The sequence below is a fragment of the Lacerta agilis genome, chromosome 2, assembly GCF_009819535.1.
Source record: "Lacerta agilis isolate rLacAgi1 chromosome 2, rLacAgi1.pri, whole genome shotgun sequence".
NCBI lineage: Eukaryota > Metazoa > Chordata > Lepidosauria > Squamata > Lacertidae > Lacerta > Lacerta agilis.
The window spans coordinates 104,712,822-104,773,097 of record NC_046313.1 but is presented as its reverse complement, the minus strand read 5'-3'; the positions used below and the strand labels follow the sequence as shown (position 1 = coordinate 104,773,097).

General features: G+C 47.0%; 2 protein-coding genes across 3 annotated transcripts; one reads left to right on the top strand and one right to left on the bottom strand.

The window, feature by feature from the left end:
• Positions 1-646: 646 nt before the first annotated feature.
• On the bottom strand, positions 647-23,371 carry GNL1 (G protein nucleolar 1 (putative)). 2 transcript variants are annotated; one of them, XM_033141565.1, is made up of 12 exons: positions 23,202-23,371; positions 14,686-14,854; positions 11,819-11,955; positions 10,799-10,950; positions 9,283-9,354; positions 8,244-8,442; positions 7,040-7,135; positions 5,661-5,858; positions 4,395-4,573; positions 3,990-4,152; positions 2,772-2,912; positions 647-1,090 (listed from the first exon to the last, which is right to left on the bottom strand). In XM_033141565.1, the coding sequence occupies exons 1-12, from the start codon at positions 23,275-23,277 to the stop codon at positions 789-791; spliced, it is 1,884 nt and encodes a 627-aa protein (XP_032997456.1). In that variant the 5' UTR covers positions 23,278-23,371; the 3' UTR covers positions 647-788. The 2 variants fall into 2 exon arrangements, with proteins under 2 accessions (XP_032997456.1, XP_032997457.1); XM_033141566.1 differs by lacking the exon at positions 23,202-23,371 and adding an exon at positions 21,574-21,598.
• A 3,605-nt stretch (positions 23,372-26,976) lies between these two features.
• ABCF1 (ATP binding cassette subfamily F member 1) lies at positions 26,977-59,882 on the top strand. Its single transcript, XM_033141563.1, has 28 exons — positions 26,977-27,227; positions 30,423-30,469; positions 30,940-31,026; positions 31,603-31,735; positions 32,857-32,894; positions 33,230-33,340; positions 34,061-34,123; positions 34,825-34,887; positions 36,395-36,481; positions 37,177-37,221; positions 38,512-38,628; positions 39,105-39,197; positions 39,467-39,589; positions 40,603-40,703; positions 41,821-41,906; positions 42,952-43,091; positions 44,438-44,586; positions 45,539-45,622; positions 47,865-47,989; positions 50,133-50,245; positions 50,716-50,887; positions 51,466-51,540; positions 51,939-52,009; positions 52,461-52,493; positions 53,592-53,760; positions 54,912-54,976; positions 55,903-55,975; positions 59,486-59,882. The coding sequence occupies exons 1-28, from the start codon at positions 27,137-27,139 to the stop codon at positions 59,650-59,652; spliced, it is 2,721 nt and encodes a 906-aa protein (XP_032997454.1). The 5' UTR covers positions 26,977-27,136; the 3' UTR covers positions 59,653-59,882.
• Positions 59,883-60,276: the final 394 nt, after the last annotated feature.

Sequence of the window (60,276 nt, the reverse complement as noted above, 5' to 3'; positions counted from 1 at the left end):
TCGGTCTTAGGCCGGAGCCTGCAAGTAAGTTTGGGAACCTCTGGCCCTCCAGATGCTGCTGAATTACAACCCCCATCAGGCTCAGCAATCATCGCATATGGCTGTGGATGATGGAGTTGGATGCTGCCCCCAAGAAGAAGTTGAAGGCAAGGTACTCTCTCTATCTCCAGGGATAACTACCAGAGCAGCGGTAGCCACGGAAGTCTGTCCAGTAGACTTGGAAGAAAATGCCGAGGCACTGAGCACTTCTGATGCAAAACATTACCCTTTTCCAGAACACCCCATTGCTATCCATTCCTCTCTGGTTTTCCATTCCTGCTGTCCACCAGCCCCCCACAGCCAGTTTTTTGTAGCCACTAAGCATGTTCAGTTCTCATTGCGTGGCATTGGCTATCCCCCCCAAAAAAATATTGGACACACGTAACCAACAGAGCTGCCTCAATGTTTCTGGTACCTCCCTCTCTTCCTTGGAGGAAGGGTGTGGTCACAAAGAGAGGGTGGCTGTCGCCTTCATGCCGTTTGTGAGTTTTGCAGGAATGCCTGGATGGCTGCGGTTGGAGCCAAAGAACTACGGTAATGGATGTCAGGCCGACCCTTCATTCTTATCCCTTGCCCCATGCCCTCCCCACAGTGATGGGAGGTGGGCCAGGAAATAAACATCACCTTTATTGATATACAGCGGCTCTGGAGCTTGAGAATGAACATAGGGTGTGTGGGGAGGCGGGAGCAGAATGGGGGAGAGGAGAGAGCCAACCATCCCCTCTCAGTCTGTCCAGCAGGGGAAGCTGCTAACATTCATCTTCCCCAAGCAAAGCAAACAAGTTCCGGCCAGCAAACTTTCCTTTCCTAGAAGGGCCAAGCTGGCTAGGCCCGCTCTTGGGCGCCGAGTGCGGTTCTTCTTCCTCCTCACCTTCTTCGTCTGCATCCCGATCTTTCTCATCATCCTCTTCTTCTCCTGAGCTGGAGATTTCATCTTCCTCCTCCTCTTCCTCCTCTTCCTCCTCCTCCCCAGAGCTGCGCTTGCCGTCATGGCGGTGGGCCTCTTGCAAAGCGGCAATCTCAGCCGTTTCAGGGTGGTGTTCCCACATGGCTGGAGGGAGAGAGAGAGAGAGGACTGTCAGAATCACAGGAACTGCGAAGGGTCAAAGGTCACCTGTCAAAGCCACCAAGGTGGTAAATTTCATAGTTCTAGTAAAATGGGGTGAGGAAATGTCTCCTGAAAGTCTTAAGTTCAGATTCCATGACTATATATATGAAATTAATATGCTTTGTCCGGACACACATCACTTTACACTTGTTTACGCTGAACTGCATTTGCCGTTTTACCACCCATGCGATCAGTTTGGAGAGGTCCTTTTGGAGCGCTTCATAAATCTCCTTTTGTTTAAATGACCCTGAACAATTTAGTAACGTCAGGAAACAGGACCACCTCACTGCTCAGCTCTAACTCTAGATCATTTACAAACAAGTTCAAAAGGGCTGTCACGTGGAAAATGGAGCAAACTTGTTCTCTCCTGCTCTGGAGAGTAGGACAGTAAGACAACTGAAGGCAATCCTGTTTAGGCAAGTTTTTAATGTTTGATGTTTTATAGTGTTTATAATATTCTGTTGGGAGCCGCCCAGAGTTGTAGGGGAAACCCAGCCAGATGGGCGGGGTATTATTATTATTATTATTATTATTATTATTATTATTATTATTATGACCCAAACCAATGGATTCAAGTTACAAGAAAGGAGATTCTAACTAAACACAAGGAAGGACTTTCTGACACTAAGAACTGTTTGACAGTGGAATGGACTCCCTTGGGAGGTTGTGCACCCTCCAGCACTGGGGCTTTTTAAGCAGAAGTTGGATGGCCATCTGTCATGGATGCTTTTAAATTGAGATTCCTTCATTGCAGTGGGTTGGACTAGATGACCCTCGGGGTCACTTCCAACTCTACGGTTCTATGAAAAGTACAGGTCCCAAGGTTGAACCTTGGTGGCTCCACTTTCTCTACCTCTTCATTCAGAGAACTGTCCATTTATGATACTTAACCATTCCTGATCCACCACAAAAACCTATTCTCTTATCCCATGACTGCTAGGCTGGGACTACAGGGAACCAGGCAGAGGGCCTTCTCGGTAGTGGCACCCGCCCTGTGGAACGGCCTCCCGCCAAATGTCAAAGAGAATAACAACTACCAGACCTTTAGAAGGCATCTGAAGGCAGCCCTGTTTAGGGAGGCTTTTAGTGTTTAATAGATTATTGCATTTTAATGTTCTGTTGAAACCCAGCCAGATGGGTGGGGTATAAATAAATAAATTGTTGTTGTTGTTGTTTTATTGGCTTACTCAGGAGTCATTGCTGAGGCACCTTTGTCAAAAACATTTTGAAGAAGAAGAAGAAGAGTTTGGATTTGATATCCCGCTTTTCACTACCCGAAGGAGTCTCAAAGCGGCTAACATTCTCCTTTCCCTTCCTCCCCCACAACAAACACTCTGTGAGGTGAGTGGGGCTGAGAGACTTCAGAGAAGTGTGACTAGCCCAAGGTCACCCAGCAGCTGCATGTGGAGGAGCGGAGACACGAACCCGGTTCCCCAGATTACGAGTCTACCGCTCTTAACCACTACACCACACTTTGTCAACCAGACCACCTCTCTCTATGTGTTGGCTGACACTGAATTCTAATAGGTTTGTGAGACAGGACTTTTCCTTGCATAGCCCCTGCTGACTCTGCTTCAAGTGAAGCTCTTATAAGCTTGGTTATTTCATCCTTAACCACAGGTACCTTTCCTTGCAGAGTAGCCTGGGGGCCTCATGCAGACACAGAGGCGCCCGTCCACTGCCAGACGTAGGAGGCTATTGGCTGCTCGGTAGACGTCATTGCGGGCTCCCTTGGCGGTCTTGTAGCCTCGCTTCTCAGCCCAGGCTAAAAAGAGGGTAGAGATGGTGTCAGAGTTCACAGACCGTATTGACAATGCTCAGCCTTCCTGCTAAATCAAGGGTTGCCAGCATGATGCCTTCCAGACGTTATGGATCCCACCCACCTGCATTATCCCAGACCATTGGCTGTGCTGAGGGAGCAGGGGCGTAGCAAGGTAAATTGGTACCTGGGGGCAAAAAAAAAATTGCCACCCCCCCCCCAGGCATGGGAAGGTCAGGTGGTACCCGGTGCCTTGTCAACCCCCAATTTCTTGTCAACCCCCATAATTGATCCCCCCCCCCCCCGCAAAAATGGTTTTATGTTATTTCATATTTTCTTACAAAGGAATAATAAGTAATAATAAAAAACTTTTTTTTATATCCCACCCTCCCCAGCCGAAGTCGGGCTCAGGGTGGCTAACATCAGATACATAACATTGGTATAAAATCAAACAATAATTAAATTACCTCCTAAAAACATCTCAAAATCAAATTAAAGTCTAATTAGATGGCTTTCCACAGGGTTAGGGTTGGGAACAATAGTAAGTGTTCTCTGAACTGAAATTTCAGCCTTCATGACATAGGAAAACAGCCAAGTGAACAGCTATTTTGGTGGAGGAGGGTCAAGATATTAACCGATATGCATGAAATTTCATATATAGCTATATAATCCCTAGTATAGTAAGATAAGACCTTCGGAGCAGGCATATAAAAAAAAATTCAAAAAAAATGTTTCCAAAAAAATTTGTTCCTTGATAATTTGTCAAACCCCCCCATTATGGAACCCGGGGCGAACCGCCCCACTGCCCCCCCTTGCTACGCCCCTGTGAGGGAGGCTGGTGGTTGTTTATCTGTGGCAGGGTTTTTTTTCCAAATGGGGCCTCCAGCTGTTTTTGGACTACAACCCCCATCATCCCTAGCTAGCAGGACCAGTGGTCAGGGATGATGGGAGTTATAGTCCAAAAACAGCTGGAAGCCCAAGTTTGGGAAACCCCGGTCTATGAGATCTGGAGGACACCAGGTTGGCTACCCTGTGCTAAACTGCAGCGCCATGCCCTCGCTGCACCCTCGTTCACCCTTTTACCTTCGCAGACATCCCAGGCGCACCAAGGGGGCTCAGGTTTCCCATGTTCGGCGTCCGGGTGTTTCAGCTTGAGCAAGGCTTGGACTGGAATGCGGCTGGCCAGGAACCCCACAGAAGTGTAGGGCTCCTGGATCTGGGAAATAGGGTAGATGCCAGCCAGGATCTAAAAATGAAAGGAAGGGCACACTTGTTACAGGGCCTGCAGATCCCATCTATTTCTCCATGGAAGCAGACTAAAAAGACACAAGAGATTTCCTTTCAACCAATGTGAGACCAACCAGACTCCCCTGCTGAAGAAATCTCCCACCTTCTTCAACCTCACGCCCTCTCCCCCAAAGTCCCAGCAATAAATCCCTCCCACATCATTTGTCTCCTCCACTCCTCTCCTACTTCACAAACACTTACCTGCTGTTTTCTGTCCACAAGGGAGGGGAAGATGAGCCCAGGGCAGTCGCACAGCTTGACTGTGGGCGTCAGGAAGTAGGTCTGGAAGTACTTGGTGTGGCCTGGAGTGCGGGAGACGCTCACCACCTTGCGGCCCACTAAGCCATTTATGAGCGAGGACTTGCCCACGTTGGGGAAGCCTGTGGGGGAGGAAGAGGTATTGGAGGTCTTCAAGCAGAGGCTGGGCAATTGTATGTTGTGAATGCTCTAGTAATGGATGTCCTGCAGTAGATGCCCTTTGAGGTCTACCTCCAACTGCATTTATGCTGCAGCATTGGTGCATCTGGGGCCTCACAGTGAGGCAAGTCATCACTCCCAATGAGCTTTAAAATCTAAATGTCTTCAAGCTGAGCCTGGAAAGTCATTTGTTGGGGATGCTCTAACCTGCATGTCCTGCATCAGATACCCTACAAGGTCCACCGGTTTATTTATGCTGCACCCTCGCTGCCTATGGGGTATCAAGGAAGAGCAACGCAGGTGGGTCCTCACTACCAATGAACTTTAAAATCCAAAACAGGCAAGTGGGGAAACAGGGGGGGGGGGAGGAGAGGTAAGGCAAGGATGGAAGGAATGTGGGCAGATGCCTAAAGATTGGCTGCAGTGATGAATGAGGACTATGAGGATAAACCAAATACCATACATAAAAGGAGGGTTTAGAGGAGGGATTTGAAGGAAGGGAGGACTGTGTCATCATGTACCCATTCAGGAAGGCAGATCCATACATATAAAGGTAAAGGTACCCCTGACCATTAGCTCCAGTCGCGGACGGCTCGGGTTGCGGCGCTCATTTTGCTCTATAGGCCGAGGGAGCTGGCATTTGTCCGCAGACAGCTTCCAGGTCATGTGGTCAGCATGACTAAGCCACTTCTGGCGAACCAGAGCAGCGCACGGAAATGCCGTTTACCTTTCCGCTGGAGCGGTACCTATTTATCTACTTGCACTTTGATGTGCTTTCAAACTGCTAGGTGGGCAGAAGCAGGGACCGAGCAACGGGAGCTCACCCTGTTGCGGGGATTCGAACCGCCAACCTTCTGATGGGCAAGCCCTAGACTCTGTGGTTTAGACCACAGCGCCACCCGTGTCCCCATAATATAAAGAGCAGCAAATCATTTAATAAAGCTTATTTCTTAAGCAAGTACTGATATAATCACCCCAGCCCCACTCAAGAGTCAACACTCAACAGTTTCTTGCTGGATGTCTTTGTCCACCACCGGAGGGCGCACTCACCTACACAACCCACTGTCAGGATTCCATCCTTATAGATTTCCTGGGAGAAGCCCCCGGCCTCCATGGCCACATCTGTCTGGTGCTCCACTAGTACCGCTGCGCTTTCGTCGTCATCGTCCTCTTCCTCCGAGTCCTCAAGCGGCAGGCGAGAGCTAGCTGCATCCCGCTCGATTTTCTCCTTCCAGCTGCTCAAGTCCACTGGAGAAAAGAGGAAAGAGATGCCAAAAAAGACCCACAACAAGCAGTGATGCAAACAGGGCCACACAACCCATTTCAGAATCTAAGGCTGAAATCCAATGGCAAATCCAAGAGCAGGTGAAATTACGTGGGGCTTATTTCTGCTTGAAAGAGGAAAACTGGGCTGCACAAATATCGTATCAATACTTTGTTGGGACTGTGTTACTCTGAATGCCTAGATTAGTTGGAGGGAACCTTAGAGCAGACACAGGCCTGGTTCATGTGCTATGTTAAGCAAATCATGGGTTAGTGTGAACACATATGTACATGGGTGGCTCTGTGGTCCAAACCACTGAGCCTCTTGGGTTGCTGATTGGAAGGTCGTCAGTTTGAATCCCTGAGACGGGGTGAGCTCCCATTTGCTCTGTCCCAGCTCCTGCCAACCTAGCAGATCAAAAGCACACCAGTGCAAGTAGATAAATAGGTACCAAAGTGACGGGAAGATAAACGGCATTTCTGTCTACTCTGGTTTCCGTCACGGGGTCCCGTTGCGTGAGAAGCAGTTTAGTCATGCTGGCCACATGACCCGGAAAGCTGTCTGTGGACAAACACCGGCTCCCTCGGCCTAAAAGCGAGATGAGCGCCGCAACCCAATAGTCGCCTTTGACTGGACTTAACCGACCAGGGGTCCTTTACCTTCCCAGGAGGAAGATCATGGCCACTTTGCTCCCGCTCTAGTCCTGACCCTGCTGCACTGCTGTAAGCTAAGCCATGGTTTGGTAACCAAAGTTTGCTCTTGGTTTACAGGCCTGTGGTTTGTCTCAAAGAAACAAACCATGAGCAGAGGTTCAGATGTCGCAGTAAACCAAACCATGGCTTAACTCATGTTAGCAGAGCAGCAGCAGAGGTGGAACAAAGCAGCCACAGTCTCTCCAGGAGCCTTCACCTTCATGCTAAGCCATGCTTTGGCTCAGTGCTACATACAAACTGAGCCACAGAGTGCCTCTCCTTTATTTCTGAGGTTCCATTCGCCTGGGCTAAAGAGGCTTCAAAAAACGTGGGTTATAAGCAGGATTGAGTTCTGGGAGCTTTCCTTGTTTAAAGAACAAACAGGTGCTGACCTCCAGACGAATTTTAGCCCCGGAGTAAAACAAACTCTATAGGGGTAAGCCAAGAGCTCAGAGTGACGCATGAAAACTCACCTCTTCCAGCCACGATGCTCTCGCAAGCGCTCAGCAGCTGATCGGGCCCCATGGCTCTGCTCCAGCCCTTTCGACGCTTCCGGCGTTTCTTAAACACTGACGAGAGAGAAAACCCAGAAAATCAAGTCCTGGGAGCCAAGATTTCACCCAGCAGGGGAGTAAAAGGTGTGAGCCAACGCACCTCTTCCTGAAAAAGTAGTTGGATCTAAAGATTCAGAAAATGGGAGGCAGGCAACCAAAGCAACATCTTTGAACTTTTTCCACCTGCTTCAGCCCTGAATTTCCCATTTGTAAACACAAGAACATAACACAAGCCTGCTGGATCAGGCCAATGGTCCATCTAGTCCAGCATCCTGTTCTCACAAGGGCTAACCAGATGCCTGTGGGAAAACTTAAAAGCAGCACCTGAACACAAGAGCACTTTTCTCACCTGCCGCTTCCAGAAACTGGCATTTAGAACCATTACCGCTTCTAACAATGGAGGCAGAGCATAGCCATCATGCCTAGTGGCTACTACTGATAGCCTTATCCTCCATGAATTTGTCTAATTCTCTTTTCAAAGCCATTCAAGTTGGTGGCCCTCCCTGCCTCCTTGTGGGAGAGAGTTCCAAAGTTCAAGTCTGAGCTGCGTGAATAAGTAATTTCTTTCATCTGTCCTGAATCTTTATTCAGCTTCCCACTCGGATTTCTACAAGTTCTAGAGTGTCGAGAGAGCGAGAAAAACTGTGGCCTATCAATTTTCTCCACGCCGAGCATAATTTTGCCAATTTTGTAAACTTCTCTCTAACGCAAAACAAAATAAACAAGTTCAGGTTTCCAGTATCCCAATAAGGCCCTAAGACCCATTGTGTTACAACAACGTAAGCCTGCAATGCGGGGGGGGGGGGGGAGTGCAATACGAAGCTTTGAAAAAACAGATCTTTAATTTCTGTTTTATCTTTTCTACTTTCTCTTTTTTGAGTTCTTTTCTATCTCTTTCTTCTGATTGATTTCACTTGTTTTTCTCTCTCTCTCCTTTTCTTTTCTCCTCCTTTTCTTTTTCTTCTCTTCTTCTCTGTTTTTTATTTCATCTATATTTACGTCAGATTAAAATATGTGTGTGTGTGTGTGTGTGTGTGTGTGTGTGTGTATATTTGGTATCAGTTTTGTATCTCTTCTTTAAAAACGCTAATGCAATTTATTTTTAAAAAAGAAAAGAATATACCAGTGCTGGGATCTTGGTCCTGTTGCGGGTAGGAAGTGAAGCAGATCACGTGGATTTCGGGGAAGCGGCTCTTGAAGTAGTGCTTCCAGGCCACCACCAGGGATGGGGGAGCCAGGTCAATCTTGTTCAGTACCAGGATGAGGTTCCTCTTCATCTGCTTAGTCACAAAGTCATAGAGGGCTGGGGAGAAGTTGATGACCTGGGCAGGAAGGGTTGGGGGGAAGGGAGAGCCAAATTAAATGAGTGGTCCCAAACAGTGAGGGCTAAGAATACTTATTTCTTACTTCTTCTCTGTGATATAAATGTGATTAGAGTATATAGTGGCGGGCAGGAGCGGCTTTATACAAAATGCCATTCCATATTGTCATGGGAGACACTGCCCCCAGGCCCCAGAGTACGTGGCTCCTGAAGGATCTTCCCATTTTCTTAAGCAGCTAATAATAATAATAATAATAATAATAATAATAATAATAATAATTTATTGTTTATACCCCGCCCATCTGGCTGGGTTTCCCCAGCCACTCTGGGTGATTCCAAACAGAATATTAAAGTCACGATAAAACAGCAAACATTAAAAACTTCCCTAAACAGGGCTGCCTCAGATGACTTCTAAAAGTCAGAGAGTTGTTTATTTCCTTGAGATCTAATGGGAGAGCTTTCCACAGGGCAGGCACCACTACCGAGAAGGCCCTCTGCCTGGTTCCCTGTAGCCTCGCTTCTTGCAGGGAGGGAACTGCCAGAAGGCCCTAGGAGCTGCACCTCAGTGCCTGGGCTGAACAATGGGGGTGGAGACGTTCAGCTAGGAATTCACATTAAACTGCTACCCCAGGACCACCCTTGGGGTGTGTAGTAAAAGATTTTTTTTGGGGGGGGGGGAAGGCTGCACCCCATGGAGTCAGCCCTAGAAATTGTCCTCCCGCTTAGCTACCGGTAGTTAAATCACATTAAAAGATCTGAGAAACCAAGTCAAAGGTCTGCGTAAACAAGGTCTACGGAGAACAAGCCACCAGTCATCAACAGAACTGCAAAGTGTCCTTACTGGGTGCCGGATGTCTGTAATGAGCAACACAATGTCGGACATCTCCAGTACACGCCACAGCTGCCTCCATGTCTACAAGAGAAAACAGGAGATTAGAAAAAGGCCTGTGTAAGATTACACTAGGCCTAAACAGATTAAAAGGACCCTGGGTACTGTCACAATGCTCAAAATCAAATTGGAGTCAGGACTGGTATCCCAGCCTTCACAACTCCCCAAGGCTTAATTGGCACTTTGGAGCAGAACCAGCAAATGTTGCTGTGTTTACACTGCACCAAAAACCTAAACAAAAAGAAAGAAAGAAAGAAAGAAAGAAAGAAAGAAAGAAAGAAAGAAAGAAAATGAAAAAAATGAAAGCACATAGGAAAAAGTATGAAAGCCACGTGTTAGATTGTCATGCGTGAAAATCGCACACGTGTCTCACTGGTTGCACGAATCCTAGGGAGCTGCTGTCAACTGCATCCTTTTCATTGCTTGTGCACTCAGTGAAATATGCACATGAGCAAGTGCCACATGACTCTCCTGCTATTTTCTGCACAATAGCATTTCCAGTTTAGAAACAGCATAATATGCGAAGCGAATATCCATGGAAACAGAATTAGGCGTTAACTAGTATTAATAGTTTGTTAAAGGACTGGAAACAGTGCTGGTTCTTAAGGCGGGGGGAATCCAAAATCTGCAGTTAGGCGATACCTTTATAAGGGCCAACGTATAGGTCATAAAATAGCGAGCAAACTTTCACATTCTCCAGGACTCCGTCTGTTGAACTGAACATTAAGCAAAAAAGGGATTGGGGGGGGGAGAGAGAAAGGAGCTGGCTTGGTGATCTAGCTACAACCTGCATTTAGTCACAGCTTTTCGCTGGAGTGTAGGAGACAGCACACCAAATTGGATTAGGCTTCATCAGGTCCCAAGTTACACCGAGGGCTGCAGAGACAAAGGCTACATTCACACCATACATTTACAGCACTACAAATACTTCTTTAAGCAGTCTTGACTTCTGCCAAAGCATTCTGGGAGCCGTAGTTTGCAAAGGTTGCTGGGAGTTGGTAGGAGACCCCACTACTCCCCTCACATAGAGTTACAATTCCCAGAGTGGCTTATGACAACAACCAGTCCCTCTTCAGAGGGAACTCTGGGAATTGTAGTTCTGTGAGGGGAACATATTGGGGTATCTCACAAACAACTCTCGGCACCCTTAACAAACTGCAGCCCCCAGAATTCCTTGGGGAGAAGCCATGACAGCTTAAAGTGTTATCGTTGTGTTTTAAAGGCATGGCGTGAATGTGGCTAAAGAAACACAACTCTTTGTCGCCCCAACTCTTGCCTCAAAACAGCTGAAACCCTGAACCATAAAAGCAAAGTTAATTACGCAAGACAACCAGTTACAAATCCTTTTTTTGACACTTGACTCTGGCTGCATGAAGTGAACGAATTGGTGGAAAAGATCACCCCACTCGGCTCCCATGCAGCTGGACCATTCAGCCTGAGTTTCCTCTTAAGGCTTTTAAAGGCTCACCTCCAAATTGTGCTCAAAGTAGCTCAGCTGGCTTGGTGGGAATGTGCTGTAGATATTCTCGAGATATTCCCGAAAACACTTCTCCTCTCGGGCTAAGAGCTGGTCCTTGGTCATCTGATAATTCCAGGGCGGGCGTTTTGGAAAATCCAGTGCTGAGAAAGGTTAAGGGTCAGTTGGAAGATACAGCCAACGTCTTGCAAAGAAGCAGGAGAGAAGTTCTAAGGGGGGGGGGGGAAGCTACATCTTGCATCAAGAACCTTCCCTGATCACTCCAACTCCCATCAATGCTTTTCAACGATGGCTACCATTTGGAGAATCCGAGAAATATAAAGCCTTTCAGAAACCCAGGACAAGGCTGACATAATGGTAAGAACGGGAACATAAAAAGTGAATTGAGCAGAGGCTTACTGAACCGATGTAACGTGGGCAACATGGCAAGTTGGCAGGCCATTAAGGGGTTTTAAACTTGCAGGCAGTCACATTAATGTTATATATATATATATATCAAACAAGGACTGCCATAAGTCCAGAATTTCCTGGACATATCCGGGCGATTCATCCACCAACAATAGCGTCCGAGCGGAATTTTAAGAATTCGGTTTAAATGTCCGGGAAAATTGAGGATGTATTGCAGCCCATATCGGAAGTGTTGATTTTTTTTGCAAATGCCATAAAAAAAAATAGCTCAAAAACTTAATTTTTTGAGATTTTGCTAATAAAGCTCAACAACTTTGGCCAAAAAAAAAAGCTCCGGATTTTCACTTTTTGAAATATGGCAACCCTTTATCAACCTACTGTTTAGTGATAACAGGGAACTTTCATACTCAAATCCCCATTTTTTCCTATCGGGGCCATTTTTAGACCACCTGCATATGGTGCTTGCATAGGGCAAAACTGTCTGCTGCCTCCAGAGGCCAGGAGGGGTAGTGCTTTACAGACAGAGGGAGGAACTCTTCTTCAGCATTTCCCCCATCAGCCGAGACTCCCCAGGAGTGCCTTAGCCAGGTCCCCTTCGCTCACCTGAACCAGTCTTATAAACGTCTTCTATGTCCACCTCCGTCTCGACTTCTGGAGCCGGCTCCAAGATCTTCTCTCGGGCAATCTTTTTCCTCCGCTCCACCTCCTCTCTACTCTCCCGGTCAAAGTGCAGCCGGTATCTGTCAGGCAGGGGGAAAGCAGCGAAAGGTCAGGCAGGGGCTACACAGAGTGCTTCTGAAGTCTCAAAAATTGGAGACTGCAGAGCTCTTTGAAAGCCTCTGCGTGATGCTTTGAAGTCCCAACTACGGCGGACAGGCAGCGTCATGCAAGACTGTTTGCGAGGGTCTTATGAAGAGCCCTGTGCAGCATTTCAAAGTTCCCAACATTCAGCTGACTGTCGGGGCTTCCAAATGCCATGTCACCGTAGCATCAGATGACTGACCGGGGCAGCGCAGCAGGTAGGGGAGATAAGGATCTGGCCTGCTGGCTGGATCCGCCTTTCCTGCTTCTTACCTTAAAGGAAACAAAACAATAACAAACAATAGTGGCGGCATGGATGCCCTTGCTACTGGCGACCTGTTCCATTCATTCATATTTGTCCCTTCCCCCAGTTAGTTGAGAAGGGATTTTGTGGGCTTCTAAAGTCTCACTCCGTCCTTGTACTGGCCAAGCTTTTGCAGGGATGTTTATCTTCGGGGATGAAATTCCACCACATGCCTTAAAAGTATTCTCTCAGCCTACCTGATAGGGCCAGGTGGAAAAGAGATATGGGTTATGAAATAAGAGTGCAATAAAAGTGCTGCAGAAAACTATACAAGAGCCTGCCTCGCATCAAGTTGGATCACCATGAGGCCCAGTAAGGTATCCTCTGACTGGAGCAGCCTGTCAGGTTCTCCAACAAGGAACATGGGTGGCTGTGATCAAGGGCCACAATGGCTACGTTCTCCCTCTGAATGCCAGATGCTGGAAATCACAAGTGGGGCAATGCCAGGGGTTAAACCCGAGACTTTCGCCTTGCAAGACACACATTCTTTCAACAAGCTGCAGACTCCTCTGAGTGCCTGGGTTTCATTTCCAAAAAAAGAAAGAGAGAATCCAAGTCTGGTGGTGGGAAACTGTAGACATAACTCTCTGCTCCAGGAGGAAAACTAGTGGTTCATGAGAACACAAGACAAGAGTGTTGCATGCTCACGTAAACGTTGTGACTTACTTTCGAACGCATGCTTTAACATACATCCGCCCCACAGGAGGAGGGTTATGTGGTGATACTGACAGCTCTTCCCTGCTCTGCCTTCTAAAGGAGAACTTGTCATTTCCTCTATGTTGCACTCAGAGGCACAACAGGAAATGGTGGAGCATGGCCTAGTCTGGTAATGTTCACAAGTCGGGAGAAACGTTTCCTACACCCTTCCTCACGTGCAAGTCTCTTACTGAGAAGAGCACAGGAGTTAAAAGCACGTTGCTGACTTCTTAAGTACTTAAAACAAAATAAATAGTAAATAATAATAAATCCTTCCAGTAGCACCTTAGAGACCAACTTGGTATGAGCTTTCGTGTGCGTGCACACTTCTTCAGATTCTTAAGTACTTGTAAATGTTCACGTGCACATGTGAGCGAAAGGGATTTCTGCCATGAAGATGTCAGAGCAGCCGAAACACAATTTTGAAAGCAGGCCCCTGGTTCTATTTCAAAACGGAGCACATCAGAATGGAGGACTCACTGTCTCACATGCAGCAAAATTATCACACGTAAGCTGCAAACAACCAACGCACTCTGGCCACAAAAGTTGCACTTCACTCAAACTGAGTAGGCCCAGGCCATTAACCAACGTCCATGAAAAAGGAATTTGCCAAATAAGGAAATAAATGGGTTAGAGGAGGCATGGGGAGCTTATGGCCCCCCAGATATCAGTGGGACTCTGGATGGGATTGATGGGAATGGAAGTCCAACCACATCCACAGGATAATAGGTTTTCTGGCCCTGAATCACTCTAATCCAGGGATGGGTAATTTATGGCCCTGCAGTTACAGGTGGGTAGCCGTGTTGGTCTGCCATAGTCAAAACAAAATCAAAAATTCTTTCCAGTAGCACCTTAGAGACCAACTGAGTTGTGGCCCTGCAGATATTGTGGGACTCTGGCTCCCATCAGTCCTGGCAACATGGCCAATGGTCAAAGGGTGAGGGAATTTGTAGTCCAATGCCACCCAGAGGCCCACAGGCCTTTCCACCACTGCAAGCAGCTGGAAAGTCAGATCTATATTATGACTGTTCAATCTCATTAAACATGCATGTTATGCTTACGCCGGGCACACATGTGGCGGTAGGGCTTACCAGGAGAAAGGGGCTCCTCCAATGAGCCTCAGGTGGACTCCATTGTAATTGCCCAGAATGCCTTGCAGCAACAGCGCTGCTGTGGGGGGCATTGTGGTAAATACAAAGGCGGCTGCTTGGCATTCATTGGAGAGCAGGGTCCAAGGGAGTGGTTTTAGTAGCAATTGGCTCTCAGCAGCTGCCTAAGATGTTGCCATCTTCTCACACCAGGAGCCACATCAGCTGAGGCCATGGGGCATAGAGTTAAGCAACACCTGGAGGGCCACAAGTTCTCCATCTCTGAAGCAGCAGCTTTCTCCAGCAGGAAGGGCACCCAAAGAGAGGCCTCTGAAGAGGAACACAGGGCATTAGCAGGGTGGGATGGAAGCAGGTTTCAGCTAACTGGTTCTCAACCCATGTAGGTCCCTGAAAGCTGGGAACAAGCACTGTGAATTGGGCTCAGGCAATGGAACGGGGTCTAGGGAGCTCATGCGAGAATATGTCCCTGATGAAGAATGTATCTGAAAAGTTTGTTGGGCAGCTTCAGCCCCTCCCCGGGTGCCTCTCTGAATCAAGCGCAACGAAATCCCCCGCATTACCTGTTGGGATCGTAGCCATGTTCTCCCGGCTTGCGGACTTGAGGCTGCTGGTTCAGCTTGCGCACCTGCAGAGAGAACGACTCGCTGTCCGAAGTGTCCGTGTGGTCCTCGTGCCTGTCGTGGCTGCCACTCCGGCTGTTGGAGCTGGACCTCACGCCATCTTGAAAGCCTGGAGGGACAAGCAAAGGGGAAGTGAGCAGAGAGGCCGAGTCGTGACTCTGAAACCCCAGGGAAGGAATTCAAGGTAGCGCTAAGTAGACCACAAAAGCTTCTGCTTGCCTGATGATGGAACCATCATCTCCCCTCCCATTGCTGTTCTGGGGGTTCTTCTGACCCCCTCACAATTTCTGGGAGGCACAGGGGGAACTGCTGAATTTTTCCATGTATTAGACGCGCCCCCCAATGTATGATGCCCCCTATTTTGGGGGACTCAGATTTAAGAAAATGGGGGGAGATGGCCCTGTGTATAAGATGCCCCCTAATTTTTGACATTATTTTTCAGGGGGGAAACCTAGTCTTATACATGGAAAAATACAGTATACTGTATCACTAGTCAGTAAGACTTGATTTAAATCTTTCTTTCTTTTTTACAGAAAGGCTCATTCTTGCTGGTATAATCTTAATATTTACAACCAGATGAAGGTTTCATTTTGGAATAATAAATTTTCAGAGTAGTTTTTACAGTTATATCAAAAATTTCTGATTTGGTTATGCTATTAGAAATACATAGATAATTATGAAATTATTGTGAGGTTTAATAAGCTAACTGTTTATATTTGGGCAACTTTTCTGCTGTACTTTATTGGAAGGAGAAAAACAATCATTTCTTTAGATAAATTGTTTAAATTGTTATTAACTGAAACAATAACATTATAGCATATGTAGCCATGTGTGGTTAGTCTAAGTTTAAAAAAAAAAAGAAGTTTGAGTTTTAGCACATGAAAAACATTAAACAAATCCTTATTTCCTGATGAATAGCCTTGGGACTATAATGTAACTTAAACAGACAACTATCTTTGGGAAGATTTTTCCTCCAAAAGCATTTTATTTTAAAATCCGATTTAGATTTTTAAAAATCTGATTTAAATTTTTAAAAATCTGATTCAATTTTTTTTTAAATCTGATTTAATTTTTTTTTTAAATCTGATTTTTTATTTTTTTATTTTTTAAAAAAACATTGATTTTTATCTACCCTGGTTGAAAACCACACCAGGGGTGGGTAGCAACGGGTTCCCAGATGTTGTCGGGACTACAACTCCCATCATCCTTGACAATTGACCATGCTGGATGGGAATCATGGGAGTTGGAGTCCACCTCCTCTGATATAAACCACAATCCCATTATCACTTGAAGAAGAGACACGAAGGTTCAAAACCACCAGGTACCCGTCGAAATTATAAGCGGCAGAGGGAGTGGGATTTGAGGGTTGCGTTGCAATAGAGAAGGCAAGCGCCGCCCAGCCAGGATTCTGTGGAGGCAGCAAAAGGCCTCGGGGTTTAAAGTAGACAAGAACACCACAACACCTTGGACTCTACCCACATTTTTGGCCAGGGTGTGCACCGTAACTAAAAGCAGGGACGGGTGTTTGCAGACTTAACAGAGGGAGGTAGAACTAAAGGGATTCCAGGGCTCATTCCTACAAGGGCGAGAGAGCCTACTCGAGGGAGGAATCCAGTTCTCAAAGGCCAAAGGGGGAGGCCGAAGGAAGGAGAAAGGACATGCCGCAGGTGCTTCTGTTGTGGACTCTGCAACAACTCAGCTGCCTGGCCTTGGCAGGAGCAGAAAGGGGATTTGTCTGAAAGAGCTGCAACAGTCTTGCTGGTTGTTTCTGAGGGGATTTTGAGGCCGAGAAGGGGCTCAAAAGACAGGAAACAGATGACTCACCCCAGGGTGGGGCCTGTAGTCTTGCTATCGACAGCTCCCAGCCCACATCTGCAAAGCTGGGCTGCGGTGATTGGAGGGGGGGGAGGATAAAGAGCCAGCCATTTTTCCAAATCATGAAACAGGAGACCCAGCCCCTAATTCATGGAGCAGAGAACTCGACTAACACAGAGCTCTCCCCTCAGCACCGATCATTTACATACGAAGACATATTCTGCTTTGCACATACGCTTGCATGGGATGGGTGGGTGGACCGCGGACCACCCATTGGAGTAGATTCTGAAGTACAACTTTCCCAGTGCCCAACTGGGCTTACTGGCTGTTAATGGTCATGCCAATGCAACAGTGCCACTGCCTTCTCTTGCAGAAGCCACACCTGAGAGTGTGCCTCTCCCCAAATTTCCTGTTCTCGGCCTTAACGTTTTAATCTGGCTCTCAGGATGAAGGTCTTTGACGGGTTCCTGTTTTTCCTGTTTGCTTCCAAGGATAGGCTGCTTTATAACCCTGCATCCAGAGCCCCTATGCCAGCCAGCAGTAGGCAGATGTCAGGCAAGATCTGAGGCTCAGCAGAAGAGCACATGACTGGCATGCAAATGGTCCTCACAGTTCAATCCGCAGCATATCCCAGTGGGGAATGTAGACATCCCAGTCCAACAAGCTGGAAAGACGCTGCTGGTCAGTGTGGAGCTCCAGCTGTTTTCAGACTAGAACTCCCATCATCCCTAGCTAGTTAGCAAGGCCAGCGGTCAGGGGTGATGGGAATTTTAGTCCCAAAACAGCTGGAGACCCAAGTTTGGGAAACACTGGTGTAGACAATAGTAAACTACATGAACCGATGGTCTGATTTGGTATAAGGCAGTTTCCCATGTTCTTTTTGTGGTTTAGTAAAGCAAGAAGCTCATCGTGAAGAAGGTCACCCTTCAGATATCCTGCTCCCAGTGGGTTTAATGGCAGTTACCAACATGACAGAAACAAATCCATGCGCAATTAGTTCACAGGGACATTAAAAGTTTGAAGCTTGAGTCCCTCTATCCACCACATCAGGGCTGGGGAACCTGTGTTCCTCCAGATGTTGCAGGACTACATTTCCCATCATCTCTGACCACTGGCCACACTACCTGGAGGCTGCTGGGAGTTGGAAGGAGAACTCAGGCTACCTCCCCTGAATGCAATGAATAGGAGAAAGGAGAAAGACTGTGATGTGGCCCTGCCTTAAAAACCACAAACGAAGAGCACAGAAGTAAATTTATCTCACCTGAAGAACCACCACAGGACTCCCTATTTGCTTATATGTTCATGTGAACAAAGCTACTACCATAATGCCCCAATTATGGACGGTGTGTGAGTGGAGCCTAAAAGTTTTGGCCAGAAGTCAGGGAGTGGGACATACGGATTTCATTAACAGCTCCACAAGCTTTCCATCCACGATTTCAAGCAATTCAGCAATTAATGCAGTTCAATACAAACTTGTATTAATAAAATAATAATAATGATCAGAAATGGCTGCTGATGAGCACCAGCCCAGGACCAACGGACATGTGAATGAAGGAATCTGCTGGATCAGGCCAATGGCCCATCTGGATCAGGCTACATGGCCAACCAGATACCTGTAGCACAAGAGCACTCTCCCCTTTGGAGACTTCCAGCAATGAATATGCAGGATCATTTCCGTCTCCAACTGCAGAGTATGGCTGGAAGCCACTGATAAGACTTGTCCTCCATGAATTTGTCGAATCCTCTTTTAAAAGCCATCCAACGGGTTCCCAGATGTTGTTGGGACTACAACTCCCATCATCCTTGACAATAGTTCCATAGTTTAACTATACACTTGTGCAACTGTATTCTATATAGGAAGGACCCTCTCCACCCAGTGCAGCAATACAATCCCAGAAGCAGTTTCTTCCATAGTTCCACCCCAGAAGTGAAGTGGGACTGGTTTCATTCACTCAGTTATGGATAGACCACCCCCTTCAATCAGAAGCACAGTCCCATGAGATACACATCATGGCTGCTTCACCCATTAACTCATCTGAGTGCCATCTGGCACACAATGACTGTCTCATCCAAAACTTGGACCATTTTCACCAACCAACTTTGCAGGGCTGCTGCAAGGATTACTAAAGACAATATATGCAAAGGCACTTCAAAGATCCAGATCCAGCAAGGCATTATCTTAAGGACGATGACACACTCATAGCACATGCCCACCTTCCTGTTCGGTGTCAACTGGTGCTCTCTTATCTGAGAAACCAGTGCAAAAAAAAAAAAAGCGCCAGCTGCCCATTTAATGCCCTAAAGAGTTATTTCAGTACCACTAGCACATAATTCATAACCCCCATAAAGTGTTTTCACCCCACTGCCTGTCACTGAAGCTCAGCACTTTTCTTTTCGAATTGTTTCTAGTTGAGTTGGCACAGTGGCAGTTTGAGCACAGTGCAGCTCTCTCTCTCTGTGTCACAAGAGGTGGGGTTCCCCCCTTCCCTTCCTCGTATGGACCCCCCCACCCCACCCCATAACGCAGCAACAACACAAGAGGATGCGTAACCACCACCTTCCTCTTTTAGCTCAGGCCCACAAAAGATGCTACAGTCAACAAAAACCTCGCAGGGCAGAGGGGTACAGCTAAACAGCCTGGACCACGCTGGCTATTTTTAAATACGGCCGCATTGAAAACGATCGTATTGCACTGGAATGAATGGCTTAGCGTAGATCCAGCTATAATGGCACACTGCTCGGTACTACTACCCTTTGTTTCTGCGCAAATCTTCCATTTATACCACATGCACCTATCACGGTCTCAAAAGCCCCGTAGCTTTCCGACTGCAGAAACTGTTAATACAAGGATCTGATCCAGGGACAGTAGGATGGGAACCCCCCCTTAATAATAATAATAATAATAATAATAATAATAATAATAAATTTTTATTTATACCCCGCCCTTCCCAGCCAAAAACCGGGCTCAAGGCGGCTAACACTAATTAAAAGCACAGCAAAAACATAAAAACAATCAATTTAAAATACAGATTAAAATACAAATTTAAAAATTCTAAATTAAAACTGCAGTCTCATTTTCAAATAGGTAAAGGTAAAGGTAAAGGGACCCCTGACCATCAGGTCCAGTCGTGTCCGACTCTGGGGTTGCGGCGCTCATCTCGCTCTATAGGCCAAGGGAGCCGGCGTTTGTCCGCGGACAGCTTCCGGGTCATGTGGCCAGCATGACAAAGCCGCTTCTGGCGAACCAGAGCAGCGCACGGAAACGCCATTTACCTTCCCGCTGGAGCGGTCCCTATTTATCTACTTGCACTTTGATGTGCTTTCGAACTGTTAGGTGGGCAGGAGCTGGGACCGAGCAACAGGAGCTCACCCCGTGGCAGGGATTCAAACCGCCGACCTTCTGATCAGCAAGCTAGACTCTGTGGTTTAACCCACAGCGCCACCTGGGTCCCTCATTTTCAAATAGCCCACCAATAAAAGAATGAAGCATAAGTATCAAACAGAGACCAACCCAAAGGCCAGGTGGAACAGCTCCGTCTTGCAGGCCCTGCGGAAAGATGCCAAATCCTGCAGGGCCCTGGTCTTTTGTGATAGACGGTTCCACCAAGTCGGGGCCAGTACTGAGAAAGCCCTGGCCCTAGTTGAGGCCAACCTAGCATCTTTGTTGCTCGGGACCTCCAAAACATTATTATTTGAGGACCTTAAGGTCCTACACGGGACATACCAGGAGAGGCGGTCCCTTAGGTACGAGGGTCCTAAGCTGCATAGGGTTAATTAATGCACCAAAGTCAATGTCTGACGTCTTATTATGCTTTTATATCTGTTGGAAGCCGCCCAGGGTGGCTGGGGCAACCCAGTCAGATGGGTGGGGTACAAGCAACAACAACAGTAATAGTTATAACAAAAGACAACAATAACAATACTGTAATAGCTATAAAGCAAGCTATGCATAAAGGAAGTGGAATGGGACATGGCACAGGCCTGAGCAATTTAAGGTCCACCATGCTGAATGGAGTTCACATCACATTTGGCAGGCGCTTGACGAACCTCTTGATCAGCAACCTATTTCAGCTGTGGGCTGGTCCACCATCCCTCAGACCATGTGGTGGGCCAGACTATATTTTTTGGGGGGGAAATGAACGAATTCCTATGCCCCACAAATAACTCAGAGAAGCATTTTAAATAAAAGCACACATTCTACTCATGTAAAAACACGCTGATTCCTGGACCGTCTGCGGGCCAGATTGAGAAGGCGATTGGGCCACACCCGGACCTTAGGTTGCCTACCCCTGCTCTTGATACTGCAGACCCTGCCTGGGCATGCAGAAGTGAGAAGGGCTGCTAACCACCAGGCAGGCTTCATTCAGCTTGGTGGGTTGCAAGATATGCAGACCTGATGCAAACATTACAATGTAATTCTAAACACAGATACAGCCCTACTGATTTCAGTGCAAATTAATAAGGCCAAGGTGGAATCTTGTGGCCCTCCAGATGTTGTTGGGACTCCAGGAGAAGAGGCATGGCTTAGCTGCAGAAGATCTGTTTTGCAATGCAGAAAGTTCCATGTTCAGTTCCTCCGGTCGATTAAATCCGGCCCCCGTGAAAGTTTATTTCCTGGGGTAAAACCCAAGAAAAAGCTCAACAACTTCAACCCTAAAAGAAAGCTCAACAATTTTGGGTTTCAAATTTTAAAATCTGGCCCTCTTTGAAAAAAGTTTGGGCACCCCTGGTGTAGACAATATTGACCTAGGAGGGCCTATGATCTGACTCCGAAGCTCTTGTCAGTCCCAGCCAGCATGAACATCTCGACGACCACAGGTTCCACATCCCTACTTTAATGCAACCTTTCACTAATGGGTTCTTTTTTAAAAAATAAATAAAAAATCCATATAGAAAATTACATTCATTACTCAACTATTGAACTATTGACCAAAACTAGTGATTTCCTGCTCACCCAACACTGATATTTATAACCCAAATGACATACAATTGCATTTTAAGGTTTCATCTTACTTAATTCCATCCCCTCTAACATGTTTCTTAACAAACCACACCATTTTCGCAGTTTCCCTGCTCTTTTAGAGCTGTTTTGCCCCTCTTCATGACACTTCCATGTTTGCAGCAATGTGCGTGCCCATAAATGGGGAGTTGCCTGTACATTTGTATTCCACACTTTCAGGATGTTATTTGTAAGTCCCTCTCCTCTTGTCCTCACAATAACCCTGTGAGGTAGATCAGGCTGAGAGACAGACCCAAGTTCACCCAGTGTTCTCTGTTGGCAGAGTGGAGATTTGAACCCAGCTCTCCTAGTTCAACACTCTAACTGCTAATACCACATTGGCTCCCCTCCTCCCATAAACTGTACTCTTATACACAGTTACTTGGAAGTAAGTCCTACTGAATAAAGCATGGAACTCTTCCAAGAAACCATGTGTACGATCTGGCTGTGTATACCTGGAAAGGGACAAAATTGAATATGAATAGTAGAACAGATTGAATGGTTACAGCCCTGAGCCAAAATAACTGAAGGAAAGAGTTGTGTTCTGTATTAGAAAAGTGTTTCTGTCTCCCAGCTACAGGGAGGTGATGAAACAGCATTCCCAATGCACTGGAGAAGGGCAGTTTATTCCATTAAGCAGTTTAGGTGGGAGAAAAAGAGAGAACGATATAATGCCCACTGCATTGCAGGTGTAGGGTGTACACAGAAATCTAGCAAGCACCCCCAATGCTTGCTAGAGAGAATCATCCTTCAAGTGTACATCAAGTGTACATCCAAAAATTGGGGGGGGGGGAAGACACCTAAAATTTTATTTTGAACCCAGTTTAAAAGGTGCTTCAGAAGTAAGAGGCTAGTGCTCCCAAAAGGGCCTAGTTTAATATTTCATTGAAGGGAGAAGACTGGACTGCTCCACAAAAGAGTTGACAATTCCATTTATGTGTGCGTGCATGCAAAGGGGAGGTGGGGGAGAGATGAGGCTTGTCAATTAGCATGAATTAGCAGCATGCACCCCACATGTCAGAAGCCAGACAGAGAAAGCGAAGATCTCTAGACTCATCTTCCAAAATGTTTCCAGGAGGGGAGCAGCGGGACGGGGTGCTAAGTCATGAGGTGAAAGGCCTGGCCCACCCCCGCTTTGCAAAAAGGGAGAGAGAGAGACAGATAGAGAGAAAAGAGGGAAAGGGAGAGGAAGAGAGAGGTGCTAAACGTTTTCAGGAAATTTGCTTTCTCTGTAAGCGTTTCCTGCAGAAGCCAATAAATATCCACACAAACACACACACGCACCCGATTTGTTTTAATGGAGGAGAGGTAGAGGTCACGCTTTCTCTTCCCTCCAACGCCCCCTCTGAAATCTTTCAAGGAGGAAGAGGAGGCGTGGCCTTATGCTATCCAGATGTTTATGTGGGCCATCATGAGAACCAGATGTTGCTAATGCTCGGTCCCTTCTCATCATGAACAGGGGAGAGATGTTTTAGGGGGGGCGTAAGAGAAAGGTGAGAATACGGATGTTGAAGAGAGAGGGGGGGATCCTCCCCACATGCAGCCCAAAGAGGGTGGGGGAATGCTACAGCCTTCCAGATGTTTCAAGGCGGGGGCGGAGCCCCGCCCCCTCCCGCACGGCCCCGCCCCCTCTCGCGCTTACCCTGCCGCTTTCTCTCCCGTTTGTCCTGCAGCTGCTTCTTCTTCTGCTTAGCGCTGAACGGCCTCTTGCGGTGCATGTCCTATCCCGGCTGCCGTCCGCTCCTCCTCCTCCTCCTTCTGCTCCTCCACCACCAGCCCCGACTCGCGGCACCGGAGTGGGCGGGGCCAAGGAGAGAGCGCTCCTCGGCGGAGAGACGAGGGTCCAATGAGCACTGCGCAGGGGGGCGGGGCCGGAAGGAAAAGGGGCGGGGGCCTCTCCAGTGAAAGAATGCGGGGCCGTGACGTAGGGAACGGAAAGCGCTGAACTTGTGCGGAGAGGGGGGTGGGGGGGGAAGCGGAGTGGTTGGCGAAACCATTCGGGACTCATAAAAGGGGGGGAGTGGACGGGGGCGATGGAACGTCGACTTCCAGGAAAATGGAACGCGGTTTGGGATTTGCGGACGGTGCCATTGAGGGTGGCGCGGGGGGTGGGTGGGAAGAGAAATCAAGACCTCGCACTGCCATTCTGCAAGGGTGCTTCGGCCGTACCATTTCAGTCGGGGGTGGAAGCGGACGGAGCTAAACTACTGCCATTTGATGGAGCCCTTGAGCGCCTCCTAGTGCTGTTTGGGAAAAGCGCAGACGGTATTCCCACCTACTACAAAGACTTGCTGGGACGCGGGTGGCGCTGTGGGTTAAAAACCAGAGAGCCTAGGACTTGCCGATCAGAAGGTCTGCGGTTCGAATCCCCGCGACGGGGTGAGCTCCCGTTGCTCAGTCCCTGCTCCTGCCAACCTAGCAGTTCGAAAGCACGTCAAAGTGCAAGTAGATAAATAGGTACCACTCCGGCGGGAAGGTAAACAGTGTTTCTGTGCGCTGCCCTGGTTTGCCAGAAGCAGCTTAGTCATGCTGGCCGCATGACCAGAAGCTGTACGCCGGCTCCCTCGGCCAATAAAGTAAGATGAGCGCCGCAACCCCAGAGTCCACGACTGGACCTAACGGTCAGGGGTCCCTTTACAAAGACTTGAGACTCATAGAGTTGGAAGGTGCTCCAAGGGTCACCGTCCTAGTCCAACCCCCTGCAATGCAGGAATTCTGGCCACAAACGTCTCTGGGTGGGCTCAAACCACCAACCTTCTGGTTAACATCCAGACACAGTGACCCATTCTTAGACGAAACAAAATAAAAAATAAAAAAAATTCATTCCAGTAGCACCTTAGAGACCAATTAAGTTTGTTATTGGTATGAGCTTTCGTGTGCATGCATGGTATTTGAAGAAGTGTGCATGCACATGAAAGCTCATACCAATAACAACCTTAATTGGTCTCGTAAGGTGCTACTGGAAGGAATTTTATTATTTTTATTTTGTTTCGACTACGGCAGACCAACACGGCTACCTACCTGTAACCATTATTTGACATTAATGTATTATCTTTTGAGTCATTGTTTTCTTTTACAATCTAGTGATGTATTGCTTTAAAAATAAAATAAATATATTAAGGGCTAGGAAGTTTTGATTTAAAAGTTACAAGGCAGCTTTGATCATAGCAGAGAACTGTAAAGTTGGAAGGGACTCTGAGGGTCATCTAGTCCAACCTCCTGCAATGCAAGAATAATGCACTGCAACATGCAATTTACTAGTTTCAGTTAATACTGTTTGTTTCCGCATCACAGATGAACAAGGGAAATGGACTTGGAAGGAAAAACACCCACCACCCTTCCCTCAGTGGTCTGAATAACTTACTGCTCTTTCAACTGTTTATCAGTCTCATTTGGTTTTCTATCTGGGCATGTGGGCTGCTTGTGTTAGTACACACACACACACATATTGATAATGTGAGCTGACTCATTATTGTTTGGTTATAATAATGTTTTCATATACTGGTATAGAACAACACCATTTGCATCTAAGGCAAATGTCTATAGATAGTATGCAAGTGTTATAAACAAGATGACATTTGTTTATTTAATAAATGTGGTTCAGACCTTCAGTGTAAAAAACATTCCCAGGCTGACTTCCAAGATAAATCTAAAACAAAGAAACCAAATCTCTATAATAAACAACAAGAATTTTAATGGGGGTAGGCAGGAAAGCATGTGTCATGTCTAGGCCCACTGAAATCAACTAATTCAAGAATGCTTATTAAGAATTGAGGTTAATAAAGAATCTTACTATGTCCTGGAAGACCCATCTAATATATTGGGACTTAATTCATAAGAATGCAGTTAGATCTGGCTGTCTATGTGTTTGGAATTGCAGCCAGATTTTAAATATGCCATTAACTGTCTTGTTATATAGATTTTTTGGCCTTTAACAAAGGAACTGACAATCTTTGAAAGCTTACATTCTTTCATTAAGTTAATTGTCACTGCTACATTATTTATTGGGTTTATTAATGGGTTCCCATGAGGTATCCTAAAGCCACTTACAATGCAATTAAAATGTATAAAGAACTGCATATATAAAAACAGGATTTTCAACATTACATAGAGTACGTACATAGCAGCACATGGACAATATAAGCTTGGCTATCTTGACCCACAAACACCCATAGCTGTCTTACTAACCAAAGCTGGTAAAAGGCACTCCTATTCTCTGAGGTCACCTGGGCCTCTTGCAAGAGAGATGGATCTGGGAGCACCCACAAACTGCAAACCTCCTCCTTTAGACCGAGCACGACTTCATCCAAAGCAGGCAATTGACTAATTATCTGGATTTAGGAACCATCTACCCACAGAGCCTCTCTGACTTGTCATGATTCAATGTCAGTTTGTTGTCCCTCATCCAGCGCCAGCCCACCACCGAGTCCAGGACTTGTGCAGCCTGTCCAGATTCAAATGTTAGTGTACTGATGGCCACTCCCAATAGCTTCATATACAGTATATGTTAAAATAGCACTGGGGACAGGATGATATTCTTCAGCACTCCATAGCACAAATGTCTGGGAGCCAAGAGACAATCAATGCCTTTCTTGGAAATAGACTCTGGAGATAAGACTAGAACCGCCACAAAAAAACTGGCAATGCTCACAGCTGATTATAAACCTTGATCGATGCCATTATAAGCTTCGCCATTAATCTTATACCTTTTTATACTTGGCTTTGTAAACTCTGGAACTTCTGCCCATTGTAGTTTTCTTCTTCTTAGGAACTATATAAAAATCAGTAATCAAGGCTATAATGACCATAGCCGTGTATACGCAATACATTTTAAAGCACAAAGCTTCCCCCAAAGAATCATGGGAAGTGTAGTTTTTACCCTCTTGGTGAGGTGCATTTTGCAGCACTCTTTAAAAAAAACTACAGTTCCCAGGATTCCTATCCCGGGGCGGGTAGGAGGGAAAGAGGTTGATGTGCTTCAAACGAGAGGTGTGTACTTAAACCAAGCAACCCTGCATTCCTAAGTGTATACAGAGTTGCTGTTTAGATCTGGACATCTGCATTCCTCTCAATAAAAAGCACTGCAGGTCTTTCGTGGAGGCAGCAACCCCCTTCCACTCTTGGCTAAAATAAGCGGGAAATAAGCGGAAAAGAAATCTTGAGCACGTCCTAGAAACTGCACGTCTCCATTGGCTCTCCTGCAGCCTGCGACTAGTCTTCCGGGTTCTTGCTGGGCCGCTCTAGGAGAGGCGCTTCCTGATCTCGATGTCTCAACCGGGGGGGTCTCTCCGGTGCCCTTCTAGGATAGGCGCTTCCTCATGTCTTTGTGGCAACCCGGTCTCTCTCGTGCCCTTCTAGGAGAGGCGCTTCCTGATCTCTATGCTGCAACCCGGCCTGCGCCTAGGCTAGGGGATTGCTGACGAAAGCATCTGTTCTCTTTCTGGCCCGGAGAAGCCCCGGTCGCGTCACCTCCCGCGCAGGCGCAGTGCGGCCCAGCCGGGCATGTGTTGAGCCAAGATTGCGGTAGGAAGAGCCGCAAAGAAGCAGGCGGCGGGCGCCGGAGCGAAGGGAGCAGCCATGCCGAAGGGAGGGAGGCAGCCGCAGCAGCCCCAGGAGGAGTGGGTCGGGGACGAAGAAGAGAAGCGCTTCCCCGGAGAGGGCGCTGGAGGTGAGGGCGGTGGCGGGAGGGGAGGGAGGGGAGGAAAGAGGCTAGTCCTCATGAAGGTTGGGAGGAGGACCTTCAAGGGGGAGGGGGGAAGTGGGCATAATATCAGTGGGGGGAGGGCTAACACACACAATTCCGTGTAAAAGTGTTTGCCCTTTAAAACAACCCGAAACCTTTCGCACACCTCTGTCCATACACGTATCTGTCTGCTCAGAAGCAAGCTCCGCTGTGGTCAGCTGGTTTCGCATAGTCTTGTTGTTGTTGTTCAGTCGTTCAGTCGTGTCCGACTCTTCGTGACCCCATGGACCAGAGCACGCCAGGCACGCCTATCCTTCACTGCCTCTCGCAATTTGGCCAAACTCATGTTAGTAGCTTCGAGAACACTGTCCAACCATCTCATCCTCTGTCTTCCCCTTCTCCTTGTGCCCTCCATCTTTCCCAACATCAGGAAAGTTGGTTTCGCATAGTCGTAGGCAGTGCGGGAAAAAAAACCATTTAGGGGTACTCTCATTTTCCCACTCATATTGAAATACTGCCCCGCAATGAAGCCAAGCTTAGATTAGATTCACAAAATGTTTAGGGGTATGCGTCCCCCCAGGGAAAAAAAGCACTGGTCGTTGGTGTGTCTGAAAGTGTTTGCTAGCATTTAGCACACACACCCCTCCCCACCTCCGGTTGCCCCTGCCTCTCTTTCCCCTCCTCCAACTCTCTTTCTCCTAATTTGCTGCTTAGGGTTTGTCTAAATCAGGGGTGGCCAACTTCCAAGGAACTGTGATCTACTCACAGAGTTAAAAACTAGCAGTGATCTACCCCATTTTGGGGGGGGGGTTCAGGTCAAAGTTGTTGAGGTTTTTTGTAGGAAGGAAAACCCTGTTTTTGGTGGTTCAGGTCATTTTAGGGGTGCAAGGCAAAGATGTTGAGCTTTTTTAGGGGAGTCAAAGTTTTTTAGCTTCTTTGGGGGGAGCCACTGTTCTACCACAGACGTCCAGTGATCTACCGGTAGATCACGATCTACCTGTTGGACGTGCCTGGTCTAAATGAACAGGGGCCCAGATGTTTTTTCTGCTTGCCGGTTGCTCTGGGAAGTGCCAGATGCGGTGCTGGTGGTTTCATTTTTAGTATTTTTGATGTGCTCCCCTTGATTTGCGTGTTAAAGAATCTTTCAAGCGGCTGGCTAGATAGAGGAGGAATATTGGAGATGTAACTTGGTGGCTTGGACAAGGAACTGGACTAAAAGGCCCCATACATGTGAGCTTCCATATGTGTCTTCATTTATATAAAATAAAAAATAAAAAATTCCTTCTAGTAGCACCTTAGAGACAAACTAAGTTTGTTCTTGGTATGAGCTTTCGTGTGCATGCATGTATCTGAAGAAGTGTGCATGCACACGAAAGCTCATACCAAGAACAAACTTGTTGTTGTTGTTCAGTCGTGTCCGACTCTTCGTGGCCCCATGGACCAGAGCACGCCAGGCACGCCTATCCTCCACTGCCTCCCGCAGTTTGGCCAAACTCATGCCAGTCGCTTTGAGAACACTGTCCTACCATCTCATCCTCTGTCGTCCCCTTCTCCTTGTGTCCTCCATCTACTGGAAGGAATTTTTTATTTTTTATTTTGTTTTGACTATGGCAGACCAACACGACTACCTACCTGTAACTTCATTTATATAATTGGAGATAATTCAACCAAGGAATTCCCTAGGAAAGGAAATTTAAAATACGCTAGGGCTTAGTAATCCTGTATGGCAGGAGTGGGGACCTCGTGGACCTCCAGATGTCTTGACCATGAAAGCTGGGACTGGAGGACATTGGAGTCTATCAACCACCTGCAGATTGCCAGTTCTAATATATGAACTGGGGATATGGGACAAGGGAGAGAGGCCATTTTCAATTAGCTGTGCCGGAAGCTGGCTGGAGTGAAAGAGGCAGGAGAGGCTCGACTAAGTTGGGGTGTGGGCAGAGTGAGATGCATGAGCTTGACAAGCCAGGGTAATTGGAGCTGGGAGGGAAAGGATGCTGGGTTTGGAAGAAGCCCAGCAGGCTTAGTCGGCTGTGAAATGGGATGCGTCATAATCGAAAGAAGAAAACTATGCTACCTGTTCACAGCTAGTTGTAGCTCAGTGGTAGAGTATATGATTTACAACCAAAAGGTCCTGGTGTCTTCAGATAGGTCTGGAATAGATTTTTTTCTTAGCTTTATGACTTTATTTTAAGCTAATGTGAACCTCTAATAGATCAGACATCATGGTAAGAAATAGGTGCCAGGTGAAAACATTCTTCAACCTTGGGCTGATTAATATCCCACAGACTTTTAAATGTGTTTGTTGCTTCTGTTTTAATTATTTATTTGTGCTTTTGTCTTGTATATTTATCTTGTGAACTGCCCTGAGATCTTTTGATGAGGGGTGGTATATTTTTGTTTTTGTTTTTTTTTAAAAAAATAATAATACTAACAATAATAATAGTTAATATGGAATGTATTTTCCTGGTGAAGCATGTCAAGTCTTTCTCCCTGGACAATTTCTGGAAACAAATTGAGGCATTCCTATTTTGCCAGGCATTCTGAAATTGCAATTGAGATGATTTACCATTGTTCTTAGGCTAATGCTTTTATATTTTCAATTTGCTTTAATATTTGCTTTCCTCCCTCTATATGAATACATATATACCCATGTATATGTATTCTGCACCATGTTGCAATTTAACTTTCCCTCTGCCTTTCTTTAAAACCCTCAGTTTATCAGGGTGAAGCACGTGCTTCTCTCACCCTTCCCTGTTTTCTCCCCCACAACAGCCCAATAAGTTATGCTGAAAAAGAGTGACTTAACCCAAGATCACTTGGTGAGCTTCGTGGCTGAGTTGGGGATTTGAGCCCAGTTCTCCCCATTCCTCGCTCAACTGAGAGATGGCAAACATGCTGCCTGGCTGGCATAGCCCATTGGTGATGCAAATTGTAGTCCATCAACATTTGGAGGGCAGCATCTTGACTTCCTGTGCTCCACTCTGACTTTCAATAGTAAATAGTGGACTTGAGTGTGGAATATGGTACGTGCTTTCATGTGCCCGAACTTTTCTCGGTTCCTGGTCTCAGTGTGGGGGGAGACAGAGAGATATATATATACCTGTATACTTTTTTCTGTGGTTGAGGACAAACACTATTGAATTTGTATCTCAAATACCCCCTGATTCTTTCTTTCAGACAAAGTGGTAAAGAAGGGGAAGAAGGATAAAAAGACCAAAAAGTCGGTAAGATTCGGTCTCATCCTCTGTTGACTTCACCCCCATTTGGGCTCTGTCCACGAATCTGGACGCTCTCTGTAGTTCTGTTGACCTTCATGAGAACTTTGCCACCTTCCACAAATGCTCCGTTTCCTCCTCCAAACACTTCAGCATTTTGGGGGCTGTGCACTGGTTGGTGGTTAACTGCACCTGTAGCACTTTTTGATGTCCCAGAATGCTTTGCCACTGATTTCCTGTTTACCCACCTCCATAATTCAGCTGAGAGATAGTAGCTCCATTTATACGTAAAGCTAATCCAATAATTGGGGGGGGGGGGTTGTTTAATATTTTTGGATTACTGAGGATTTATTTTTTGGTTTTTGGAGGGGATAGAGAAGCCTTTTGCCCTCCTTCCAGTAGGGGGTAGTGGTTCAGAGGCAGGGGGCTACTATTTCCCTGCCATTATCCTAAACTTTTTCCCCCTTCTGTCTTCCAAGTTCTTTGAGGAATTGGCTGTGGAGGAGAAACATGCCAGTGAGGAGCAAGCAGCTGAGAAAGAGGAACAGCAGCAGCAGCAACAACAGGTAAGTAACTTTGGAACCAGGAGTGCCAAGCAGGACCACAGAATCGTAGAATCATAGAATGGTAAAGTTGGAAGGGACCGCGAGGGTCATCCAGTCCAACCCCCTGCAATGCAGAAATATTTTGCCCAGTGTGGGGCTTGAACCCACGAACCTGTGAGGAATATATATTGTGGGCCTTGTCACCAGAGGGCATGCTAGTTGACCACATTGGGCAGCACTGGATTTAGGGTAGTGTGGGTCATTTCTCCATACAGTATGCCAAGCTGAGGGAACACAAAATATTATTATTATTATTATTATTATTATTATTATTATTATTATTATTGTTATTATTGTTATTATTACAGGTAGATCCATTAAAAAGCAAATGTACCAAATGTACCAAAATGAGTTATTCTTAAAATAAGAAATATTGGGCAGGGAGGGTGCCAAATTTTGCCCTGGTTCAGGGCACCGCTGCAATGGGGCTGAGGGTGTCACAGTGCCATGGGGAGACAATTTGCTAAGAAAGGCAGGTTGTCCCACCCTCTTCATGTTTGTTTGTTTGTTTCCTGTCTGTTTTCATGGCTGCAACAGCCCCAGCAAAAGAAGCGACGAGACAAGAAAAAAGACAGAAAGAAAAAAGAGGCAGAAGACGACGACGACGAGAACCAGCTGATTGAGCGGCTGAAGAAGCTGTCGGCCCAAGCCAGTGATGAGGAAGAAGAAGGTTGGAGGCTGCGATCTTGCGGGGGGAGGGGAGAGATTCTCTACATTGGGACTGAGGGACCTGTCCAACCCACTAGACAGAGACAGGGAACTGGTGACCCCTCCCCATCCCGATGTTGCTGAACGACAACTCCCATCGGCCACAACCGGTATGGCCCGTGGCCAAGGCTGATGGGAGTTGCAGTCAACATTGGGAAGGCCCATGTTCCCCACTCCTGCCCTAGGATCTTGCTGGGGACCACAGCTCCCATCAGCCCTGACCCTTTGGCTATGCTTCCTGGGGCTGCTGGGAGTTGTGGTCCAACAGCCATCTGGAAAGCCACAAGCTGGTCACCCTTCACTCTGTGAGTTCCAAGACATTTCTTCCCTCTCTCACACACCCATTGGTCCTCAAGGCAGGGATTGGGGACCTTCTTTTCCTCAGGGGTTATCTGTTGGAAGGTGCATGTAGGTGGTGGGTGGAAATGGAGCTTGTGGTAGCTAGTAGGCAGGGCCACTCCTATCACCTTCTCTTTCTGCCACCTCCCCCCCCCCATAAAACAGGCTTCTTCCCAGATGCCCAAACTATTGGTTGGAGTTGGTTCCCCTCCCCTTTCCCCTTTGCTTCATCCATTTCAGCTTTTCCTCTTCTCCCAGCCCTTCCTCCATCTATGTGAAATGAGCCGGGGGCCAAATCATATTGGACAGAGGGGCCCCCTGCATTAGTGTTCCCGGCCTCACGGAACAGGTTTATGCCAGAGACTGGGAACCTGTGGCCCACGCAATGTTGCCAGGGACGACAACGCCTGTCATCCCTGACCATTGGCCACGCTAGCTGGAGCTGATGGGAGCATAGCTCCCATCTGCAGAACCGCAGCTTCCCCACCGCTGATTTACATCCAGGCTAGCAGTTCGAGCAGATCTGTGTTAGCAGTGGTCAACAGATTCTGAGGCTTACATCATGGATTATCTGTGAGCTTACCTCGGCATCTGGCTAGCCACTGTTGGAGACAGAATTTTGGGCTGAATAAGCTCCTGGGAACCCAAGAAGAGCCTGCTGGATCAGGCCAACCAATGGCCCACCTTGCCCCAACGTCCTGTTCTTCCCCAGCAGGTATTCACAGTTTTTTGTTTCCTTTCCAGCGCCTCTCCCCATCAGCAAAGCTGGCAAGAAAAAGAAGGTGGGTTTCTGGGCATTTTGACATTTCCTTTGGTTTGTGAAGGGTGGGACAAATAAATAATAATAATAATAATGTCCCAGGGCATCCACAGCAGGTTGAGGGGATATGGTCAACCTCAGGCCCGTGGATGATTGGAACCCCAGACTAAAAAAGACTTTGTGCTCAATGGACTCCCTTTCTGTGTGCAGAACATTGCATGGTAAAATTTCGACCGCCACCAGCAAATCCCCCAGGAGAAGCTGCCTTTCACTTTTGGGGACCAAGCAAAGGGGAGCTTATATTACATGGTACTTGTCTCCGCAGTTTGTTCACTGCCACTTGCTTTCTCACTTTAGAGGGGAAATGTCTTTGCCGCCTTGAGCCAGGATCAGAGTGAGGAGGAAGAAGAAGACGGCAAAGAGGAACCGCCGAAACCAACCAGACCTGACAAGAATAAGATCAACAAGGTTAGCCTCCCCCTGGATCCGACAGAAAGTGATTCGGATCAAGATGGGAATTTGTAGAGTATTAGGTAGGCAAGGACACAGTGTCAGAAGAGGAATTTTGTACGCTTCCTTCACTTGCGTATTTGGGCTCTGTAGCGCATGAGTGGAATGCAAAACATTTACTCCCATTAAAAAGAAGTTGCTTCTGGCCGTTATGTCTGCAGATAGAAGGGTTTGAAACACTTCGGAAAGGCCTGGTGAAATGAAGGTTGAGATGCAGAGTCGCCCAGGGCTCTTGGTGGTTTGGAGGTGGGTCTTCAGTATTCTGTGCAGTTCCTTCCACCTTCCTCATATAAGCAGAAGGGTAAATTTATGCAAAGCCAAGGACATACAGAACATGGGGATTTTCCAGCATGCGAACAGCCAGAGAGCGACTGTCAGCAGGACTATACTGAAGTTCTCAAATTCTTTGGCACTGATCTTCAAACCCTTTGGCACTCGGCCTTCCCAGCACTGGAAAAAGGTCTCGGACTCCTAAGCACAGGAGCTGCAGATAGGCAGATAGATAACTAAGTGATCAGACTGCTGGGATTTTTCTAGCCCTGCAGGACAGTCTGTCTCTCCTGTATGCATTTGCTCTTGGGAAGTGGGAGTGTGGCAAAGTGCATAACCAGAGTCAACAGGGATGCCTTTCTGGCCTTTTCTCTAGTGCAGATAAACAATCCGTCTCTGCTTCTTTAGGCTGCTTCAGATGATGAAAAGGAGAAGAAACCAGGCCAGAAAGGGCCAAAAGCCAAGCAGAAGGTCAGTCTGGGTTGCGCTGGGCAAGCCAAAATAAAGAAGAGGCACAGTGGATCGTCTTCACTGGGGCGGGGGACTGCATGGGAAAGAGATTGGGTTCACATCTGGTTGGTTAACAAAACACAACAAAAACCATTCTTACCTGGAAACTCTTCCCCTTAAAAGCCTTACCATTGGAGCTCTTTGTTGCTACACAAGGGTGAATAAAATGCACTCTGCACTGGCTCAGGGGCACTTCTGTACTTACTACGTATGTTCTAGGGATGGAATACTGGCATTGGAACCAGATGCCTGGGCTTCGTGTTTTCAAAAACCAAACTGGGCAGTTAGGGATGCCTTTAGTACCACACCGATATTTGCTCCCAGCTTTTCCTGGAAACTTCAACAGGAAGGAGATTCCACAGAGCTCTCCTTATATTTCTTATATTCCTCCATTGGGAGTTAGAAAACGCAACATATATAATAGCCGGGATAAGAACAATACAGTATTGCCCTCCAGGGTGTATCATAGGCTGGAATTAATTGTGTTCACGGGCTTTGCTAATTCGTTATGATTGCAGCTATTATGCTGTAACACACGTAATTTAATTTTTAAAATAATAATGCAAATCCTTAGTGGCTGGGCCACTCTAGGTAGGTGGGCTTCCCAGTGCTAGTTTGCATTGGGAAATAATAATAAGAATTTCTCGTCTTCTATTTCTCAGGAAGAGGAGGAAGACACAAAGAGGAAGAGTAGGAAAAATGAGAAGAACAAAGGAAAACAGGAGGTTTGGTGTTTCATAATTGATAATGAAGACACTGTTTTTTAACCTTATTGAAACATTAAATTAAATGTTTTTAGTTTCTTTGTAAATTTGTATCCCACTTTTGAGCATAAAATGTTCCCGGAATGGCCTGAGCAGTCCAAGCTGTTCAAATTGCCTTATGAACCTTTTAATTTCTGTCTTCCATCACCCTTGCGCTATAAAGCAGCTTGATATTATTCCCATTTTACAGATGGGCAATTGAGGCTGGGGCTTGGGAGATGCTCTGTCTTTGAAACCGTGTATCCGATGCCAGAATACAGGAGTGCCTGGCGTGCTCTGGTCCATGGGGTCACGAAAAGTCGGACATGACTAAATGACTAAACAACAACAATTCGATGCCAAAATATGCCGTTGGGACCATTTTGAAAACCCATATGCTCTCCCTTTCCCCCCTGTTTTTTGCTTTTGATTAACTGTGCAGATGACACTAAAATATATAATTTCCCGAATTTTATTTTAATTGCAGGGCAATTAAGGAAAATGAATTGGAGCATTTCAGAAGGATTTGGGGTTATAGAGGGAGGAAGAAGCATTTGCATAAAGCATGGAAAATTGTAGATTGTTGATCAGGAATAGTGGGCAGCCAGTAGATACCCTGGAGGCAAAACATAATTTTCTAGTTGTCACCTCTCAAAATTCCAGGAGGTCAAAATTTCAGCTTCAGGTCTTGAAACTCAGCTGAAGTTTAAATTTGTGTAGGATTTCATTTCTGCTTTGGTCAGAGTGAAGGAAAAGTCAGAGAGCAGCAAATTTAGGCTTTTCCAGCTGGATAAATGAGTCTTTCCTACAAGCATCTAATTTCTTTTGTTTTAGTTTTGTTTGAAATGGGGTTTTTGTTTTGTTTTTTGTTTTGAATATTTATCTGTTTCTTATTGAACGTTGCCTTGAGAGGACTGTGTAGAAGCTGATTGATAAATAAATTGGTGGTAGTGATGATGACTAATTGATAACTATGGTGATGATGAAAATAATGAGTTAAAAAGGAAAATGAATTGGAGCATTTCAGAAGGATTTGGGGTTATAGAGGGAGGAAGAAGCATTTGCATAAAGCATGGCAAATTGTAGATTGTTGATCAGGAATAGTGGGCAGTCAGTAGATTTTCCTAGGTTTTCAAACATAATCCGTTCCGGAAAACCATTCGACTTCCGAAACTTTTGAAAACCAAGGCGCAAAGGGCAGCCTGCAAATTCAATGGAGAAAATTGGGGGAAAAAACTCAGCAGAAGCCGTTCGACTTCTGAGGTGCTTTCGAAAACGGAAGCATTTTCCTCCGGGTTTTCGGCATTCGAAAACTGAAACATTCAGCTTCCGAGACATTCGAAAACCGAGGTACCACTGTAAATTGGTTGTGCTGATGGCCATAATAATAATAATGATAATAGTACTCATTTACCCAGGGTGCTGAACCCCCTTTTGACTTGGTATGCATTACCTGTACATTTTGTCTGTTTTTCACCTGCACTCCTAGAGAGGGGGTCCAGCCATTGCTATCCTGGCTCAGAGCGATGAGGAGGAAGACAACGAAGAGTTAAAGAAACCCAAGGAGAAAGCTAAGGTACAGCAGGAGAGGAATGGGAGAGTCATGTGAAACAAGAGTTGGGTGGTTAAACAAACAGGAGAATCCCAGGCTTCTGGGTTATGTGCCTGTCAGGAAATCGCCCGAAGCTGGAAGCGGGCCCGGGGCTGTTTCAGTATCGGGAACCCCCGTCTCCACTGAGCAGCTTGTCATCTTCCCCCAGTGGAGGAAGCGATCGCTCTTCCAGTGGGGAGGGGGAGATGGGGACAGGAAGTGGGAGCAGGGGCTGTGGCAGGGATGGAGAGACTCTGCACCAAGCGGGAAGAGGGGGAGAGGAACCCTTTCCGTCGCCCCGTTTTAGCAGGGAGGAAGGACTTAGAGGGGGGAGGCGGGGGTTCAGGATCCTGCGCCTCTTATGTTGGGCAAAGAACCGGAAACGGACATTCCCGGACTCTGAAGAGGGATGAGCTGGACGTCTTTATTTTAGCTCCACTGTAAATAGCTGCACAATAAAGAACTTAGTTTTAGAAGTTCTGCGTCCGCTTGATTTCTCATGAGGAACCACTGAAACTCCTTACAGTGCTTGACAGTTAAAATAGGTGATAGTCAAGTTGCTTAACTCACCTTAAAGCAGAGGCGAAAGATCTGGGCATGTGGAGGAGAAAGGGTTTGCTGCAACGGCTGCCTTTCACGCTCTCTTCTGCCTCTCTCATCTCTTTCCATACTTCTTTTAGACTGCGACCAAACAGGCTGCAGGGAAGAAGAATCAGCCGACCAAGGTAAGGGGCACCTCAAGGCGATTCCTGGTGGCCAAAATCCAACCCCCAAGGCTTAGTAGTGCTGTGCCACCGGCATCCCAACAAACCAGTGTTTGTCAGCCAAGAGCAAACCTTGGTTTTACCAATCCACGGTTTCTTCGAGAGAGAAACAGCCCATGGTTCAGATGGAACCCTAAGCTCGAGCATCATGGTTCGCTGCTCCCACTTGCTAGCAGGGAGGAAATCGAAGCAAGAGCCATCTGTGCATTTGTAGTAAACAGCCAACCATGGCTTACTCCAGGAGTGGGGTATCTGTGGCCCTGCAGATGGCGTTTATTTGTGGTGACATTACAACGCCTCTTGAGAAGCTTGAGGCGGTGTACATGGTGTTCTCCTGCTCTCCATTTTATTCTCGCACAACCCTGTGAGGTAGATAAGGCTAGGAGACAATGACTGGCCAAAGTTTGCCCAGTGATCTGCGCAGCTGAAGCCTGCTCCCACGTCCTGAGCCAATGCTCATAGCAGCTGCACCATACTGGCTCTCCTGCACGGCCATTGGGGTCAGGTATGATGGGACTTATAGTCCATGAATACTGGGATGGAGGGGTTGGCTCAGGTTTCCCACCCTTGGTTTGCCATGATGCACGAGCGCAGTCACTGTATCCTTTTCCTGAGGATAGCTATGCTCTGTCTCCACAGTCAGAGACAGGAATGCTGAATAGCAATTGCTGGAAACCACAGGAGGGGAGAGTGTTCTTGTGCTCAGGTCCTGCTTATGGGATTCCCTGTAGGCATCTGATTGGCCATGGGAGAACAAGATGCTGTACTAGAAGACCCAGGGACTGTGGGTGGCACTGTGGTCTAAACCACTGAGCCTCTTGGGCTTGCAGGCCATAAGGTTGGCGGTTTGAATCCGTGCGACAGGGTGAGCTCCCGTTGCTCTGTCCCAGCTCCTGCCAACCTAGCAGTTCGAAAGCACACCAGTGCAAGTAGATAAATAGGTACCGCTGCAGTGGGAAGGTAAATGGCGTTTCCGTGCTCTCTGGCTGCAGTCACAGTGTCCCGTTGTGCCAGAAGCGGTTTAGTCATGCTGGCCACATGACCCGGAAAGCGGTCGGTTGACAAACGCTGGTTCCCTTAGCCTGAAAGTGAGATGAGCGCCGTTCCCCATAGTCACCTTTGACTGGACTTAACCGTCCAGCGGTCCTATACCTTTTTTTTTTTTTTTACTGGAAGACCCATTGGCCTGACCCAGCGGGCGTCTTCTTAAGTCACGTTCTTATATGAGTTTTTGTTTCTTTGGTTCCACAGAACATGTTTGCCGCTCTAGAGGCAGAGGAGATAGACGACGAGGAAGAGGAGGATGAGGATGACCAAGAGGAAGAGGCCACAAAGGGCAAAGAGAAGCCCAAACAGGGCAGCCAGCCGGTAAGGGAGCTTGTGACTTTGCTGCATCAGTTGGGCTTTGTCCACACTGCATTCCACCGTATGCAGGAAGGCAGAGGAGAGAGCTTGAAGGCCCCCCTCTCACAGGAGCACACAAAATCATTCCACATTTAACCTCATATTATACTAAAATAATTGCTTAGCCCATCCCCTTTCCTGGGCCAGGTATTCATACATCCAACAAATTCATCTCTTAAGCTGACTTCCCCAGATCCCCCCCTGTTGACTTCAAAGTAACATATAATTTCCAGTTTTCCTCTCATCTTCCAAATCTAATTTAAACCACATTTCTTTTCTCCTTAACATTTTTATAAATATTTATATTCCATAATTAATTACTAACATTTTCTTCTCTTCCTCCGCTTCGTTATACTTCTGCACTTTCCTAATTCCTCACTTGGTTTCCTTTCCTGGCCCTGTTTGCTAACACAAACCACACCATCTTGTGATTTCTGTAGCAGTCGGAAGAGGAGGGAGAGGAAGGGGAGAAGAAGGAAGACGATCCCTACGCCCATCTCAGCAAAAAGGAGAAGAAGAAGCTCAAGAAGCAGGTTAGATCTCTGCCGGGGACCGAAGGAAAAGGCCCAAAAGGTTATTCCTGTTTGCGGCTGGCCAGGGGGCAAAAAAAAAAGAAGGACTCATGGCTTTCTCTGCCTGCCAGTTGTAAGGTCAAATCCCAGTAAAGCATGCCCTGGATAGAAACAGGTCTGTGGAGAGTGAGTTGGTGGGTAGATTGGCACCTCACCTGGCAAATGGTAGATGGGGAAGAGTCTTTTTTGCTGCTGTTTCACGGCCAGACCTTTTTTCTTCCTCCCAACAGCTGGAGTTTGAGCGGCAGGTGGCAACCTTAAAAGCAGCCAGCGCGGCAGAGAACGACTTTTCGGTGTCCCAAGCGGAGGTGTCCTCACGGCAGGCCATGCTGGAGAACGCCTCTGACATAAAGGTACGGCTGTCTCGATCCACTGCCTCCACCTTGCCCCACTAGTCTGGATCATTCCTCCAGTTTCTTCTTCCATTGCGTCTCTAGAGTGGAAGTCTAATTTTATTTTCTTGACGGATATGTAAGCTTAAGAGGAAGCTGAGTCACCTTTGGCAGAGCAGGGAAATTGCAAGGAGGGTCAGCCTTGGCCCAGATGTTTTGGACTTCAACAAGAAGCATCTGTATGGAGGAAAACAGGTTGGGCCAAGGCTTGAAGGCCTCGAGCTAAATTTGCAGCATTTCCAGTTAAAAAATCTTGGGTGCAGGGTCCAGGAAATAACATTTTAGGAGAATGAAGGGAGGCAGCCTCAAAGCAGTTTACAAAAAAGCTAAAGCAACAAAATTATCATGAAGAAAAAATTATGGCAATAATGTAAGACTTTCAAAAAATTTAAGAACAAGTAGATTAAAACCCGCATCCTGGGTAGGCTTGTCTAAATGTTCAGAATCAGCAGATGGAAGCAAGAGCTTTAAAAGACATTAAGAGGGACCTCTCTTTCCCCCCCCGCCTGAAATTATTATTATTATTTAATTTTACAAGTGCAAAGTTATAACAATACAGAATGCATATCCATATTTAAGAGATTTCTCTGAATCTCAGACTTCCCACCAACCCCTCTCTGGGTTCTACTATCAACCTTTTCAACTGCATACTATTTCATAATCCATAATTTCTACCTGTCCATATTATCCATGTTATATCCTATGTTACAAGTGTTATTAAAATCCTGCTAATGTTTTTTATCTGCTTACAGTGGTCTCCTAAGTTTGTTCCTGGTATGAGCTTTCGTGCACATGAAAGCTCATACCAAGAACAAACTTAGTTGGTCTCTAAGGTGCTTTTGGAAGGAATTTTTTATTTATTTTTTATTTTGTTTTGACTATGGCAGACCAACACGGCTACCTACCTGTAAGTGGTCTCCTAAATAAATTATAATAAAAAGGACCTCTCTGATCTCCTTCACCTTCTATTTCAGCTGGAGAAATTTAGCATCTCGGCTCACGGCAAAGAGTTGTTTGTCAACGCAGATCTATATATTGTGGCCGGGCGCCGATACGGCCTGGTGGGGCCTAATGGGTATGTGTCTGTTGTGAGGTGAATCCTCACCATTTTGTTTGCTTCCCCCAGTGGCTGATGAAACACACTTTGTCTCTTTAATTCACAAAGCTGTAAGCAGCTTGGGCCCCAAAGTGCCTTATGAGCTCGCTGCCTGATTCCATATGCTCCACCTCAGTTGCTGTGAGGTCTTTAGTGCCCCTGCATCCCCTAAGGTTTGTTCAGGCCATTACTGTGGCGGGTCCTGCCCTGTGGAACTCCTTGCCAGTAGAGGTTTCGCAGGAGTCCCCCCTGCTCGTTTTTAGAGGCCTTTCAAAAACCGTATTAGTTAGACAAGCCTGTTGAATCTAAATGATGTTTAAAAATTGTTTTGCTGTGTGCTTGTTTAGGTTGTGTGTTGCCTTATGATATTTTACATGGAAGTGTGGTCTGCAAATATTTGAAATAAATCTCCAATGACCACAGGCATGGTGCTGCATGGAGTAATTTGGGGGAGGGGCTGAGGTAGGAATGTAACAAAGCTTTGTGTAAAGTTCCTTCCCCAGCCCAGCAGCATCCTTATTGGCCTTCCCTCCTCTCTGGACCACGCAGGTGGAATTATTTCAGTGGTCTTGGTCCCATTTACACGTGCAAAAAACCTATTAAGGAAGTACTCCTGTCCTCAATCCCTCGGGCACATGCCAATTAAAAAATGGCTGCTCCCATTTTTAATCGACATGAGGTACAGTGGTACCTCAGGTTACAAACACTTCACGTTACAAGCGCTTCGGGTTACAGACTCCGCTAACCCAGAAGTAGTACCTCGGGTTGAGAACTTTACCTCAGGATGAGAACAGAAATCGCTTGGCGGCAGCGGGAGGCCCCATTAGCTAAAGTGGTACCTCAGGTTAAGAACGGTTTCAGGTTAAGAAGGGACCTCTGGAACGAATTAAGTTCGTAAACAGAGGTACCACTGTATAGGAGTGCTTTTTTAAAAAAAAATGTCCTCGTAGTGTTTTATGGAATATTAAATATCTGTTGGTATGTCTGCAACTTTCCTTTTGAGCACTTTATCTGTAGCTCTTGTTTTGTCTATGGTTGCTTTTGGTTAAGGAGAGCACCAATATTCAAATCCCCCCCCCCCTCTCTCTCTCTCCAGGAAAGGCAAAACCACCTTGCTGAAACATATAGCCAACCGGGCCTTGAGCATTCCTCCCAATATTGATGTCCTGCTCTGTGAACAAGGTAAAGGAAGAAGCATTCCTCCCCTCTGCAGAGGCAGCCCATTCGTTGTCCTGCCTAGCTCGGTGTTCCCTCTTACTAAGAACAGAGGAAGCTGCCGTCTGTTGTTATTATTTTATTGATAGATAGATAGATTGTATTTATATACCGCCCTATACCCGCAGGTCTCAGGACGGTTCACGGAACCGACTCAAACCACTGGCTCATCTCAGTACTGCCTGCGCCGACGGGGAGAAGCTCTCCAGGGGTTCAGCAGAGTGTCTTTCTTAGCCCCAGCTAGATATGCCTGGGGCCTTCTGCTGTCAGGCGCCGGATTCAGGAATAGGTCAGCCATAAAACACCCAGTGTCAGTGAAGAAACCAAAACAGATCAGCCCTGGTGATCCCAGCAGGGTCTTGCCCATATGAGGCAGTTGCAAAGACTGAAGGCCCCTGGCTTCCCGCCGCTCTCTAAGAAGGGTCCTCCTCCAGTTCCTTCCCCAGCAGCCAAAGGCTCCTTCGTTTTGTCTGTCTCTGCTGCACCCTCTTCATTTCTCTGCATGTTCTGGGAGACCAGAGGCGAGTGGATCTGGTTGCAGCAGGAGGGGGAGACACTCTGCTTCTTCAGCAGCCAGATCTCTGCCTCTGTACCCCTTCTCTGCTTCTGCCTCTGATTCTAGACTGCTCTCTGCCACAGCCTCTTCCTGCTCACTAAACCCTGTTGCCTCTTCCAGCTTCCGACATCACCTCCCCCCAGTCTGCTCCTTCTTCTCTCTCTGATCGCTTAGCTTTGTCCCACCACCAGTCCCTGGGCTCTGAGCCTTCTTCCCCTGTGAGTTCCTTTGGGGGCTTCCCCAGTCCATAACATCTGCATGCAAACCAGATGCTCAGCCACTGATCTTAGAGCCCTGCCCCCTCTCCATCCAGTAGCACAATATGAGAGTTTTGGCTGCAGAGGTTTTCTTTTTTTTTAATAAAAAAAAGTTTGGTGCAGGCTTTGTTCAATCCTTGGCCGTGGGGCTTAAGCGGCAGAGTCTTCACGGTGGTGTCCTCCTCCTTCATCTTCACAGAGGTGGTTGCAGATGAGACCCCCGCGGTGCAGGCTGTGCTCAAGGCCGACACCAAGCGGCTGAAGTTGCTGGAGGAGGAGAAGCGTCTGCAGACGCTGCTGGAGAAAGGGGACGACGGGGCTGCAGAGCGGCTGGAAAAGGTATTCGTGGAGAGTTCCCTGTCCTGTGACCGAGGGGCAGTACAAAACTGGGTTACCCAGGCGGGAGTATTTTGCACAAGGAGTTCTCTGATCTGGAACGGCTGGCATCGCCCAAAATGTGTCCCTAGATATATTCGCAGAACTGCAAAAATGTAACTACAGGCACATCTAGTTATACCAGGGGTCAGCAACCTTTTTCAGCCGTGGGCCGGTCCTCCGTCCCTCAGACCATGTGGTGGGCCGGACTTTATTTTGAAAATAAAAATAAAAATGGAACAAATTCCTATGCCCCACAAATAAAAGGACACATCTGCAAAAACACACTGATTCCCGGACCGTCCGTGGGCCGGATTGGGCCACATCTGGCCCCCGGGCCTTAGGTTGCCTACCCCTGAGTTTTACCAATTGCTGGATAGAAAGCTCTTGTGCTCAGGTCCTGTTTGTGGGCTTCCCATGGGCATCTGGTTGGCTGCTGTGAGAACTGGATGCTGGACTAAATGGGTCATGGGCCACTGGTCCAAGAATTGGACAGATGAAGAGTGGCATTTCTTTTGCTCTTACAAAGGCCAGCAAAGCAAATTAAATATTATTAATATTATTTATTTATTGAATTTATATACCACCCTATACCCGGGGGGTCTCAGGGTGGTTCACAGAATGAAATCAAGATATAAAACCATAAAATACATAATAAAAAAGGCCACCCAATGGGGGGGCCCCCACTTTTTTTTAGGGATTAGGATGTAAATCAGATCAACCAAAGGCCTGGTTAAAGAGGAACGTTTTTGCCTGGCGCCTAACGGTGTATAATGAAGGCGCCAGGGGGACTTCTCTGGGGAGAGCATTCCACAGACGGGGAGCCACTGCAGAGAAGGCCCTGTTCTCGTGTTGCCACCCTCCAGACCTCTCGAGGAGGCATACGAAGAAAGGCCTCAGAAGGTGATCTCATGGTCTGGGTAGGTTCATATGGAATGAGGTGGTCCTTGAGGTATTGTGGTCCTGAGCCGTTTATGGTCAAAACCAGCACTTTGAATTGGGCCCAGAAACTAATTGGTAGCTAGTACAGTTGGACCAGGATCAGTGTAATATGCTCAAACTGTCTTGCTCCGCTGAGCAGCCTGGCCGCTGAATTCTTCACCGGCTGAAGTTTCTGAACCATCTTCAGAGGCAGCCCTACATATAACACATTGCAGTAATCTAACCTTGAGGTTACCAGAGCATAGTCGATACTTCCCCTGTGGGGTGAGAAAAAAAGAAGGGACATGTTCACATTCAACTTCTGGTCGGTAGCCTGTTCCCTTTTGTTGATCTCTGCTCACGCCATATATTTCCTCCCTTTCCCCCAGGTCTATGAGGAATTGCGGGCCACAGGAGCCGCAGCAGCTGAGGCAAAAGCCCGGAGAATCCTGGCAGGTTTGGGCTTCAATCCTGAGATGCAGAACCGGCAGACCAAGAAGTTCTCCGGAGGCTGGCGGATGAGAGTGTCCCTGGCCAGGTAATTCTCAGGTGGGGAGAGGTGGAGAAATGGGAGCATCAGCATGACGTATCCTTGAAGTTAATTCGTTTTCATTTGTTGCCCCGTAGCCAATATTCTCTGGGTAACGGAACAGTTTTAATCAGAAATCCAATACAGCAGCGTTCAGATTGCAGCACAGGAATCCAATAAAGCAAAAGGTGAAAGGTCACAGGTGCTAGCTTGTGATGAGTGGTCGTCAACTAAGTTTTCCACAGAGTAGACTTTAATGGACCTAACCTAGTCATCGGTGGTATACCCCTCATTTTCTCCTGTCACAAGTGGCTTTAGGATAAGGAAGTCCGTCTCTGCCACGTTCTGCCTCAAAACGCACTCTGTCTTGCACCACACAATGTAAATCAGGGATTATCTTGGCACTCCACAATCGATCACATTTTGGAATTTTGAGATAGTGCTGTGGTGGTCACAAGATGGCTGTCTTGGCGGTGTGGTGTAGCACAAAATGGCTGCCACTTTTAAAAGAGCTGAAAATGAGACAGGAGCGCAAGGCGTGCCCCTCCTTCCTGTCAATAGGAGGATAGACACCTATATCAGCCGCCGCCACTCTCACCCACAAAGCAATGTTTTATTTGCACCTCTCCTCTGTTCAGAACTGATCAGGCAGCCGGTGTCCACTCCTAGTCGCCAGTGAAGTGTGGGCCTGTTTAAGGAGAGGCCAGGCCAATTTATGCAAACAGGAACTGAGCATGAAGAGCAAACGGCCTCTGTTGCTTGTGTAGGAACAGTCAAACCATCTAGTTCAGTATTGTCTACTCGTTGACTGGCAGCAGCTCTCCAGAGTTTCAGTCACAGTTTTCTCCCTGCCCCACTTGGAGATGCTGGGGGTCGAACCCGGGATCTTCGGCCTGCAAAGCAGATGCTCTACCACCGAGCAATGGCCCTTTGCCATTGCTAACCGCTCTCTTCCTTTCAGAGCGCTGTTTATGGAGCCCACACTGCTGATGCTCGACGAGCCCACCAACCACTTGGATCTCAACGCCGTCATCTGGCTTAACAAGTAAGTCGTTGCCTCCATGCATTTGGGGGCATAACAGCTCGGCTTCTGCAGCTGGGGGTGTGTGTTTGTGTGTGTGGCACCTGTGCGGGTCAACGTGCCCAGTTTCCAGGGAAGAGTGGGCAAAGCAATTTTGCTGCTAGCCTTTTTTCTTTACTTAATATCATTTATTTCCATCATCCTACATGCCCGATGGACACCACCCTCTGGACGATTTGCAATAAAAGTTTAAAAACCGCCAACGTCAACCAAGGAAAACCAACCACGCCGTGCATTGTTTATGACATGCAAACGCAGGCCCTGGCAGGAAATAATGAGATGCACGCAAGCTTTAGTTATTGATTTATTGAACTTGTATCTCAGTCTTCTTCCCCCCAAAGAGCCGTGGGCTGCGAACAGATGCACAGTTTGCCGTGTTTGTTGTCTGTAAAAACATTTTTAAACGGATTAAAATGTTCTAAAAACCAGTTGCAATGAAAAATATCTAAAAGCACTTGCAATTAAAACTTTGGTCTCGGGGCTGCCAGGAACAGGAATTCCTCAACCACCAAATACCTGGGCCAACAGAAATATTTTTGAATCCCTCAAAGTGATGGAGATGGGCACACCTCACTAGGGAAGGCACCATTGTTTCTGAATACAAGTTGCTGGAAACGACATGAGGGGAGAGTGTCCTTATGCTCCTGTTCGGCTCGCTGGTTTCCCACAGGCATCTGGGTGTCCACTGGGAGATGCTGGACTAGTAGATGGGCCATTGGCCTGATCCAGCAGGCCGTTCTTACGAGGGCATTCAACAACCAGGGAGCCACCACTGAAAAGGCCCTGTTTTGTTTTACACAGGTCACAGGCTTTCCTTGGGGCAGAATCCTTCCCTCTCTGTTAATTTCTCAGTCCCTCCTAATTGCCACCTTACCTACATACTTCTCCTTTTGCCTCTGCTCCTGATTTGAAAAGAAGGCCTAACCCTGAACATCTGTACATAGAAACTGTTGTTGTTGTTGTTGTTTATTGAATTTATATACCGCCTTACACCTAGAAGTCTCAGGGCGGTTCACAGAAAAGATCAACATAAAAAACTACAATATATATAATCAAAATAAAAACAACAACCCAATAACACCCCCCTAAAAAAGAGCCACATTTTAAAAGAGTATAGGATGTCAATCAGATCAACCAAAGGCCTAGTTAAAAAGGAACAATTTTGCCTGGCGCCTAAGGGTGTATAATGAAGGCGCCAGGGGAACTTCCCTGGGGAGAGCATTCCACATATGGGGAGCCACTGCAGAGAAGGCCTGTTCTCGTGTTGCCACCCTCCAGACCTCTCGAGGAGGAGGCACACAAAGGAGGGCCTCAGAAGATGATCTCAGGGTCCGGGTAGGTTCATATGGAAAGAGGCGGTCCTTGGGGTATTGCGGTCCTGAGCTGCTTAAGGCTTTATAGGTCAAAACCAGCACTTTGAATTGGGCCTGGAAACTAATTGGTAGCCAGTGCAGTCGGACCAGGATCGGTATAATATGCTCAAACTGTCTTGCCCTGTGAGCAGCTTGGCCGCTGAATTCTGCACAGGCTAAAGTTTCCAAACCGTCTTCAGAGGCAGCCCTACATATAACGCCTTGCAGTAATCTAACCTTGAGGACACAGTTGGCGCTGCGGTCTAAACCACAGAGCCTAGGGCTTGCCGATCAGAAGGTTGGCGGTTCGAATCCCTGCGACGGGGTGAGCTCCTGTTGCTCGGTCCCTGCTCCTGCCAACCTAGCAGTTCGAAAGCACATCAGAGTGCAAGTAGATAAATAGGTACCGCTCTGGCGGGAAGGTAAAAGGCGTTTCCGTGTGCTGCTCTGGTTTGCCAGAAGCGGCTTAGTCATGCTGGCCACATGACCCGGAAGCTGTCTGCGGACAAATGCCGGCTCCCTCGGCCTATAGAGCGAGGTGAGGGCGCAGCCCCAGAGTCGTCCGCGACTGGACCTAACGGTCAGGGGTCCGTTTGACTTTTTTAATCTTGAGGCTACCAGAGCATAGACAACAGTAGTTAGGCTATCCCTGTCCAGATAGGGGCAAATCTGGGCCACCAGCTGGTGGAAGGCGCTCTGGGCCACTGCTTCCGAAGCAGGGTGGTTCCATTACAAGGAAAATGTACTCCCTATAATCTCTCTTTTTTTTTTAAAGCATCTGGTGATGGGTTAAAACTGTGAAAACCAGTCCTCCCTCCTTCATTGTCTAACGGTTGCTCCACACCCTCTTACAGCTACCTCCAAACATGGAAGAAGACCCTCCTTATTGTCTCTCACGACCAGGGTTTCCTGGACGACGTGTGTACGGATATCATCCATCTGGACATGCAGAAGCTTTTCTACTACCGGGGAAATTACAGTGAGTGGCCACGGAAGCCTCCACATTGGAAGGGCTGGGCAGTTTTTTTTGGGGGGGGGGCAATGCCATTGCTAGGGTGCTGTTGGGTTTCTTGGGAGTTAAGGAAGTGAATCATCAAGGAAAACTCATTCAATATCGGTCATAAGGTAACTTTGTAGAACTGAAGCATTTAACCCACCCCCACCCCACCCCCAAAATCTAGAAATCTGTCAAGTTAGAGAAATTGGATTATGACTTTGGATGTTTCAACTTCAAAATTCCGTGGAATTTGAACGGTTTTAGACTTGTCGGGTCAGTCTTTTGACTGCGTGTTTTTGTGTTGTGTGGGTTGTTGTTGTTTTAAAGAGCATAAAGTATTGAATGACCTAAAAGGCCAGCTTTCAAACACAGTTAGAATCAGAGGGCTGGATCTAGAAGTCGTGTGAATTGAACTGAGCTCAAGGGGTGCTCTCAATGGAGAGGGCCTGATTTTCACCCAGTGCCCAGGCTGCTGTTACTTTTGTACATTTAAGCCCTGTCTGAGTCTCTGGGATTGAGGTCTACTTCCAGTTCAGAGTGCATTACTTCAGAAACTTAGAGGCCTGAAACACCCCTTTTGGGTGGAATGTTGTTAGACTGTGAAATCTCCTTGCCCCAGAGCAACGTCTCCAGGGGCCTCCATTTGCTGCAGATACAACATCAGCTCCTTCCTTTGTTAAAACCGGAGCAAGGGCACAGATCTTGTGACTTGGGAGTGGAGTCGCATGACTGTGGCAAGAGATTTCAGGGCTGCCTCTCAGTTCTCACGCCTTCTGCCAGAGCAAGGGAGATGGACGTTTTCACACAGAACATGGAATGCTGATGTTTGGCAAAACTCATTCTCTCTCTCTCTGTTCAATATATTTTACTTCACGAAATAACTCAGCCAACATATGACCATTTACTGCAAAGTTCAGAAAGACTCATTGGCAATTTCTTTCCCTTTTCTCTTCCTCCCTTTTCTCTGGCTCCTGATCAAATCAATTTAAATTCATGGAAGGGGGAGAATGGGGAATAGCGGGACAGAAAACTTCAGTTTTACCACCAGAATAACAAAATAAATGTATGCAGATATGCTTCTCCAGTAATGAGGTGTCAGAATTCGAACTCCCTGCCCAACTCGTAAGCAGAGGTGGCTCCATTCTCCCCCCTCTTTTTTAAAACATGGGGGGGGGGGAATGGGGGGGGCACCCCTCTGGAAGCATGAGGGCTCAAGATTAGTGATTCAGTAGATTGGGTGGAATCTTAAAACTCTGGGGCATTTCAGCCTTTCTTTTCTTTTCTTTTCTCTTTTGCCAATATGCAAGTGCTGAGATAGCAAGACAGTTTTATCAAATGTGCAAATGTATTTTCTAGGATTGAGCAACTGAAACCAGGTTGCTGCTGGTTTTGAGCCCTGGAGCAAAACAAGTCGCTGCTCAGCGACAAGCAGTGACTTGGATCGCATTGGAATCCACTTCCCATAGTCTAGGGGTATCTGCAAAACTAGATTTCCCCATGCCTGACTTTCCCAGGGTGCATATCCAGGGAGATTGGAATCTCTGTCACTTGTCATTCACAAACCTCTTCTTGGAAGATTTAGTCTATGCGTCCTTATCACCTATAACAGATAAGAGGGCAACTTCCTCATAGGGCAGCAGTATTCTTCTGATTAGCAAATACCTGCAAGTGTTGGGTGTTAAGAAGTGTGCATGCCAGCCTGCAGTTCTCACTTGCGATCCTGACACCCCCCTTTTTTAAACCAGGAGATGTTGCAACTAAGCTAGCTTAAGCACGCACGCCTGGGTTCCTGCCATGGAGGCTTTTTCAAGGCCAAAATAGAACTTCCAGGCTCAGGTGCTATCTGCGATAGCAAAAAACTGGGCTCCAAGGAGTGCTTCATAACATGGTGGAGAGCTATTTCCTCAAGGTCTTTGCTGGCCAAGATAGTTCAGGTCTCCAAGATGATGTTGAACTACAACTCCCATCATCCCTGGCTATTGGGTGCTGACTGGGTCTGATGAGAGTTGGTGTCCAACAACATGCACCAGATTGGAGAAGGCAGATCCAGGCTGATTGATCCAACCAATGCTGTTTTTAAGAGTTCTCTTCACCCATCTGCATCTCTCTTCACCCCCCACCCCAGTGACTTTCAAGAAGATGTATCAGCAGAAACAGAAGGAGCTTCTGAAACAGTACGAGAAGCAAGAGAAGAAACTGAAAGACCTCAAGGCCGGAGGGAAGTCAACAAAGCAGGCAGTAGGTTTCCGGTTTGTATTTTGTCATGGGACCCACAGACTCGGGAGGGAAACTTCCCCTCCCCCCAAAAAAGTTGCACGGTTAGCTTCTTCTCTGTGGGCTTCCTGGGATGGTCCAAGGCAACAGAGCTTTTCCATGAGTTAATCTGTGGAACTACACGCTCCAGTGTTCTTTGCAGTGATTAAATAAGCACAGCCGTTGGGGTAAGATCACCTGGCACCCTTAGCCTTCTGCGTGGCCTCGGATATTAGGGCAGGACTTTTACTTCAGTGGGGGAAGTTGACAGGAGGGGGGGGTTGGTTCTAGTCTCAGTGGCCCTTCTGAAAAAAATGTACACAGTATTGCACTTTTTAATTAAGGGTTTCTGTTTGGTGAGATTAAAAGAACATAGCGGCCTAGATTGGGCCTGTCAAGAATGCTTGCCAGTGATCGGTGTCCCTGTTAACCTGTCTCCCTCTGGGCATCCCCAGGAAAAGCAGACCAAGGAGGCCCTGACCCGAAAACAGCAGAAGTGCCGTAAGAAGAACCCGGATGAAGAGGCGAGCGAGGTGCCTGAGCTGCTGAAGCGGCCAAAGGAGTACACTGTTAAATTCACCTTTCCAAACCCACCACCCCTCAGCCCACCCATTCTGGGCTTGCATGGTACGAGTCTGCCTTAGCAAGGGAGAGTCCAGCCGGGGGGGGGGGCAGGCAGTTGTCTGGGTGACTTCAGAAAACACACACACACACACACAGTGCTTTTTTCTTTTAAAAAAAATGTTTAGGGTACTCTCATTTTCCTACTCCTATTGAAATACTGCCCCGCAATGAGGCCAAACTTAGATTCACAAAATGTTTATATAAAATTTTCAATAATATATGGAAACAGGTAGGTTCTCGTAACGAGAGCGCTTTGCTTCCAGATAGTTTAAGAGGCACTCATTGTAACTGATAGCTACAACAATATATTACAGCAGTAGCACATAAAAACGTAAGTGAAATGGGCTTGCATAGCTAGAACGAACCACTGACCGAAAGCATACATTCATCTGTGAAGCTGCATCTAAAAAGAAACACTGTTGTCGAGGTCTCCAGATTCTGTTTTGTTTCATTGCTTCTTCAAAACTAACGTAGAAATAATAATAATAGATTATTTCCACAGTTTCCCACAACACAGTGACTACAATTGGAGATATTTCCTTCCCTTTTGCCCACTCTCTCCTCCTTTTTCTCTCCTGTAGGTGTGGACTTCTGTTATGAGGGGCAGAAGCCTCTCTTCAAAAATTTGGACTTTGGAATTGACATGGAATCTAGAAGTAAGTGATTTCCGGGTCGGGGTGGTGGTGAATAAGTCCTTCTAAGAAACTTGTATGCCAGCACTTCATATTTGCCTCTTGTTTACTGAAATCCACCTCAGCATGCTGACTACATGATGTCCTTCGAAACCACCATAGTTCCTTCCAGATGTTGTTGGGCTCCATCTCCCATCAGCCCAGGCCGTCACAGCTAAAGGTTGGGAGTCTAGCAACATCTGGAGCCACACTTGCTTATCCCCGTTTTAACCTCTTGCAGTGTTTTATTTTTGCCTGAGAGTTCCCTTCTCAAGTCTGTCTGCCTCAGCTCTTGAAAACAGGCCACGGGGAGGATCTCCTGAAAGCATCACCTGCCACGCAGGGATCTCAAAAGTTGACTCTGCTTTTCTCTCTCCCCTCAGTCTGTATTGTGGGCCCTAACGGCGTCGGGAAAAGTACGCTGCTGTTGCTGTTAACGGGTAAATTGACGCCGGTAAGTCAATTTTCCCCTGCCCCTCTTTCCCCATTTTGGTCTTCCTCTTTTTTGTTTTTGTTTTGTTTTTTTATCATCCCACTTTGTTCCTGAGGTGGCCTCCCTTTTCTGCTTGTCTTCCCTCCACCCCAAGCCTCTGCTGATCCCGCCAGGAATGCGTGTCCCATTTCTACTGAGGCATTTCTGCTCCAGCTGTGTCCCCAAATTAAGCCCCCTTGGTGCAAGAATTGGGCCACGCCATTGCTGGGGAGCAAGGGGTGGGCTGCAGGTCCCATCTGTGGATGGCCACATGTCTGTTTAGTAGATTCATACAGTATACCACTTTTTGACTAGAGTCCTTTAAGCGACATTTATAAAAGCACTTCTTTAATCTGGTTGGATCTCGGGGAAGGTCATTAGATCCTTGGACTACACTCTTAACTTGTTTTTGTTTCTGTTTTCATCCTTCCAGACAAGAGGGGAAATGAGAAAAAACCACAGGCTGGTAAGTACCCATGACAATACAGCAGGGAATGTGGAATGGCATTTTGAGGGGGGGGCAGGTTTCACATCTGGAATAGCAAAGCAAGCCTGTGACTCCAAATGGAAGAATCTTTGTCCTGCTGGAAGCTGGTTTGTTCCAAGAAACCATGAAAACAAATAGTTTATTTCTTCACCGATAAGACACATATCACAGAGGGGCTTCCTACCTTTGCTTTTAAGAAGCTGCTGGGAAGCAGAGGGTCCTGGGGTTGAATGTGAGAGGCCCTGGAATGGTTTCTTTCTTTTATGTTGGCTATTACATTTCTTCCCCACCTCTCCTCCAAGAAGCTCATGGACGTTGGGGTTTCATTCTCTCATTGCTGGATCATGTGATCTGTATTTACATTCCATGCTGCTGGAAGTGTGGGAACAGAAACTCAGACACTGAACTTCCGTTCTTTGTGCTTTAGTTTTCTGCTCTTTGTTGTCTGCTCTCGGACAGAGAAGACGTGTGAGACGCTGCTCACGCCAGCCCTGTTTGTTGTTTAGTTTTGCAGTAAATAAAGAAGCTTTTGTGATGCCACATACCCTACGCAGCCTCACTTCTTGCTGAAACACTGCTATAGCGTGCCCACAGGTCCACTGGATGTGGGTCGCAGTTCTCCTGCGTACAGGGGATGTACGCATAATGGATGGGTGTCTCTAAGAGTGGTCTGCTGAAAAACCAGTGCAGAGCAATGGGTTCTCTTCTCTGTCCAGGAACATTTGGCTGAGCTCGCACAGCACCTCAGTGTGGCACCCTTTTAAACTGGTTAAGGGAGGGGGGGTTATAGTAACAGCAGCAGCAACAACTACATCATATTATTTATACCCTGCCATCTGGCTGGGTTTCCCCAGCCACTCTGTGTGGCTCTCAACAGAATATCAAAAACACATAAAAACATTTTTTAAAAATTAAACTTCCCTAAACGTGACTGCCTTCAGGTGTCTTCTAAACGTCAGATAGTTGTTTATTTCCTTGACCTCTGATGGGAGGGTGTTCCACAGGGCGGGCGCCACAACTGGGCGGGTGACATTTCCCTTCGCAGGATGAAAGAGATGTCCTTTTCTCTCCTGGCAGAAAATCGGGTTCTTCAACCAGCAGTATGCCGACCAGCTGAATATGCAGGAAACGGCAACAGAGTACCTGCAGCGCAACTTCAACCTGCCCTACCAGGATGCCCGCAAATGCCTCGGGCGGTTTGGCCTGGAGAGCCACGCCCATACCATCCAGATCTGCAAGCTCTCTGGTATATAAAGAAATAATACAGTGGTACCTTGGGTTACAAACACTTCGGGTTACAAACTCCGCTAACCCGGAAGTAGTACCTCAGGTTGAGAAGTTTGGCCCAGGATGAGAACGGAAATCACACGGCGGCGACGCAATGGCAGCAGGAGGCCCCATTAGCTAAAGTGGTACCTCAGGTTAAGAACAGTTTCAGGTTAAGAATGGACCTCCGGAACGAATTAAGTTTGTAACACGAGGTACTAATAATAATTATACACACACACATACACACGCACACCACCCATCTGACTGGGCTTCCCCGCCATTCTGGGCAGCTCCCAACAGAATATTAAAACACAAGGAAACATAAAACATTAAAAACTTCCCTAAACAGGGCTGCCTTCAGATGTCTTCTAAAAGTCAGATTATTGTTTGTCTGCCTGGTTCCCTGTAACTTCGCTTCTCGTAGTGAGGGAACTGCCAGAAGGCCCTCAGAGCTGGACCTCAGTGTCTGGGCAGAACGATGGGGGTGGAGACACTCCTTCAGGTATACTGGGCCAAGGCCGTTTAGGGCTTTAAAGGCCAGCACCAACACTTTGAATTGTGCTCGGAAACGTACTCGGGGGGGGTGGGGAGGAGGAGGAAGAAAAGGAGGAGCCTTAGGGCAGGGTGGGCTGGAGAACGAAGGGTTGCGAAGAAGAGTGTCCCTGCTTGGCCTTCAATGCTTGTGCTCCACCTTGGGCAGGAGAAATGGGAAGTGGGTGGCTTTCAGGGACTGATATTTAACAGCTCGGGCTCGTGGAATCATAGGGACCCTGAGGGCCATCTAGTCCTACCCTCTGCAATGCAGGAATCTTGGGTAAAGCATGCATATAGCAAATGGTCATCCTTGCAGGGTTCAACAGCTGTGAACCCACCCCTTGTCCTTATTTAGTTGCCCTCAGTGCCGTGGATGAAAGATCTTACCTGCCCCAGCTTTGGCAAAGCTGTTTTCCTACCTCTCCGTCAAAGGTGGCGTGCCTCTGAAAACCAGCCGCAAGCGGGGAGATTGCTCCTGTGCTCGGGTGCTGCGAGAACAGGGTGCTGGACTAGATGGGCTCTTCTTAGGTTCCTATACATAAAAGTGGGGCATCTCGCCTCATTGTCTCTCTCCTGTTTTGTACTTCCTCCTAGGGGGACAGAAAGCCCGTGTGGTCTTTGCCGAATTGTCTTGCAGGGAACCAGATGTCCTCATTTTGGTGAGTCCCACACATAACTCCTTGAAGAGGAGGGGCGGCGTATGGGATATATCTTGTAAGATTGTAATAGTTATCTCATTACTATAAAATAACAATAAATCTGAAACTAATCAATCTTGGAGCACTGGGATTGTTCCCTGAGGGATTGCCCTTACTGCCAGCAGAGTGTATTGGAGCAGTCCCAGACTGTTGGATCTGTTAAGCAGAGAGGCCACAATAAGACCTGCCTTCGTTCCGTCCCCTTCCTTCCTTCCTTCCTTCCCTCCCTTTCCTTCCTTCCTTCCTTCCTTCCCTCCCTTTCCTTCCTTCCAGTGTGGTGTAGTGGTTAAGAGCGGTAGACTCGTAATCTGGTGAACCGGGTTCGCGTCTCTGCTCCTCCACATGCAGCTGCTTGGTGACCTCGGGCTAGTCACACTTCTCTGAAGTCTCTCAGCCCCACTCACCTCAGAGTGTTTGTTGTGGGGGAGGAAGGCAAAGGAGAATGTTAGCCGCTTGGAGACTCCTTCGGGTAGTGATAAAGTGAGATATCAAATCCAAACTCTTCTTCTTCTTCCTTCCTTGTCTGTTAATGAAAGGATGGTAATTTTTGGTGCACCTTCCTCCAATTCTATTCCTCTTTTCTTCACAACCCCATTCAGCTACCCTCTGATTCAGATCCTGAGCTAATCTTTAAGGTCCTAAAAGCACTTTCCTGAGTCTGCATTGGCTTCCGGTTGCTAATGCTTGGAAACTCAGCAAGGCTGCTTTCTGAAATCTGCCCAGTACTACAAAGATTTCTGCTGCTGCAGAACCTGGGAGCCAAAAGCATCCTTCTCCACCCCCCCCCAACTACCCACCACTGTAGAGCAATGGAAAGCCAAGAGACTGTTCCCAACCCCAACCCCATGCACTCCATCCTCTCTTTGTGACTTTTCTTGGCCCCCCAGGATGAACCGACGAATAACCTGGATATTGAGTCAATCGATGCCTTGGGCGATGCCATCAATGAGTATAAAGGAGGTGAGTGAAACATCTGAAGGGCACCGGATTGGGGAAGGCTGTTCTAAAGAGCATATGGATTATGTTTCCTACATTCGGAATGATCAGTTTGCAGCTGGGGTCACTTCCAGACCCTGCATTTGAAGCCCATTTCAAGCATATTTATGCACACAGCTTCCTCGTTTGAATCCTGGGAGCTGTCGTTTGTGGAGGGTGGTGGGAATTGTAGTTCTGTGGGGGGGTGAACTACAGTTCCCAGGATTCTTTGGGGGAAGCCAGGACTGCTAAAGTGGTAGATGTGTGCCTTGAATGCATGGCGTGGATGTGACTGAAGACACCATAACGTGCAGCAGAACTGGACTGCCAACGAAGTTGATTCAGGACAAGAGGGGAAAGAGAATTATTTAGTCCCCCAGACTTTTGTAGCTGACATGGAACTCGCTGCCTTGCGATCGCTGCTTTTAACAAGAATTAGACAAACCTATAGGAGAGGGTAGATCTAGCAATGAGGACAAAGGAATAGCTAAGTGAAACCTCCATGTTCGGAGGCAGTAGTAATTGTTGGCATTTTTCTGTCTTGAGAAATCGGAGTGCTCCTCTGGGGGTGAAGTCAAACAGTACCAAAGTGTATATCTATGAATACTAGATGCTTCAGACAGGCAGGGGCAGGGGGCAGCTTTCTTTATGCGCTGTTTTGTAAGTTTCCCAGAAGTGTCTGGCTGAGAAATGCTATACGGTGGCACCTTGGTTCTCAAACTTAATCCGTTCCAGAAGTCCGTTCCAAAACCAAAGCGTTCCAAAACCAAGGTGCACTTTCCCATAGAAAGTAATGCAAAACGGATTAATCCAGACTTTTAAAAACAAACCCTAAAACAGCAATTTAACATGAATTCTGCTATCTAACGAGACCGTTGATCCATAAAATGAAAGCAGCAATCAATGTAAAAGGTAACGGGACCCCTGACCATTAGGTCCAGTCGTGTCCAACTCTGGGGTTGCGGCGCTCATCTCGCTCTATAGGCCAAGGGAGCCGCCGTTTGTCCGCAGACAGCTTCCGGGTCATGTGGCCAGCATGACTAAGCCGCTTTCTGGCGAACCAGAGCAGCACACGGAAACGCCATTTACCTTCCTGCTGGAGCGGTCCCTATTTATCTACTTGCACTCTGACGTGCTTTCGAACTGCTAGGTGGGCAGGAGCTGGGACCGAGCAACGGGAGCTCACCCTATCCCAGGGATTCGAACCGCCGACCTTCTGATCGGCAAGCCCTAGACACTCTGGTTTAACCCACAGTGCCACCTGGGTCTGTACTGTACTATAAAATAAACAAGACAGTACTATAGATGATAAAAATAAAAATTATTTTTTTTTCTTACCTGCACTGATAGTCATTGTTTGGGTGGGGGGCTTTTATCCATTTCCACGGTCACACAATCAATCAGTAGCTGAACTGGGGTCCACACAGTCACAAAAACAAATTATCGGGAAAAGGCCACAAAACAAAAACGCAAAATAAATAGCAAAAGCAAAAGCGCCAAACTTAATCCATTCCGGAAGTCCATTTGACTTCCGAAATGTTCAAAAATCAAGGCACATCTTCTGATTGGTGCAGGCGCCCTGGAAACAATAGCCGACAGCCACATTGGACGTTCGGCTTCCGGAAAACGTTTGGAAACTGGAATACTTACTTCTGGGTTTTCACGTTTGAGAACCAAGGTACCACTGTATTAGACAGACCTTTAGACCCAGTCTAGTTGCATCTGCGCATGGACTCAAGTTCCATGTGGCACTTGTTAGCTATTTTTCTGAGTCACGCAGAGCAATGCAGCGGTTACACCCACAAAGCCCTAGTGATGAAGTAGACCTCACACACAAGGTTTTGAAGATGACTCTTTACCTGCAGGATGGCAAATATTAACAAGCAGTATTATGTATGCATATCAAGTCTGGTACAATGAGTTTCTCTCTCCCTTGAGCCCAAGAGAGGGTCTTATTGCTTTCAAAACTCCATTATAGCAGTGCGTCAGTTAGCAGTCTGTAGCTTGTCTGTCCTCACAAACTCCTCCAGATACAACGTTCGCTTGAAGTTTCCATATTTGGTGAAACAGCCAGCCAGCCGCCAACTCCAAGCCTTCCTATCTAACAGACACACACACACACACTTTTAAAGGGAGTTAGCAAATTGACAGAGCAATGATTCCACGTTTCTTTCTTTTTTGTGGTTTGTTTGTTTATTTGTTTATTTATATTATATACATTTATTTGCATTTTATACATTCTTCCTTTTTTTGACAAAGTAAGAATCATAAATGAATAAGAATTAAAATGTGCACCCCACCACTGAGACGATTCCATTGTAACTATCCAACCTCCCAAAATTTCCACACCTCTAGCAATGGTTTGACCCCTTTCCGTTTTAACAGTACGAATTCTGCAAACAACCCTCCAAATCTCCTCAAAATCATTTCTCCTGCATATTCCCCATCTTACCTTAATGGCACATGTTCATTTATCACTAATAGCTGTATCCCACACCTCTTTATACCATTCTTCCATTTTATACTCTGCTTGCCCCTTCCACTTCCTAGCTATAATAATTCGTGCAGCTGTCAATAAATTTGTGAGCAAGTCCTTCATAGCCTGTGAACCTCCCACCCCATTGTAAATTGATAATAATGCTACCCCTGGACTTTTGGTCAGCTTTTACCCAGTGATTTCTGTTGTCTCCTTAAACACCCTTTGCCAAAAAAAATTGTACATATTTTCACCCCCACCACATGTGAACATGATCCCGCATTTCTGTGACCTTAATTGGAGTCACAAGATTTTGCAACCATTACATTACATAGGTTTTCTTTTCACCCTTACAATTCATTCTTAGTAAAATACATTTCCTAACAAATACAGTACAAATATGAACATGCCCTGCTCGTGTTCCCAGCCACTACTTCTCTCTGGTAGCTCTTGAGAGCGGAAGAGGCATATACCGTATTTTTCCATGTATAAGAAAAAAAAATTGGGGACTCAAATTTAAGAAATTTGGTGGGGAATGCCGAAAATCACTAACCTGACTGACAAACGATCGCGTCGCCGAAGCCAACAGCAGCTGGCAATTGCACACCCAATTGACACAGCGGCAGCCAATCCGAAGTAGCCCTTGCAGCAGCAACCAATCACCCACCAAATCACCACTGACAAGCTTCTGCTCGCGGCTGCAACCAATCACCAGTCCCCCCTATGCACTATCCGTGTATAAGATGACCCCCGTTTTTTTAAGAGTAAAAAACCCTTGTCTTATACATGGAAAAGTGTGATATATTGTCCTGTGGAAGGTGGGGTTTGTTTGTGGGTTTTTTGGCATCAAGTAGAATTTTCTTACTAACATGAGTTTGGCCAAACTGCGAGAGGCAGTGAAGGAAAAGCGTGCCTGGCGTGCTCTGGTCCATGGGGTCACGAAGAGTCGGACACGACTGAATGACAAGAATTTTCTTAGAACAGGATGTGCTAACTGTCCTGCCTCTTCTCCCTTCCAGCCGTGATCGTTGTGAGCCACGATGCCCGGCTTATCACGGAGACCAACTGCCACCTTTGGGTGGTGGAAGACCGCTCTGTCAACCAGATAGACGGCGACTTTGAAGACTACAAGCGTGAAGTGCTGGAGGCCTTGGGCGAAGTCCTGGTCAATCGGCCCCGGGAGTGAGGATGAAAGAGGCGGGGACTCTTCGGTATAGGCCCCGCCTCCCTCGGTTTTCCTAGCAGAAGCTCCTCCCTTTCCTCGAGAAGCAGGACTCTATTTATCTGACAGCTAAGGGAGGAAAGAGTGAGCATTGAGAAGGAGCTTACAGCTCCATCTTACTCTTCCCTCGCCGCCACCAGCAGGAAAGTTAAAAGTGTTTGAGGGGGTTGGAAAAGTGCAGATGTGCCTCCCAGCAGCTGCTTGTCCCCCCCGAGGCTGGCATTTTGATGTCATTTTTACAGATCTCCTCTCTCTTTTTCCTCCCACAGTACACTTAATAAATTAAAATGTGAAGGATGCTTTTTGCCTGATGGGCTGCCTTTGTATTTATTTATTTATTTATATAGATTTGTATATATGTCAGCACATCGAAAAACAAGTGCTGAGATGGAAACATAATTGCACAGTTTACAACAATGCATCAGATAATGAGTTGCTAAGATTATAATCCAGGTTATCAATATCTATGAATAAACAAGGAAGAAAGCAACATACTTCATACATTTAATGCAGTTCATAGAAGAGCCTACTCAGTATCTTTCCCCTGTTTATGTACTTAAAATCTTTTGTTTAAGGATAATCATATTC

Coding starts and splice junctions, on each gene's coding strand:
- ABCF1 (XM_033141563.1), top strand. CDS start 27,137: ATGCCGAAGGGAGGGAGGCAGCCGCAGCAGCCCCAGGAGGAGTGGGTC. Junction 44,587..45,538: donor ATGAGAGTGTCCCTGGCCAG/GTAATTCTCAGG, acceptor TCTTCCTTTCAG/AGCGCTGTTTATGGAGCCCA. Junction 53,761..54,911: donor CCAGATCTGCAAGCTCTCTG/GTATATAAAGAA, acceptor ACTTCCTCCTAG/GGGGACAGAAAGCCCGTGTG.
- GNL1 (XM_033141565.1), bottom strand. CDS start 23,277: ATGCACCGCAAGAGGCCGTTCAGCGCTAAGCAGAAGAAGAAGCAGCTG. Junction 14,855..23,201: donor ACGGGAGAGAAAGCGGCAGG/GTAAGCGCGAGA, acceptor TTGTCCCTCCAG/GCTTTCAAGATGGCGTGAGG. Junction 8,443..9,282: donor TTACAGACATCCGGCACCCA/GTAAGGACACTT, acceptor CTTCCTGCCCAG/GTCATCAACTTCTCCCCAGC.